This window comes from Hemiscyllium ocellatum, chromosome 46 (assembly GCF_020745735.1).
Source record: "Hemiscyllium ocellatum isolate sHemOce1 chromosome 46, sHemOce1.pat.X.cur, whole genome shotgun sequence".
NCBI classification, from domain to species: Eukaryota; Metazoa; Chordata; class Chondrichthyes; order Orectolobiformes; family Hemiscylliidae; genus Hemiscyllium; species Hemiscyllium ocellatum.
This window is the reverse complement of record NC_083446.1, coordinates 10,899,564-10,965,050: the sequence shown is the minus strand read 5'-3', so window position 1 is coordinate 10,965,050 and position 65,487 is coordinate 10,899,564. Positions and strand designations below refer to the sequence as shown.

The window sequence follows — 65,487 nt, the reverse complement described above, 5'->3', positions numbered from 1 at the left end:
CCCCCCCACACGCGCTCGCCCCCCCACACGCGCACGCCTCCCCCACAAGCTCGCCCCCACCCCACGCGCACACCCCCACGCGCACGCCCCCACCCCCCACACGCACACCCCCACCCCCTCACACACAAGCGCACCCCCCACACACGCGCACCCCCCACACACGCGCACCCCCCACACACGCGCACCCCCCACGCGCACTCCACTCACTCGCACCCCACACACACGCACACACCACACACACACCCCCCACCCCCCTCACATACACATCCCGCACACACACCCCCACCCCCCCCACACACACATCCCACACACGCACACCCCACCCCCACACACCCCACCCACACGCGCACACCCACACGCACACCCACATGCACACCCACACGCACCCCACCCACACACGCACCCCCCACCCACACGCGCACAACCCCACACACACGCGCACAACCCCACACACACGCACACACACCCACCCCACACCCTCTGTCACTCAGCGCGTTCCCGGTCCCCGCTCCTTGCTGTGGGGAAGTTGTTCTTTCTGTTTCCCTTGCTGCTTTAACCAGCAAATCTGTGCCATTTCGTTCTCAATCCTCACTGCCCAAACGTGTAGTGGTTTGAACACCTCGGTCACATCTCCTCGTGATCTTCTCTCCTTGCTTACTGAATAGCTTATTGATCACGCTGTCAGTCTGTTCCAGCTCCTTTATTGCCCTCAGTACATCAGGCCCCAGGTCTCGCTCCTCGAAATCTCTCTGAAGAATCTTGACTTTTTCTGGACGATGTCTCTGTATCTCCTTCCTAATGCAATTAATCATTAGACCACATTGGTCTGACAATCCTTCCAACACTTGGCAATGTGTTAATCCTTGCACAAAATCCATTGGGAGTGAGTGTTCCACCTGGGAATTGCATTTCACAAACTCATGGCTCCAGAAGCTGCTGTCTGTACAGCAGGATGGTGTGAGGACAGAGATACACGGTCACAGGAAAAGGCAGGGGTAGCATTCTGGGATCTAATGGGCCCAAGGGCCTGATGGATTGGTATGTGTCTTGTTGTTGGTAGGTGACCTGAACACTGAACGGCGCGACGCGGTGAAGAAGAAGACGGCCGAGTATTTGAAACACGCGGAAGCCATTTTCAGTGAGCACCTGATGGACGGTGTGTCAGAGCATGTTGCTACAAACTCAGTAAGCATCACTCGGAGAGAGACAGTCAGGGTCTGGAGAGTGCTGTCCCTGTCCTGGGCAGTGTTTGATGGGGGACAGTGTAGAGGGAGCTTTACTCTGTATCTAACCCCGTGCTGTCCCTGTCCTGGGGAGTGTTTGATGGGGGACAGTGTAGAGGGAGCTTTACTCTGTATCTAACCCCGTGCTGTCCCTGTCCTGGGGAGTGTTTGATGGGGGACAGTGTAGAGGGAGCTTTACTCTGTATCTAACCCCGTGCTGTCCCTGTCCTGGGGAGCGTTTGATGGGGGACAGTGTAGAGGGAGCTTTACTCTGTATCTAACCCTGTGCTGTCCCTGTCCTGGGGAGTGTTTGATGGGGGACAGTGTAGAGGGAGCTTTACTCTGTATCTAACCCTGTGCTGTCCCTGTCCTGGGGAGTGTTTGATGGGGGACAGTGTAGAGGGAGTTTTACTCTGTATCTAACCCCATGTTCTCCCTGTCCTGGGGAGTGTTTGATGGGGGACAGTGTAGAGGGAGCTTTACTCTGTATCTAACCCTGTGCTGTCCCTTTCCGGGGAGTGTTTGATGGGGGGACAGTGTAGAGGGAGCTTTACTCTGTATCTAACCCCATGCTATCCCTGTCCTGGGGAGTGTTTGATGGGGGACAGTGTAGAGGGAGCTTTACTCTGTATCTAACCCTGTGCTGTCCCTGTCCTGGGGAGTGTTTGATGGGGGACAGTGTAGAGGGAGCTTTACTCTGTATCTAACCCCGTGCTGTCCCTGTCCTGGGGAGTGTTTGATGTGAGGAGAGGGTAGTTTCCGGCAGTCTGTTTGATTCCTTGCCAATCCACTGTCTGTCTTTCAGTGACTTGGAAGGATTGGAGAGAGCAGCATCACAGTGACGATCACACACCTGAGGGATGGATGAAGAGACATCTATCCAGTGGTTTCCAGTTGTGCCTGAAAAGGTCGATGAACAGCGTTTTTAACCAATTCCCTGCTTAGAGACACCAGCTTAGCGAAGAAACTGGGGACACAGCTCCCCCGATGCTGAGAATGGGGTTCTCCCCACATTCTCCCCACCCCCGCATTCTCACCCTAATGTTGAGATGTGTCAGTCCGAGGAGGGCTGGCTCCAATGAGCTGCCCTTGCTGTTGTGAATGACTCTTGGGGAAGTGCGGTTTGTATTGTGAGACACCGGGCTGTCTGTCCCTGAGGTGAAATTGGACAGTCCTCACTGCCAAAGCTAACAAAACATCGCCTTTATGTCCCTGAATTTCTCCAGCTGGTACACTGACAAATTACCTTCAACGGCAGTGACTGCTGTTGAGAAGTGAACATGCCTTCGCAATGCTTCCCACAGCCAGACCCCACTTTGAGACAGTTCATCAGCTGGTCGAGGTCTTGACAAAGCAACAAATGTTTTCCCCTGGACACTGCTGCACCCCACCTAACCCCAAGCCAATGGGCTGCATTTTTTATATCCACTGACAGGGAAGTTTGCAGCATCTCGCCTAGAAGTTGGCACTTCCAACAGTGCGGCACTCCCTCAGTCCTGACCCTCTGACAGTGTGGCACTCCCTCAGTATTGACCCTCTGACAGTGCAGCACTCCCTCAGTACTGACCCTCTGACAATATGCCCCTCCCTCAGCACTGACTCTCCGACAGTGCGGCACTCCCTCAGTCCTGACCCTCTGACAGTGCAGCACTCCCTCAGTCCTGACCCTCCGACAGTGCGGCACTCCCTCAGTCCTGACCCTCCGACAGTGCAGCACTCTGTCCATAAACTATCTCTGGGTGCCAGTTCTTTGCTCTATTTTTGTCAGTCCCTGTGCATACCACGGTTCTTCTCTGTGTTTCAGTCCTAACCCCACTGCGCCCCCTTGTCAGTTTCCTTCCCTCTCTCTGGGGTTCTGCCTTTCTCATTCTCCCTTTTTCTGTCTGTCTCTCTGTCTCATTCTCCATCTCTGTCTGTGTCAGTGATCATTGCAAGTTGATGTTACGGACAGAATGTGTTTGGAGACCCCACGACCATGATGTATTTGTCACTGAGAATCGTTTATATTTCCAACTGAGCTGTTTCCTAAACCAGTCTGCCTGCCTTCATTCCAGCTTGCTGTGAATGGTGAGCAGTCCCTGCGCTCTGTCATCCTACATTTCTGATTTTCCCGGGAATATCTAGCATTGCCCTCTGTCATTCAATCCTCCTGATGCAGTCACCAGTCAGTCCCTTACTCACCCTCAGGGCATTGTCTGACCTTCCCCACTGCCACTTCCTTGCATTTCTGTGCCTTAAATGTTCATGTTTCCCACTCGGCTGATTGTGTACATTTTAAGCACTTGGTGCAACTCCCAAGTAAAGTTACTCTGAAGGCTCTGGCTTGTTGTTTCTATTCTGTTTAACATTTTACTCTTTTGCGTCACTTTTAATCCCACTCCAAATGGTAAGGATCGGACTGGACTTTGCTGCATTTATTGCCTACCTGTAATTGCCCCTTAAGTGATGAGTGCCTCCTTGAACAAACGTAGTCTATTGGCGTAGGTGTACCAACAGTGCTTTCAGGGAGGGAGACACAGGAATTTGACCCAGAGACTCTGAAGGAATATTTCCAAGTCAAGGGAATTTGTACTGAGTGGTGTTGTCGTATATCTGCTGCCCCTGTCCATCTTGGAGGTAGAGGTTGTAGGTTTGGAACCCATGAGTGAGTTTAAAAGTGGCGAGGGTGACACAGAGACTCTGCAGAGGGATAGATACGGGTTAAATGATTGGGCAAAAACTCGGCGAGTGGAATATAATGTGGCGAAATGTGGCAGGAATGTGGCACTTTAGCAAGAGTGGGTGAATATTACTTAAACGGAGAAAGACTGCAGAATGCAACGGGACAGAGGGATTGCGATCCATGAATCACACCAGGGTTGCACCCAAATTCTGTGGGTAATAGCAGAGACAAACTAAAGGTTGGCCTTTATTTCAAAGGGAAAGGATAATGGAACTTAGAGCGGTTTGTTCAAACTATATCAGGTACTAGTCAGAATACTTTGCCCCCCTGTATCTGATACCAAATACTGGGGGGACTGCATTATGAGGAGAGGTTGAGCAGATGGACTGTGTACTTATTGGGACAGAGAGGAATGAGATCCAATCTGACTGAAACAATCAAGGTCCTTAGGGGATTGACAGTAGAAGCAGAAACGTTTCTGCTTGCGGGAGAATCTCTGACCAGAATAAGGGTTTGCCCATTTTAAACAGAGGTGAAGAGGAAGTTCCTCAGTCAGAGGGTAAATCTGTGGAATTCTTTCCCACAGTGGGCTGTCGAGGCTGGGTTGTTCAATATATTCAAGGCTGAGATGGACAGATTATTAATCAGGAAGGGAATCGAGGGTCATGAGAAGTAGGCAGGAAAGTGAAGTTGAGAGGATTATCTGATCAGCCATGATCTCTCTGAGTGGCAGAGTCCCCAGGTCCTATGGTCTTACAGGTCCAGTCCAGTTTATTTTCTGGTCAATAGTATATAGAGCATAGTGTGACCATCAGCAAACATGCCCACTCCTGACCTCATGATGGACGGAAGGTCATTGATGAAGCAGCTGAAGATGGTTGGACCTAGGACACCACCTTGAGGAACTCCTGAAGAGACTCTAGCTTTGCTGGGGCTCTGTGATGCCACACTCAGTTGAATGTAGCCCTGATGCCAAGGGCTGTCATTTCACCTCATCTCTGGAATTCAGCTCTTTTCTCCATGTTTGAACCAAGGCTGTAATGAGGTCAAACTGTGCGTCGCTGAGCAGATGCTGCTTGATACCACTGTTGATGACACCTTCCATCACTTCACTGACTATTGAGAGGAAACACATGGGTCACTAAGTGGTCAGGTTGAATTTGTCCTGCATTTTTCCAAATTACTGAGTAGATGCCAGTATTGTAACTGTACTGGAAGAACTTGGTTAAGGAAATGGCAAGTTCTAGAGTACAAGTCTTCAGTACTATTGCCAGAATGTTGTCAGGGCCCATAGCCTTTGCAGCATGCAGTGCCTTCAATAATTACATAAAATGCAATTACTTCATATGGTTGAGATGGATCATCTAATTGACATTTCTGGCTGAAGGTGAACATTTTGTCTTGTGCACTGTGCTGAGACTCCCCCCACCCCCCATCATTGAAGATGGGATTATTTATGAAGCAAGTTGTTTAATAGTCCACCACCATTTTTGAGAGTATCTGGGAAGACCACAGAGCTTAGATTTGACCTGGTGCTTGTGGAATCACTTAGCTGTTGTGTGCTGGTCCAATGTTTGGCATGCATGTTGTCCTGTGCTGTTTATAGTACTCCAGGTGTCACTAATGCTCTGTATAACTGTAGCATTATATCCTTCCTGTTGTCTTCAAGACTATTTGTTATAAATGAGAACATATCTTCAGTTCCTTCATCAAAGTTATTCATGTGATTGTAATTACAGCCAAGTACCAATCGCTGAGGCATGTTTGTTAATTCTTGTCAATAAGAAAATGACCCTTTTATGCCCACTTCCTATCAGCCAGCTAATCTTCTATCTGGGTAAACATAATACCCATGAACTTATATTTTCTTCACTTTGTTTTCATAGGGAAATGGTAACTTAATTGAAACATATAACAGCCCGAGGGGTCTTGACTGGGTGGACGTGGAGAGGATGTTTCCCCTTATGGGAGAATCTACAATGAGAGGGTCCTGTATAAATTATTTTAATGGCAGCGTTGAGATGTGGTGAGAGGTATTTTGGAGATAGGCTGGAATGTGTAGTAATGAGATCAGCCACGATCTTATTGAATGATAGAGTAGGCACAATAGGGCTGAGTGGCCTCCTCATAATTCATTTATTTGTCTGCGATGACGTTTGATTTCTAGAAGGTATTTAATAAGACGCAACATCATTGTACGTTTACCTGTTCCTACTTATCCAAACAATGTCACTCCTTCAAAAAACTCCAATAAACCTGTTCAATGTGATTTCTCTCTCAAAACCATGTTGACTCAGCCAAATTACCTTGAACTTTTCCAAATGCCTTGCTGTCGTCTCTATCAGAATAACTTCCCAGGCATCCACCATGACAGATGATATGCTAACTGCCATGAGTTTGCTGCTTTCCGTCTCCCTCGCTTGTTGAGTAAAGGAGTTACTTCCATTGCTTTCCAATCCAAACGAACCTTCCCCGAATCTGGGGAACCTTTGGAAAATGAAAACCATTGTGTCAGCTTATCTCACTGGCCTTTTCCTTTTAAGACTTTAGACTGGCATCCATCAGGACCTGGCTCTTGTTAGCTCACAGCTCCAACCATTTACTCTGTACCGCGTTCCTCCTTCCTCCCTTCCATATCCTGATTCCCACCTATTTCTGGGATGTTCCTTGTATTCTCTACAGGGAAGACTGATGCAAATATCTGCTCCAATCAACTTCCTTATTTTCCCTTTATTGGTTCCTCAGACTCCTATCCAATATGACCACTTAGTTCAATCTTTTCTTTGGTCAGTACTCTTACTGTCTGCACATAACATTTCTAGCTAGCTTTCTCTCATACTCAGTTTCCCTTCTTATGAATATTTCAATTATTCTTTGCATTTTTAAAAAATATTCCATTTAACACTGTGGCCTGCTGCCCATCTTTGTGTTATTATATGCTTTTTCTTTAAGTTTGATCCTAGTTCTAATTAATAACTGAATTTCAGTTGTGCCTGATACTGTTTCTGGCATGTCCTCCTGTAACCTTCACTGAACCCACTGTACCAGGTCAGTTCTCCAATGGTGAGCAAGTCACTCGGTTGTAAATGCGACAGAAAAGTCAAATGAAAAGCAACTAGACAAACCATCCTAGGTTGTGGTGGGGTCAATGCAGGGTCGAAGGTCAGCACAGAGGGGTCATAAGGTAGTGGTCAATGCAGGGCAGGAGGTCAGTGCGAAGTGAGGTCAGCACTGAAGGGTCATCCCAGAGTGATAGGTCAGCACAGTGCACCACATTCTTGAGGGTGAGAGGATGTGTTAAGATGGAACAGCAGGAAACCCGAAAACACGTCATTTTTTTATTGTGGTTACTTGGTTTCAATGAAAGGTTGCCTGGAGATGCCTGCTAGACCACAGCCTCCAGGGTCGAGGCTGCGCTCTCCAGCGTGTAAGTAACTATCGTGAGGTGTTTCCGAACATCATCCCAGGCATTTCCATCAGCCAGGGCACGCTGGTAAGCATCGGCTAGTCCGGGAAATGTTTCCACATCTGAATTCTTTGACGCATAGATGACGTGTCTGCAGAAGGAATAAATGAAACTCACTGTTGAAGGAAAGGGCAGAATGATCACTGGACAGAGCGCAACGCGGTGTGGGGAGGGACCATTTGGACAAGAATGAAGGAAGATTGGGCGGAGCAAGACTGGGGAGCAGTGATGGAAAAACAGAGACAGGGAAAGAAAGTGGGAGGCAGATTCAGTTTGATATTGAGAAAGATGGATTGGAACCTATTGTGCTAGACATTTTAAACGGGGTAATTTCAAAGATATGAGGACAGAGGTAGCTGGAGAGGATTGGGAAAGAAGTTTAGCAGAAAACAAACTTGATTTGATTTATTATTGTCATGGACCTAGATTTAGATTACTTACAGTGTGGAAACAGGCCGCTCGGCCCAACAAGTTCACACTGACCCTCCGAAGAGTAACCCTCCCAGACCCATTCCCCTACACCTAACACTACAGGCAATTTAGCATGGCCAAGTCACCTAACCTGCACATCTTTGGACTGTGGGAGGAAACCCACGCAGACACAGGGAGAATGTGCAAATTCCACACAGACAGTAGCCTGAGGTGGGAATTGAACCAGGGTCTCTAGTACTGTGAGGCAGCAGTGCCACCCCATTGTACCTAGCTACAGTGAAAGGTTTTGTGTTGTGTGCAGTAAAGTCAAATCATAGCACACAAAGCTCACGGTGCTAGAACAGAGTGAGGAATACAAAGTTACAGAACTGAGGTTTAAAAGTGCAGAATGATCGTAAGAAATGTGAGATTAGATCTGCTGTAGAGAGCTCGAAAAGAGACATTTAATTAATTAGTTCATGGCTCATAAGAATATTATAACCTAGTGAGGGAAAAAGGATTCTAGGAAGGGGATAATTGACGATGGTTAATCAAAGAGTTAAGGATAATACCAAATGGAAAGATTTCTAAAAAATACACTGTGGTGAAGATTAGTGGGTTGGGAAAGTTTTAAAAACCAATAAAAGATGTCCCAAACAATAATTAAAAAGAATAAAATAAGTTTGACAGTAAACTAACAAGAAGATCAAAACAGACAGTCAGAGCTTCTGTAAATATATAAAGAGGGAACGAGAAGCCAGAGGGAATGAGGCTAGGGAAATAACAGGAAACCAGGAAATGGCAGAGGAGATGAATAAACACTTTGCATCAGTCTTCATTGTAGAAGGGAATATTAACATTGTAAAATTATTACATATTCAAAGGGCAAAAGACATACAGGAACTAAAAACAGTAATTATCACTAAAGGAAAAGTACTAGGGAAATTAATAGGGCTGAAGACCGATAGGTCCCCTGGAACTGTTGAGGGGGCCTCCTATGATTTTAAAGCAAATAGCTGCAGAGATAGTGATTGCGGTGGCAGTTATCTTCCAGGAATGCTTAAATTCTGGAGAAGTCCCAGAGGATCGGAAAAAGTGGCAATGTCGCACCTTTATTTAAAAATGAGGCCAGCTGGCTTAACATTTGTAATAGCGGAGCATTTAGAAATGCATATGATCAGGCAGCTTCATGAGGAAATGTCATGCCTGAGAAACTTATCTGAAATATTTGAGAAGGTAGCAAGCAGGACAGGAGAGAGGAAGCAGTGGATGCAGTCATAGTGCTGGGGAAGTAGTGGACACTACTAACTCATGGTATTGGTGCCTGGGGCTAGGACAGATATAGTTATTTCAGTATTTCCTGTTGCTGCCCACTCTTTCTCATATGGTGGCAGTGGTGTCCAGCCCCAGAGAACCAGAGATGGACTCAACTGAAGCTGGCAATAGTAAACCCCAAAGGGGATCCCAGGGGACCTGAAACCAGGGGTCTGGGGGGAAATGCCAAAGGATAGTTCAGACAGTAGATTTCTTAAATGGATTCATCTGTGGGGTGTGGGCATCACTGGCCGGCGTTAATTGCCTGTCCCTAGTTGTCCTTGACAAGGTGGTGGTGAGCTGCCTTCCTGAACCACTGTAGTTCTGGTGCTGTGGGTTGACCCACAATGCCCCCTGGAATTCCAGGACTGTGACCCAGTGACACTGAAGGAACGGTGACGTATTTCCAAATCAGGATAGTGAGTGCCTTAGAGGAGAACTTGCAAAGGGGTGGGGTTCCCAAGTATCTGCTGCCCTTCTAGATGCAAGTGGTCGTGGATTTGGAAGGTCTGAGGGTCCTTAGTGAATTTCTGCAGTGCATCTTGGAGATGGTAAATACTGCTGTTGCTCTTAAAGGTTAGGGAGATGGAAACTAGCAAGCAGGTCATTAATTTACTTGAATCTAGAAATTCTGGTAGAAGAGCACAGAGAAAGACGAGAGACAGATTTGACAGAGAGAGAGAGAATTCAAGGGAGTTACAGGCAGAGAGAGAGAGGGATAAGCAGTATCACAGAGGGAGACAGAATCACAGGCAGCAACACAGAGAGACACACACAGACAGAGCAAATGAGACATGGTCATACAGAGAGAGAATGAGAAAGAGAGACAGCACATCACATGCACATAGAAAAGGTCCCAGACAAAGTGAATCACATCGGGGAGTCGTGGTGACAGAGAGAGGAAGAAAGAGCCATAGAAAAAAAGACATCCAGAAAAAGTGTGTCACACAAAGGGAGCAGGAGACAGACTTATTGATAGTACAGGGGGCAGACTTGGCAATACTACAGGAGGTGACCAGCAGGGGGCAGACTTACCGATAGTACAGAGGGTGACCAGCAGGGGGCAGACAGACTTACCGCCAGTACAGGGGGTGACCAGGAGGGGGCAGACTTACCGATAGTACAGGGGGTGACCAGGAGGGGGCAGAGTTAGCGATAGTACAGGGGGTGACCAGCAGGGGGCAGAGTTACCGATAGTACAGGGGGTGACCAGGAGGGGGCAGAGTTACCGATAGTACAGGGGGTGACCAGGAGGGGGCAGAGTTACCGATAGTACAGGGGGTGACCAGGAGGGGGCAGAGTTACCGATAGTACAGGGGGTGACCAGCAGGGGGCAGACTTACCGATAGTACAGGGGGGTGACCAGGAGGGAGCAGACTTACCGATAGTACAGGGGGTGACCAGGAGGGGGCAGACTTACCGATAGTACAGGGGGTGACCAGGAGGGGGCAGACTTACCGATAGTAGAGCTTGTCAGGAAAGGCGAGTGGATTGAGGAATGATCGTTCGAGCAGCATCAGCTGATCATTGACCATGCGTAGCGTCAGAGGGCTGGACCAGAGGGAGACAAGGTACCATTACTGAAGTGGAATAGCAACTCAAACTGCATTTGTCTAGTGCCTTTCAGATGTCCCATTCTGATTTACAGTCAATTAAGAGCCTTTTGTTGTACAATTCTTATTGCTCTACTGCACTGGTACTATTGTGATGGAGGCAATAATTTTCACACAGCAATGTCTCACAAAGAAAAAGAAGGAAGCATATGTCAGGTATAGACAGGATAGATCGAGTGAATCCTTAGAAGAGTATAAAAGCAGTAGGAGTATACTGAAGAGGGAAATCAGGAGGGCAAAACGGGGACATGGCAAATAGAATTCAGGAGAATCCAAAGGGTTTTTACAAAATATTAAGGGTAGAAGGGTAACTAGGGAGAGAATAGGGCCCCTCAAAGATCAGCAAGGCGGCCTTTGTGTGAAGCCACAGAAAATGGGGGAGATACTAAATGTATATTTTGCATCAGTATTTACTGTGGAAAAGGATATGGAAGATATAGACTGTAGGGAAATAGATGGTGACATCTTGCAAAATGTCCAGATGACAGAGGAGGAAGTTCTGGATGTCTTGAAACAGTTAAAGGTGGATAAATCCCCTGGACCTGATCAGGTGTACCCAAGAACGCTGTGGGAAGTTAGAGAAGTGATTGCTGGGCCTCTTGCTGAGATATTTGTATCATCGATAGTCACAGGTGAGGTGCTGGAAGACTGGAGGTTGGCAAAAGTGCCACTGTTTAAGAAGGGCGGTAAAGACAAGCCAGGGAACTATAGACCAGTGAGCCTGACCTCGGTGGTGGGTAAGTTGTTGGAGGGAATCCTGAGGGACAGGATGTACATGTATTTGGAAAGGCAAGGACTTATTCGGGATAATCAACATGGCTTTGTGCGTGGGAAATCATGTCTCACAAACTTGATTGAGTTTTTTGAAGATGTAACAAAGAAGATTGATGAGGGCAGAGCAGTAGATGTGATCTATATGGACTTCAGGAAGGCGTTTGACAAGGTTCTCCATGGAATACAGGGAGAACTAGCCATTTGGATACAGAACTGGCTCAAAGGTAGAAGACAGAGGGTGGTGAAGGGTTGTTTTTCAGACTGGAGGCCTGTGACCAGTGGAGTGCCACAAGGATCGGTGCTGGGTCCTCTACTTTTTGTCATTTACATAAATGATTTGGATGTGAGCATAAGAGGTACAGTTAGTAAGTTTGCAGATGACACCAAAATTGGAGGTGTAGTGGGCAGCGAAGAGGGTTACCTCAGATTACAACAGGATCTTGATCAGATGGGCCAATGGGCTGAGAAGTGACAGATGGAGTTTAATTCAGATAAATGTGAGGTGCTGCATTTTAGGAAAGCAAATCTTAGCAGGACTTATACACTTAATGGTAAGGTCCTAGGGAGTGTTGTTGAACAAAGAGATCTTGGAGTGCAGGTTCATAACTCCTTGAACGTGGAGTCGCAGGTAGGTAGGATAGTGAAGAAGGCGTTTGGTATGCTTTCCTTAATTGGTGAGAGTATTGAGTACAGGAGTTGGGAGGTTATGTCGCGGCTGTATAGGACATTGGTTCGGCCACTGTTGGAATATTGTGTGCAATTCTGGTCTCCTTCCTATCGGAAAGATGTTGTGAAACTTGAAAGGGTTTAGAAAAGATTTACAAGGATGTTGCCAGGGTTGGAGGATCTGAGATACAGGGAGAGGCTGAACAGGTTGGGGCTGTTTTCCTTGGAACGTCGGAGGCTGAGGGGTGACCTTATAGAGGTTTACAAAATTATGAAGGGCATGGATAGGATAAATAGACAAAGTCTTTTCCCTGGGGTTGGGGAGTCCAGAATTAGAGGGCGTAGGTTTGGGGTGAGAGGAGAAAGATATAAAAGAGACCTAAGGGGCAATTATTTCATGCAGAGGGTGGTACGTGTATGGAATGAGCTGCCAGAGGATGTGGCGGAGGCTGGTACAATTGCAACATTTAAGAGGCATTTGGATGGGTATATGAATAGGAAGGGTTTGGAGGGACATGGTCAGGGTGCTGGCAGGTGGGACTAGATTGGGTTGGGATATCTGGTCGGCATGGACGGGCTGGACCAAAGGGTCTGTTTCTGTGCTGCACATCTCTATGACTCTATGATATTGAGCCAGATCATTGTTTTAAGTCTCTTGATCGAGGGGCAATCTTCCTTTGCCTTGTCCGATGACATTCCCCCTAACAGACACCTCTATTTATCCCTCCCATTTACCTCTCCACCCCGGAGGCTCCCTGCCTCATTCCTGATGAAGGGCTTTTGGCCGAAATGTTGGTTTTCCTGCTCCTCGGATGCTGCCTGAACTGCTGTGCTTTTCCAGCACCACTCTAATCTTGACTCTGATTTCCAGCATCTGTGATTCTCACTCTCACCTCTATTTATTGTCACTTCATGAAAATTTCACCTCTTCACAGCCTGAAGTTGTGCGTTCAAGCCTCCAGTCTGCAACTTCAACCCATGATCTTCAGACTGGAGAGCTGAGAGTGACCCACGTTTTCTCTTACTGAGGTACCAGGTACAGCTGTGTGTGTGTGTGTGTGTGTGTGTGTGTGTGTGTGTGTGTGTGTCAGCATCAGCTCTGTACATTTTCAAGGAAAGAGTTAGATATAGTTCTTGGGGCTAAAGCCATCAAAGTGTATGGGGCAGAGAGTGAGAACCTAGTTGGATGATCCTACTGAGTGGTAGAACAAGCTTGAAAGGCTGAATGGCCTTGTCTTGCTCCTACTTTCTGAACATCATCACTGCCTGCTCTCTACCTCCCCCCACCCAGTTTGACACCAGCTGCTGGATGTGGATCCTGCCTAGTTGGGTTCAGAGGTCAGGTATAAATAAAGAACTGAAGGTCAAAGGGCGGAGGGCACCCACCTTACTTGCTGATCCCTCAGCTCAGATATTCGAGTGTGAAGACCCTCAGCAGCTTCCTTTAGCTTCTTTACGGCAGAACGTAGAGGATCTAGAAAACAGAAGAAGTTGTGAAATAGGGACCTGAGATGGTGTGAGGTTAGTACATTGCCCCTTTCACAAACAGGCTGGAGGATCTTCCAACATCGACAATACGGGCGGGACTGGAAACTTCAGGGTGAATGAGCAACTGACCATGGCACTGTGGTCCAGGAAGCCAGTGAAGTCAGGGTGGGGGTTGGGGGGGAGGGGGCAGTGAATAGGAACTGTGTGTACAAAGACCACATCTTTTATCCTGGATTGCAGAGACGGTGGCACCGATGGGGTCAGAGATGTTAGGCTTCAGCTGCGGCAATGTGGTAAGGCAGAACTGGTTTTCTTGGCATGGACGGTGTTGCAGGGGGCATTGATGGGTTCAGAGCCTGTTGTGGGGGTAAATAAAAAAAGATTTTTAAAAAAACGATAAGAGTTAAAAAAATAATAAACAACCAGGTGTGTTATGGCTTCCATTCACAACAATAAAAAAAAGAGTGTCAGATATCCTGCTCACTCTGAGAGCTGGCACTGAGGGAGCTGGATCAGTGTCAAGGTCTCTCCAGGTATAAACAAAGGGTGACATGGTGACGGGATACCAGCCCGTGTGGAGTTATTTTAGTTACGGTATTATACAGGGCACTTGTGAGACTGCATCTGGAATACTGCGCACAGCCCTTCAGTTCTGAGAAAGTTTACCAGAATAATTCCTGGACTGGGTGGGTTATCTTATGACGAAAGAGTTCCTCATCCTTCCGAATGAAGGGCTCCTGCCCAAAATGTCAATTTTCCTGCTCCTCGGATGCTGCCTGAACTGCTGTGCTTTTCCAGCACCACTCTAATCTTGACCCTGATCTCCAGCATCTGCAGTCCTCATTTTCACCTACCTTATGTGGAAAGGTTGGGCTTATATCCACTGGAGTTTGGACAAGTAAGAGCTGACTTGATTGAAACATATACGATCCTGAGGGGTCGTGACCATGTGGATAGGAGAAGATACTTCCTCTTGGAGAATAATCCAGAACTCGTGGTTACTTTCAAAATAAGAGCTCACCTACTTTTCCTCAAAAGGCAGAGGGAGCAGAGCCTTTTGAGAGACACATTCAGATTTGTGATAAGGAGTGATGGGAAGGTTATTTAGAGTGAGCGGGAATGTGGAGATTAGATTAGATTACTTACAGTGTGGAAACAGGCCCTTCGGCCCAACAAGTCCACACCGACGCACAACCACCCACACATTAACCCCTTACCTAACACTACGGGCAATTTAGCACGGCCAATTCACCCTAACCTGCACATCTTTAGACTGTGGGAGGAAACTGGAGCACCCAGAGGAAACCCACGCAGACACGGGGAGAACGTGCAAACTCCACACAGTCAGTTGCCTGAGGCGGGAATTGAACCCGGGTCTCTGGCGCTGTGAGGCAGCAGTGCTAACCACTGTGCCACCATGCCGCCCACATTTTCTGATCTCATTGAATGACCGAGCCAAGTGGCCAAATTCAGCTCCTAACTGGTACATTGGTGTGCCCCAAGATCCCATGACCAGCGCAAGTGAGTGATCAACTGGGCTGTGACTTGGTGGGTACATTAGGGGACTAGCTGGAGATATGACTCTGCAGCCATTCGGTATGCGTCCCCTGGCACTAATACTAACCCAGGGAGATATTCTGCTTCAGGAGCTCTGGAGCCAAGTCCCTCTCTGCTGTATTGTAGAGCTGGTCGATGGCCTCGCTGTAGTCTCTGATATTGAGAGGGAGGATGACATTGTCAGCCAGCCGCATTAACACATTGCCTGCTGTCCTCCCGACGGTCTGGTGGCTGGTGAAACCTGAGAGGTGGAAAAGTCAGAGGATGAGCCTGGGCGGTGAGGAGGCCGTGGACAGGTAAATAAAAAGGAGGACACCAATGCCTGGGAGCAGAACATGCTGCTAGCTGACTGAAGTGCCCAGGAAGCAGGGCTGAGAGATCGGAGACGATGTCTTAGCTTGCTGGCCTCACTGGAATGGCCAACTCTGTATGTGATTGTGTTACCACACTGGCATCAATTACCCCTCAGGGGAAGACATAGACAGTCCACCACAGCTTCCAAGTCACAGACACCATTCAAGGGCAACGCTGATTGAAAGAAAAAGTCTCCATTCGGCACTTAGATCATAGAGCAATACAGCACAGAAACTGGCCCTTCAGCCCACCATGTTGTGCTGAACATGACGCCAAATTCAACTAATCCTTTCCGCCCTCCCTTGGTCCTTGCATATTTATGTGTTTATCTGAAAGTCTCTTAAACACTCCTATCGTATCTACCTCCACCCCCACCTCCCCCCCCCCCCGGCAGACTCCTACCACTCTCTATATAAACACCTTGTCCCTCGCATCCCCTTTGAACTTTCCCCTCTTACCTTAAATACATGCCCCCTAATATTAGACATTTCAACTCTGGGAAAAGACCATCAACCCTACCTATGCATCTCATAATTTTAGAGATTTCTATCAAGTCTCCTCTCAGCCTCCGCTGCTCCAGAGAAAACCCCCTGAGTTTTTCCAGCCTCTCCTTATAGCTCATACCCTCCAATCCTGGCAGCATCCCGGTAAACCTCTTCTGCACCTTCTCCAAAGCCTCCACATCCTTCCTGTGATGTGGTGACCAGAATTGAATGCAATACTGTTAAGTGTGGCCTAACCAAAGTCTTATACAACTGCAACATGACATCCTGACTCTTGGACTCAATTCCCCGACCAATAAAGGCAAGCATGCCACACGCCTTCTTTCCCACCCTATCTACTCACGGGGCCACTTTCAGGGAGCTATGGACTTGAACCCCAACACCCCACTGTACATCAATGCTGTTCAGGGTCCTGTCAGTAACTGTATACTTTTCCTGAACATTTGATCTCCCCAAGTGCAGCACCTCACACTTACCGGATTAAACCCCACCTGCCATTTCTCCTCCTGTGTCTGTAACTGATCCTTCAACACCATCCACAACTTGACTAATCTTAATATCGCCAGCAAACTTAGTAACCCACCCATCCACATTTTCATCCAAGTCATTTAGATATATCACTTAAATACTGACCCTCTAACATTGTGGCACTCCCTCAGCACTGACCCTTCGACAATGCGGCGCTCCCTCAGTACTAACCCTCTGGCAGTGCGGCGCTCCCTCAGTACTGACCCTTTGACAGTGCTGCGCTCCCTCAGTACTGACCCTCTGACAGTGCAGCACTCCCTCAATACCGACGCTCCAACAGTGCAGCGCTCCCTCAGTACTGACCCTCCGACAGCGCGGCACTCCCTCAGTACTGACCCTCCGACAGCGCGGCACTCCCTCAGTACTGACCCTCCACTAGTGTAGCGCTCTCTCAATACTGACCCTCTGACAGTGTGGCACTCCCTTAGTACTGACCCTCCGACAGCGCAGCGCTCCCTCAGTACTGACCCTCCACTAGTGTAGCGCTCTCTCAATACTGACCCTCTGACAGTGTGGCACTCCCTTAGTACTGACCCTCCGACAGCGCAGCGCTCCCTCAGTACTGACCCTCCACTAGTGTAGCGCTCTCTCAGTACTGAGCCTCTGACAGTGCGGCAATCCCTCAATATTGACCCTCTGACAGTGCGGCGCTCCCTCAGTACTGACCCTCTGACAGTGCAGCACTCCCTTAGTACTGACCCTCTGACAGTGTGGCACTCCCTCAGTACTGACGCTCCAACAGTGCAGCGCTCCCTCAGTACTGACCCTCTGACAGCATGGCGCTCCCTCAGTACTGACCCTCCAGTAGTGTAGCGCTCTCTCAGTACTGACCCCCTGACAGTGCGACGCTCCCTCAGTACTGACCCTCCAGCAGTGCGGCACTCCCTCAGCACTGACCCTCCGGCAGTGTGGCACTCCCTCAGTATTGACCCTCCAATAGTGCAGCGCTCCCTCAGTACTGACCCTCCGACAGTGTGGCACTCCCTCAGTACTGATCTTTTGACAGTGTGGTACTCCCTCAGTACTGACCCTCCGACAGTGCGGCACTCCCTCAGTACTGATCCTTTGACAGTGTGGTACTCCCTCAGTACTGACCCTCCAGCGTGCGGCACTCCCTCAGCACTGACCCTCCAGTAGTGTAGCGCTCTCTCAGTACTGACCCCCTGACAGTGCGATGCTCCCTCAGTACTGACCCTCCAGCAGTGCGGCACTCCCTCAGCAATGACCCTCCAGCAGTGCGGCACTCCCTCAGTACTGACCTTCTGACAGTGCGGCACTCCCTCAGTACTGACTCTCCGACAGTATAGCATTCCTCAGCAGTATGGCACTCCCTCAATACTGACCCCATTTCTTTCCTACATTGTTTCTGTGACAATAAATGGCCTGGCTGAGATGCACCCAAAGTTGCCCCAAGTCCTGACCACCTGTTGCCTGTGCTCAGCCCCTGAATGTCGGGGTGGATTCCGCACCTGGACAGGTCACACACACCTGGGTCAATGAAACGAGAAGCATAATCGAAAGTATCGTAGGCTGTGTGGTAAGCAGGGTAGATTCGAGCTTTTGTTTTTGTCTGTTGTGGGAACAGAGACAGCAGAAGTTAGTGAAATTGATTGCAGCATATGTAGAAACAGCCACTGGACAAAAAAAACCCACAGCACACACACCAAAGCAACAACATATAGACACACTTACACCAAAACACTCCCACATTGACAATACAGAGATACTTCCTGAAACAAAATGGAGATACACCTACAATAACACACATCCACAATGACACACACATAAACGCACCCTGGCACTTGGAACATAAACACACACTTGGATAGTCCCAATGAATATAAGTACCAAAGCATGTACACAGAAATACAGCCCACACTTGCCTGTGCCTGTTAACAATATTGTACAACGTGACTTTGGCTGCACCATCCACAGCTTCAGAGCCCCTCAGAGTTATGTCCAGGTATCAAGCTGGGCCTCAGTCACACACCCAGCTCCTAGCCCTCAGGTGAGAATCTCTGCTCACCTGGAAACAGAAGATGCTTCTCCTACCTTGTCGTAGGTGTAAGCAATGTCCATGGAGCTGATCCCAAGATAATGGAAGAAGGGTGCGTAGTCACTTCCTGCTCCCAGACGCCCCAAGCTGTGAAGAAACAGTGAATACCTTAGAAGGACCAACCGCTGGGTTTAAAATTGCAAACCTTTCATTCCCCTTGGCTTAACAAGAATATATCCACCTCTGATTTTGAAATGTTCGAGGCTCTATTTCGACTGCCTTTTGAGGAAGAGTGTTTGAAGGACTCCCCACACAGATTATGGTTTTGCCTCTTCTCTGTTTTCAATGAGGTTTTTCAACATGTTGTCCAAGTTCTAGCAGAAGCAAAATACTGGGGCGGCTGGAAATATGAAAGGCAGAGAGAATGCTGGAGGAACTCAGCAGGTCTGGCAGCATGTGGGGAGAGAGAGAGAGATAGAGAAACAGATTTAACACTACCAGTCTGATATGATACTGGACTCAGAAAGTCTACTTGATTTCTTCCTCCATAGATGGTGCCAACCCTATTTCTAGAATCTCCTACAAGAGGAAACATCCTCTCCACACCCACCCTGTCCAAACCCCTCAGGATCTTATATGCTGAATCGAGTCACCTCTAGCTCATCTCACGGTCAGAAGATACAAGTTCAGCCTGTCCAACCACTCCTCAAAAGAAAACTCATCCGTTCCAGACATAAGGCTGGTAAACTTTCTCTGAGCTGCTTGGGACACGTTTCCATCCTTCTTTAAATGAGGAGACCACTACTCTACGCAGTTAGCCAGATATGGTTTCAGTAGTGCCTTGTAACTCTTCATAGGCTGGCATCCCATAACCTTTATTTATAAATGCATAGTCTTTGACAATAGCACTGCCTCTCACTAAGCCAGGTATTCAGGGAGGCCCAATATCTCTGATAGTCACCCTTTATATCTGTCAGCCAGGGCTCCCTGATTACACCAATCGGAGAACACTAATTCTGCGATGTCCAGCTGGCTGAGAGTAACAATCACATTCAGCTTCCCTCACTATAAGGGATAACATTCGGTTAGTTTCCCTTGTTATTTGTTGTACTTGCACGAGTACACCCAGATCTCTCTGTATCTAAGAACTTACTTACTTTGTTTTCATTCTTCCTTTCAAAAATGTACAACTTCACATATTCCCACATTATACTCCATTTGCCAGATCTTTGCCCATTCACTTAACCTCGCTTCACAACTTACTTTCTATCTTTGTGTGATCAGCAAATTTGGCAACCGTGCTTTCTGTTTCTTCATCTTGGTCATTTGTGTAAATTGTGAACAGTTGAGGCCCTAGCAGCGATCCCTGTGGCACATCACACATTACATAGAGTCATAGAGATGTACAGCATGGAAACAGATCCTTCGGTCCAACCCGTCCATGCCGACCAGATATCCCAACCCAATCCAGTCCCACCTGCCAGCACCCGGCCCATACCCCTCCAAACCCTTCCTATTCATATACCCATCCAGATGCCTCTTAAATGTTACAATTGTACCAGCCTCCATCACTTCCTCTGGCAGCTCATTCCATACACGCACCACCCTCTGCGTGAAAAAGTTGCCCCTTAGATCTCTTTTATATCTTTCCCCTCTCACCCTAAACCGATGCCCTCTAGTTCCGGACTCCCCTACCCCAGGAAAAAGACTTTGCCTATTTACCCTATCCCTGCCCATCATGATTTTACAAACCTCTATAAGGTCACCCCTCAGCCTCCGATGCTCCAGGGAAAACAGCCCCAGCCTATTCAGCCTCTCCCTAAACTCAAACTCTCCAACCCTGGCAACATCCTTATAAATCTTTTCTGAACCCTTTCAAGTTTCACAACATCTTTCCGATAGGAAGGAGACCAGAATTGCACGCAATATTCCAACAGTGGCCTAACCAATGTCCTGTACAGCCGCAACATGACCTCCCAACTCCTGTACTCAATACTCTGACCAATAAAGGAAAGCATACCAAACGCCTTCTTCACTATCCTACCTACCTGCGACTCCACTTTCAAGGAGCTATGAACCTGCACTCCAAGGTCTCTTTGTTCAGCAACACTCCCTAGGACCTTACCATTAAGTGCATAAGTCCTGCTAAGATTTGCTTTCTCAAAATGCAGCACCTCACATTTATCTGAATTAAACTCCATCTGCCACTTCTCAGCCCATTGGCCCATCTGATCAAGATCCCGTTGTAGTCTGAGATAACCTTCTTCACTGTCCACGACACCTCCAACTTTGGTGTCATCTGCAAACTTACTAACTATACCTGTTATGCTCACATCCAAATCATTTATGTAAATGACAAAAAGTAGTGGACCCAGCACCGACCCTTGTGGCACTCCACTGGTCACAGGCCTCCAGTCTGAAAAACAACCCTCCACCACCCTCTCTGTCTTCTACCTTCAAGCCAGTTCTGTATCCAAATGGCTAGTTCTCCCTGTATTCCATGAGATCTAACCTTGCTAATCAGTGTTCCATGGGGAACCTTGTCGAACACTTTACTGAAGTCCATATAGATCACATCTACTGCTCTGCTCTCATCAATCCTCTTGTTACTTCTTAAATCTTAACCAAGTTTGTGAGACATACTTCCCACGCACAAAGCCATGTTGACTATCCCTAATCAGTCCTTGCCTTTCCAAATACACATACATCCTGTCCCTCAGGATTCCCTCCAATAACTTGCCCACCACCGAGGTCAGGCTCAGTGGTCTCTAGTTCCCTGGTTTGTCCTTACCAGCCTTCTTAACCAGTGGCACCACATTAACCAACCTCCAGTCTTCCGGCACCACATCTGTGACTATCGATGTTACAAATATCTCAGTAACAGGCCCAGCAATCACTTCTCTAGCTTCCCGCAGAGCTCTACGGTATACCTGATCTGGTCCAGAGGATTTATCCACTTTTAGCATTTCAATAGATCCAACATTTCCTCCTCTGTAATATGGATATTTTGCAATCTTGCCAATCTGCTTTCTGTCAGCCAGCCAATCTTCTATCGATGCCAATATATTACCATGAACTCTCACTTTCTTCATCATCGTTGATGTCTCAGATTTCCTTTTGGAAATCTCCAAGTGCAGTACATCCACAGCACATGTTACCCCCTCAAAGAACTGCAATACCTTGGGCAATATGATTTTCTATTCACAAAACTGGGTTGACTCTGCCTGATCACCTTGAACTTATCCATTTGCCAGACAGAGCTTCTTTAATAATAGTTTGTAACATCTGCCATAAGAAAAATGTGAGGCTAAAAGGACTGTAGATTCCAATTTTGGTCATTCTTGCTTTTTCGCTAATATTTTCTACAAGTCTTCTAACCTTCCACATATCTTTGCACAATTACACACTTTTTTTGAAACATTTGATACCATCTTTAATATTTCTAGGTAATGATTATACCATGGATGCCAAGTCCATTGCTCATAAATGTTCTAACTCATTGGAATCAATCTATTCTGAAATATCCCCTAAAATCTCCACTGGCCCATCCTTTAACCTAATTTGACAACTCACTTCCGACGGTTTCCATGTCCTCAGAATTCTGCTTATTTGAATTATTTAATGTGGGTCGTGGGCCCACTCTTTTATAAGAACATAAGAGGAAAGAATAGAGGGGATGTCAGAGGCTGGTTCTTTACGCAGAGTTGTGAGAGCAGCAGCAGTTGTGGAGACAGGGTCATTGGGGATATTTAAGAGACTACTGTACATGCATATGGTCACAGAAATTTGAGGGTGCACACATGATGATCAATGGTCGGCACAACATTGTGGGCTGAAGGGCCTGTTCTGTGCTGTACTGTTCTATGTTCTATGTAAGAAACGGGAGCAGGAGTAGGCCATCTGGCCTGTCGGGCCTGCTGTGCCATAGAATCCCTACAGTGTGAAAATAGACCATTCAGCCCAACGGGTCCATACAGAACCCTCCAAAGAGCATCCCATCCAGACTTGTCCCCCTTCGCTATCCCTGTAACCCTGTAATTTCCCATGGCTAACACACCTCACCTACACTATGGGACAATTTAGCACGGCCAATCCACCCTAACCTGCACATCCCTGGGCACTATGGGACAATTTAGCACGGCCAATCCACCCTAACCTGCACATCCCTGGGCACTATGGGACAATTTAGCACGGCCAATCCACCCTAACCTGCACATCCCTGGGCACTATGGGACAATTTAGCACGGCCAATCCACCCTAACCTGCACATCCCTGGGCACTATGGGACAATTTAGCACGGCCAATCCACCTTAACCTGCACATCCCTGGGCACTATGGGACAATTTAGCTCGGCCAATCCACCCTAACCTGCACATCCCTGGGCACTATGGGACAATTTAGCACGGCCAATCCACCTTAACCTGCACATCCCTGGGCACTATGGGACAATTTAGCACGGCCAATCCACCCTAACCTGCACATCCCTGGGCACTATGGGACAATTTAGCACGGCCAATCCACCCTAACCTGCACATCCCTGGGCACTATGGGACAATTTAGCACGGCCAATCCACCCTGACCTGCACATCCCTGGGCACTATGGGGCAATTTAGCACGGCCAATCCACCCTGACCTGCACATCCCTCGGCACTATGGGATAATTTAGCATGGTCAATCCACCCTAATCTGCACATCTTTGGATTGTGTGAGGAATACCTGAGCACCCAGAGGAAACCCACACAGACATGGGGAGAATGTGCAAACTCCACACAGACGGTTGCCTGGAGCTGTGAGGCAGTAGTGCTAACCACTGAGCCATTGTGCTGCCCTTCAATAAGAAGCATGGCTGATCTTTTCATGAACTCAGCTCCACTTACCTGCCTGCTCTCCATAACCCTGAATTCCTTTACTATTCAAAAATCCATCTACCTTTGCCTTAAAAACATTCAATGAGGCAGCCTCAACAGCTTCAGCGGGCAGAGAATTCCACAGATTCACAACCCTTTGGGTGAAGTTCCTCCTCAACTCAGTCCTAAATCTGCTCCCCCTCATTTTGAGTCTTTGCCCCTCGTTCTGGTTTCACCCATCAGTGGTAACAACCTCCCTGCTTCTGTATTATCGATTCCCTTCATCATTTTATATGTTTCTATGAGATCCCCCTCATTCGTTTAAATCCCAATGAGTATAGTCCCAGTCTACTCAGTCTCTCCTCATAAGCCAACCCCCTCAACTCTAGAATCACCCAGCACTCCCTCCAGTGTCAGTACATTCTTTCTCAAGTAAGGAGACCAAAATTGTACACAATCCTCCAGGTGTGGCCTCACTAGCACCCTACCCAGCTTTAGTATAAGCTCTCCACTTTTCCTCCAACTGAATATAAAATTCAACAACACTATGTCATTGCGACCTTCAATGTGAGATCATTAATTCATTGCACAATATCAGTCAAACTGTTGGCTCCAGAATGTGCTGTTCTCAGAAGCTATCCTGAAAACATTCTATGAGCTCCTCATCTTGGCTATCTCTACCTTGCCCTCCCTTTTCCAGTCAACACTGTAGGTTAAGATTAGATTAGATTAGATTTTACAGTGTGGAAACAGGCCCTTCGGCCCAACAAGTCCACACCGACCCGCCGAAGCGAAACCCACCCATACCCCTACATTTACCCCTTACCTAACACTATGGGCAATTTAGCATGGCCAATTCACCTAACCCGCACATCTTTGGACTGTGGGAGGAAACCGGAGCACCCGGAGGAAACCCACGCAGACACGGGGAGAATGTGCAAACTCCACACAGTCAGTCGCCTGAGTTGGGAACTGAACCCGGGTCTCTGGCGCTGTGAGGCAGCAGTGCTAACCACTGTGCCACCGTGCCGCCCACGGTCTTCCATGATTATCTTCCATGATTATCACTGTGCCTTTCTGACATGCTTTCATCATTGCTTCCTTTATACCCCACCTTACTGTGTCATTACTGGGGGTGGGAAGGTATTGAACCACTTCCACAGGTGACTTCTTGTCTTTATCATTTCTATCTACTGTTAACACAAACTGATGGCCTGAACCTAGGGCACACTGCTTTGTTATGCTTGTGCCATCGTTAGTGAACAGAGCCACCTCTTCACCTTTTCCTACTTGCCTTCCATTCCTAAAATGCCCTTCAAGATTCAGGACCCAAACCATGTTATCCTGCAGCCATTTGTCTGTAACTGCGACTGGATCATACTTCTTCATTTCTATTTCCACCTCTGTTTATCTGTTGTTTCAAAAGCAATCTGCATTCAGATTTAGATCCTTTAATTTATCCTTTCATTCTGTTTATAAATTCTAACCTCATCTGCTGATGTATCTCTCTATCCTTCCCTGCCACAATCTGTTTGTCATTTCCTGTTTTAATTCCTTTCTCTTTGGCCTGGATTCCACTTTTTGATTTACCACACTTTCCCAAATTTGGTTCCTTGTTCCCCTATTTCGTTTAAAATCCTCTCCACTTCCTGAGTTATGTGGTAACTGTTGTGGCCCCCTGGTTCACCAGTTCAATGACTTTACCTCAATGCTAACACCTTTCTCTGTTAATAAGGGAATAATGACCCTGAACTCAGAATGCTGGAGAATCTCAGCAGGTCTGACAGCATCTGTGGAGCAAGTAACAGTTAGATTAGATTAGATTCCCTACAGTGTGGAAACAGGCCCTTCAGCCCAACAAGTCCACATGACCTCCGGAGAGTAACCCACCCAATCTGACTAATGCACCTAACACCACGGGCAATTTAGCATGGTCAATTCACCTAACCTGTACATCTTTGGACTGTGGGAGGAAGCTGGAGCACCCGGAGGAAACCCACGCGGACATGGGGAGAATGTGCAAACTCCACACAGACAGTCGCCCGAGGGCAGAATCAAACCTGAGACCCTGGTGCTGTGAGGCAGCAGTGCTAACCACTGAGCCACTGTGCCACCCTTAGCTATTTCAGATTCAGTATGATTTCTTCAGAACTGAAAAGGTATAAATAATCCCCTTGTCTTTTGAGGCAGCTTTTCTTCTGCTACCACCAGACTTTGTCTGCTCTGTTGCATATTTGAGTCTCCTATCATTTATTCAGTCTTTCTTTAGCTTGTAAGGTCTGTACTGTTACACTACCCTGGACCTCTGCCACATGGATATTCCCCTTCCTGTTCCTATCAATTAATTATACCTGTACTGTCAGACGTCGTGTTAGACCTCGGTGTCTCTTGCACCTCACCAACGCAATGGCAGATGAGAAGTTTTATTACCATAACAAGGTTTTGTGTCAAATTCCTTAAGATCAGGGGGGTTCTGGTTAGATATCCAGGAGCGAACTTACTTTGGAATGAGGCCATGGAGAGCACTTGTTCGGTTCGAATGCTTCACCCAGTTTTCATAGACAGACAGGTCACTGTGTCCAGGAGCTGAGACCTAGAAACCCAGAATGATAAGCAGTAAAAGCCCAGTCACAGAACTAGAGCGAGAGATCGCATCAGGAACGCAGCAACACTCATCAGTTGCAGGATCTTAAACCTCACAATAAAGGTCGTGGATGGTTCGGTCTTCCTGTCTCCCAACTTGTTGTTGGACAATAATAGTATTCTTTTTGTCCTCCACCCTTGTTTCTAGTGCACTGACCTATTCACTTCAGGTTTTAAAGATCACATTTAGATGTATGTAATCAAACCTTCGGACAATCCAGTACCCCTCTCTCAGCTCAAAAGTAAAACACATCTATGTCCTTTATTTCTTAACACCATAGTTTGGAAATACAATCTGAACTGGAAGCTCTATGAGGTTTAGGCCACTTTAGAATTGTTACGGACTTTACCAAACCCCTTCAATATATATTAAGGAGATAACCTGGACCATAATTTTTTCGCCAGGCATTGCGCTTCAGATGCAATTCAATTGGTTAAACTACCAGTCATGAAGTAAACCGCACTTTATTCATACACTGTAGTTAAAATACAACAAAAGAGAAAAGAAATTGGAATGATTTAATTCTACTGGAAAACTTAACAGAATAATAGATCATTTAACCACTAAACAGTAACTGTTCCAATACAATAACATCCCATAAACACACCTTGGCAAAAGGAAATTAATTAAAATAGATCATCTCACAGGCATTCTCCAGTCCAGGGGGAAAAACATCAAGAGAAAACTCTGACAGAGAGTAGCAGGAACAGATGTACTGTAGATTCCAAACCCAGCTTCATGACCCCAGCAGCTGCTACTCCTAAAATAAAACCAAATATCCTGGCTTGGGGGAGCTTGACCACACCCATTCAGGCTGCTTCTATTGTTCCAACTCTAATAAAAAGTCACAATGCCTCACAAGCTCTTTAGCTTGGCGCCTCTGTCTTAACATGTCTCTTAAAAAAAACCCACCAAATCAAAATACACCATTTAAAGCCATAGTATGGCCACAAAAACAAAACCTAACATTCCAAATAATGTGCCTTCATCACAGCATGGTGAGAATTTGGAACTCATTACGACATCGGCGATAAAATCTACAGAACACAGGGAGACCATTTGGCCCATTGTGCTGTGCTAGATCTTTGAAAGAACTTTCCAATTCTTCTCAAACTGTGGCCACTGTGGTATCCTTCTGATCACTGACCTTCCTGCCATTGGAGAAGGTTCCTTCTTGTTTACTCAATTGTACTGATGTGTTCAAGGGGAGGCTGGGTAAACACGAGGGAAAAAGGAATGGAAGGATAGGGTGATGTGGTAAGAGAGGACAGGAGGTGTGGAGAAGAAACTCTAGCACAGGGCAGACGGGCTGAATGGCTCATTTTGAAGCTGCCGATTCTGTGTAATTCCATCACATGGAAGGTGGGAAGGGTCTTTACTCTGGACAGGGGCTGCTGTAGCTGACCCAAGGCAGGTTTCTCGGGTGAGAATTGGACAGTGCCTACCTGCTTAGCTGCGTCAAACACCACACTCTGCACCGCTGGGGATCCACTGGCTCTCAAGGTGGCATTGGCTGGAACCGTTGCAGAGAAAAAGAATGATCAATATAAACACCTCATCATTAAAAGAGAGCTTCAGACCATCGCCAGGTGGGTCTTCCTGGTGCTCTCAAAATTCCTGATTCCAGCTGGTATCCAGAGGGAAACCTGGCTTTACAGACCACACGGTTTGTTTCTGCAATTTGTTTACCCTTGAGATCAGTCACTCAACATATTCACAAGAGGCTGCCAATGTACTTTGAACAGAAGAAAATCACGTTTGTTACACACAAAGGCCAAACAAGAACCCTTTTCCACCATTTGAAATGATCCTATCATTTCAGAATCTCAGAGATAAATCTCAACCCTTTCACCTTCCACAACAACCATACAGATCCTCAAGCCCCCACAGAAGGAGCTGTTTCTGCGTTTCCTTGCTCAGTGGATACAGCTTAATTTTAGTTTCATTTCAGCAAACGTTTGCATGCACTCTATGCTATTTCTTCACTTCATGAGACCCAGAAGCAAATTGTTAACAAAGCTCACTTACTCCTTAACATGCGTTCTTAAACCCATATATTTAACAGCCCGGTAGGATGTTCTCCTCTCTGACACCTTTGAGCCGTCTATTTCTGGAGATTTTCTGTCTGCAGCTTCCATGGCGTTGGGCACTTATTTTCTTTTGCCCTCACTGTTTTGGAGATTGCTGCTGATACAGGTTCCTCTCTCGGAATGATCTCATTTTCTCTGTCTGAAACCTGCACATTGCCTGACATCTGGAATCATTCTGTCTATCATTGTAAAAGGAAACTTCTTTTTGACCCTGTCTTCCTGTGCCACAAGATACCTTGGGCGAGACCTGTTTGATTTCCTCATCGACCCGGTTTTCCAATGCACTGAACTATTCACCTCAAAAGTATTTTTAAAAGCATTATTTAAATGCAAGTAAATAGATTTCCAGACGACCTGACATAAGAATCCAAGAACAAGGAGCAGGAGTAGGTAATTTGAGCCTGTTCCATCATTTATACCATCATGGCTGACTTTACCTTGGCCTCAATTCCACTTTCCTGCCCACTCTCCATAACATCTCAATCCATTACTAATTTAAAAATGTCTATCATTTGGTTAAATTTATTCAATATCCCAGCATCCACTACACTCTAGGGTACTTAATCCACAGATTCATGACCCTTTGAGAGAGGTAATTCCTCCTCATTTCTGTTTTAAAGCTGCTACCCCTGATCACAAATCTATGACCTCTCATTCTGGATACTGTTTGTGGAACTTAAAGCAGATATAGGGAACAAGACAGGACCTGTGAAAATGTGTGTGAGAACTAGGGAAGACAAATGGGAAACAGGAAGCAAAATCAAGAGAGACAGAGGAAGATTAGAGAAAGAGTGAAAACTAGAGAGAGAGACAGAGGCAGTCAGACACAGACATGATCAGAGAGAGAGAAAGACAGTGAGTCAGAGACTGAGAAACAGAAAGACATACACACACACAAATAATGAGGGAGAGATAGAGGAGTATAACATGTGACAAACACTCAAGGTTTCTTACCAAACACTGCAATGTCCACGTTGATGTATCCCACAGTCCTCTCAATCAGTTTCTTATAGTATTCCTAATCAGGGAGAGAACACAATGGGAAATATGGCCAACAGGCTCCCTCCCACCCTCCCGTGTCCACCACTAGGCAGTGTTGGCTGTGGCTAATTGAGTAGCTATAGGTGATGGATTCAAACCCCAGGCCAGAGACTCCAACATAAACATCTGGGCCAATACTCCAGGACAGTAATCCTGACCAACCTGACTAAAGACTAAATGATCCTGACAATTTCCTGACAATTTTGTGCACAGGTTGGTTGCCAAATTACGAGAGCACTGTGTGGTATGTGAAGCGCCGTGGGAGCTCCTGAGGTGGCGAAAGCCAGCCAGGTAAATGCTCTCAGGTTTGCTCTCAGCATGATGGAATAACTGTGCTCAAAGAATGTGCGATGGGAGTTTCTTGTTCACCCTCACCTCTCGGGGTTTACCCATTTATTTCAATGCACTGTGAGCACCCGGGGAGCTGAAACAACACGGGGAGCCCCCTGACTGCGGATTGTGTCCATCTTACCTCGGTCCATTCTGTGGAGCCGATTAAACCAAACTCCTCCGCGCCCCAGCTGCCGAAAATGATTGAACGGCGTGGCCGCCATTTGCCTACAACAACAACAACGGTGAGTAACCATAATGTCCCAGTCAAGGAACAATTAACAAACAAGGGCTGACACTGAGTCATTCAAAGAGCTCTGAGACACGGGTGACCAAAACCTTAGTGAAAGAGAACAGTTTAAAGACTGCCTGAAAGGAGGAGAGAGATGGAGAGGTTTAGGGACTGGAACTGATTCCCACACTCTGCTTCCCACCTCCCCTTCAGCTGGTGAATCATTACTATCCCATGTTGACTAACACTTGGAAGAACCACAGAGGATAGCAAGGGTGCAGATTGGACTCTGGATGGGGGACTTAATGTCTGTCACCAAGTATACCTCAGTAGCAGCACAAGTGACTGAGCTGATTGAGTCCTAAAGGACACTGGTGCCAGGTTGGGTCTGTGACAGGTGATGAGGGAGCCAACAGGAGAGAAATATCCACTTGAACCTTGTTCTCATCAATTTGCCTGGCACAGATGCATCCATCCATGGCAGTATTAGTAAGAATGACCACTGCACAGTCCTTGTGGAGATGAAGCTAGCCTTCGCATTTAGAATTCCCTCTATTGTATTGTGGTGGGGTATCAAGGCATCAGTATGTGAAGGCTGGACCACTGTTGGCATGTAGTGGGACACCCTCATCCAATGGGCGCGGATGGTAGGCATAAAAAAATGAGGGAATTGAGGGGGGAGCAGAGTGAGCTCCCAGTGCCTAGTACAGAGGTGGTCCTTCGAGAGAGGACCTGAGCAGGATCTAGTAGCCTCCACGTTAACCAGTCTATGAAGGCTTATGCGAAATCAGGGAGTGAAAGGCAGCTGTGAGAAACAGCAAGCATGTTGGAACATATAAACAAGGAATGAGTGGAGGCCATTCAGCCCGTACAGCTTGCTCTGCCATTTTATAAGATCATGGCCAATCAGATTGTGGCTTCAACTTTTCTATTATCCCTCCATAACCTGCAGCTACTTTGTCAAGCCAAGAAACTTGTGTCCAGATGCGGCAGAACTCAAAATGCCGGGTTCACCAGATTGTACATGTCATGTCAGCTTTGGTGTGACAGACATCTTTCCTCAAATGCTAGTACTGATGAATATACTGTTGTCATCTTGGTGCTATCTGTAACTCCAACTGTCCGAGGCTGTGGTCATACTGCTAGGCAGGGCTAGGCCTGAAGCAGACCTCCCCAGAGGTAAAAGGTCAGTGTACAATGTGGCAGGGGAAGATCCCATTCTGCTGGTTACTCACCTTCCTTCACCATCTTGCCCATGACTCTGGAGATTTCCAACATGACTGCAGTGCCACTACTGGGGTCGATAGCACCATGGACCCAACTGTCACGATGATTGCCATAGATTACATAGCGATCTGAAACAGGAGGAAAGTTGAGAAGCAAGGCCACAGAAGACTTAATACTCAATAAGGACACTCACACGGTGCAGAGACAGACGGGTCACAGGAGTGCTGCACTGTAGAAATTTAGTGCTGAGGGAGTGCCGCACTGTCGGAGGGCCAGTACTGAGGGAGTGCCACACTGTCGGAGGGCCAGTACTGAGGGAGTGCAACATTGTTGGAGGGTCAGTACTGAGGGAGTGCCGCACTGTTGGAGGGTCAGTACTGAGGGAGTGCTGCACTGTCGGAGGGCCAGTACTAAGGGAGTATCGTACTGTCGGGGGGTCAGTACTGAGGGAGTGCTGCACTGTTGGAGGGCCAGTACTGAGGGAGTGCCACACTGTCGGAGGGTCAGTACTGAGGGAGTGCTGCACTGTTGGAGGGTCAGTACTGAGGGAGTGCTGCACTGTCGGAGGGCCAGTACTAAGGGAGTACCGCACTGTTGGGGGGTCAGTACTGAGGGAGTGCTGCACTGTTGGAGGGTCAGTACTGTGGGTGTGCTGCATTGTCAGAGGGTCAGTATTGAGGGAACGCTGCACTGTTGGACGGTCAGTGCTGAGGGACTGTTGCACTGTCAGAGGGCCAGTACTCAGGGAGTGCAGCACTGTTGGAGAGTCAGTACTGAGGAAGTGCTGCACTGTCGGAGGGTCAGTACTGAGGGAGTGCCGCACTGTCAGAGGATCAGTGCTGAGGGAGTGCCACAATGTCAGAGGGTCAGTGCTGAGGGAGTTCTGCACTGTCGGAGGGTCTGCACTATTGAAGGATAACTACTGAGGGAGTGCTCACTGTTGGATGGTCAGTACTGAGGGAGTGCCGCACTCTCGGAGGGTCAGTACTGTGACAAGGGATGTAAAGGGGTATTTCTCCTCCTGTCCTGGGACTCAAATTTATCATACCCATCAAAAGTTCCAATAAACAGATTGTCTTGCCAGTATCACATTGTTGTTCGTGACAGCTTGCTGTGCAGAAACTGGTGTCCTATTTCTTAGTTTGCAATAGTGACATGGGCTGAGGAGGTGTGGTGGAGGGAAGGACAGAGTTGACCAGTCTCCTTCTGTCGGCTAAACTTCAGAGCAGTAGCCAATTTGCCATGAGGGGTGTTGTGGCTGTGGAAGGAGATATATAAATACAGGATGTTCTTAGCTCCTCGGCCTGTCTGACTGATCCATGGCCAGTGCCCTGACTCGAGGAGATCTTTTTAATGTCGTCTGCTCCCAGATACCTGATGAAGATTTTTCGACGATAGGTTTGATGCTTCAAAACCGGTAGCGAGAGGGTGGGTGGCAGGTGGCGGCTGAGGGGGATATCTGTCCCTTCACTGGACCTTAACCATGTGTGGCACACTGTGTGGCATTTAAAGGCATCTCAATGCCCTGACATTGGGAGGTGGGCGCCCCCTGAAGGCCTAAGCCAACCCGCACCTCCATCTTTCACAGTGACGCGGTCACTTCCCCCACCTATTCACCTGGCATCAGTCCCCTGTGGCCTTGGTCCCTTGGCGATTGGTGAATCCTCTACACCTCACTCCCTCAGCTTGTGGTCCTAAATCCTGGGACAAGATCAGAACGGTGCTAGAAAAGCACAGCAGGTCAGGCAGCATCCAAGAAGTAGGAAAATCGATGTTTCGGGCAAAAGCCCTTCATCGGGGATGAGGCAGGGAGCCTCCGGGGTGGAGAGGTAATTGGGAGGGGTGTGGGGATGGGGAGAAGGTAGCTAAGAGTACAATAGGTGGATGGATGTGGGGATGAAGGTGATAGGTTGGAGAGGAGGGTGGAGCGGATAGGTGGGAAGGAAAATGGACAGATAGGACAGGCCATGAGGATGGTGCTGAGTTGGAACTGGGGTAAGGTGGGGGAAAGGGAAATGAGGAAAGTGGTGAAATCCTGTGCAAGTTGGCCTGGTAAGAGCCAGGAGTGTGTTTTATTTTATCAGAATTCCCCAAAGAAGGATATGCAGGACTCCACAGTCTGCAGACAGGACTCCTGTCATCACTTTGCCCTTTACACCTCCCACTGTTCTCATTGGCAGTGCCCTTCCATGCTAGAAGCAGCCCAGCTGCCCACAGATGCACACTTACCTGGTTCTACACTCCCACGGATAACTCCGATCACATTGTCTGATGGTTTTACCTCCCGCTTGTTGAACACGTTGACTTGTACCTCGCTGCAGTCAAAGCAACATGCGGTTAATTTCTGAGAATCTCAAGGTGATGACAGCACAGGAAGAGGCCATTAGCACCTGGGTCTCATTGCAGCTCTCTACTGGAGTAACTCTTAACATCCCACCCCGCTGCTGATAATAATAACCGATTCCCCATTTGCAAAGCTTTGAGTGAACCTGCCTTGCCCACAGTCCTAGGCAGCGCATTCCTGAACCCAACCACTCGTTTCATGAAACTGTTGTCAGTCACCCACAATCTGTACCCTCTTCTTTATCCTTCCTCCAGTAGGAACAGTATCTCCTGCTCTCCTCTGTCCCAGAGCCCTTATGGTTTTGAACACCTTGATCAAGTCTCCATGCTCCTCTTGAAGGAGAATGCTCCCAACTTCTCCAATCTGTCCATGTCAATGAAAACCCTTGACCCTGGGATCATTCTCCTGGGTTTGCTCGACACCCTCTCTGGAACCTTCACATCTTTCTTGAAGTATGATGTACAGAACTGGACGCAGTACCCCAGTTGTGTCTGAACCACTGTTTTATTCAAGTTTAATATAACCATCTTGCTCTTGTGTTCTGGGCAATCAGATTTGATCGCTTGACACTATTGTGATGGGAGTACGGTCAAGCAATGTGCAGAGGGCAGGACAGCTCTGTCCTGCTTGGGGATCACTGAAGTTCCTTATTCCTGGGACCATTCTTGTGAATTCTTTAGAAACTCTCCCTCACACCTTTCCTGCAGTTTGGTGTCCAGATACTTTATTCCAGCTGAGGCTGATCCAGTGTTTCAGACAAGTTTAACATAACCTTCTTGCCTCTATTCGTAAAGCTCAGAGCTGAGTTAGCTACATTTGCAAACTGCCTTGCCACCTTTAGTGATGTGTGCAAGTACATCCTCCCCTGCCACACCCCACCCACCCCTGAAAGGGTCTGTCAGCTCTTACAAGTTCTTTCAGAATTGTACCCTTCCTCACAGTTCTGAATACTCCTACACTGTGTGACATCTGCACAGCATTTAACACAAGAGTTCTTCAATCATCAGCTCTGTATTAGGCCAGAGTGTGCTCCCCTCTTCCTGAAAGGGAGGGATGGTGCAAGTCAATGACGCCTTAAGCATTAAGATGTCCTGATCAGTTTTTCCCCTCCTCTCCCTCTCCCTATCTCTCTCTCTGTCTGCGTTGGAACTAGTTAGGGATGCAACAATGCAGGCTGGTGCTGAGGGAATGCTGCATTGTCAGGGATGTTGCCTTTCAGTTGGGATGTAATACTGAGACCATACTCGGGAAGATGTAAAAGGTCTCACGGCCACTCAGGAGTGCAGTGTCCTGAGGCCAATATCGCATCTGTTGGAGGATTGAAATTTACGGCCGCCATCTGATAGCTCAGGGCCAACCTCAGGCAAGGGAGGACAACAGGAAAAGTAGGATGGCGGTATAGGGGTATTGTCACTAGCCTAGTAAACCAAGGGACATGGGTTCAAACCCCCAAACAACAGCTGTAGAATTTAAATTCAACAAATGAAATTGAAAGATGATAGCTCCTTGAAAGTGGAGTGAGCAGGTAGGTAGGATAGTGAAGGCAGCGTTTGGTATGCTTTCTTTTATTGGTCAGAGTATTGAGTACAGGAGTTGGGAGGTCATGTTGCGGTTGTAAGGACATTGGTTAGGCCATTGTTGGAATATTGCAAGCAATTCTGGTCTCCCTCCTATTAGAAAGATGTTGTGAAACTTGAAAGGGTTCAGAAAAGATTTACAAGGATGTTGCCAGGGTTGGAGGATCTGAGCTAAAGGGAGAGGCTGAACAGGCTGGGGCTGTTTTCCCTGGAGCGTCGGAGGCTGAGGGGTGACCCTATAGAGGTTTACAAAATCATGAGGGGCATGGATAGGGTAAATAGACAAAGTCTTTTCCCTGGGGTGGGGGAGTCCAGAACTAGAGGGGCATAGGTTTAAGGTGAAAGGGGAAAGAAATAAAAGAGACCTGAGGGGCAACTTTTTCACACAAAGGGTGGAATGAGCTGCCAGAGGAAGTGGTGGAGGCTGGTACAATTGCAACACTTACGAGGCATCTGGATGGGAATATGAATAGGAAGGGTTTGGAGGGATATGGGCCGGGTGCTGGCAGGTGGGACTAGATTGGGTTGGGATATCTGGTCGGCGTGGACAGGTTGGACCGAAGGGTCTGTTTCTGTGCTGTACATCTCTATGACTCTATCAACGATTCTATGTTTCTCAGTGATATGGAGCTTGGAAACTTTCATCAATTGTTGTAAAAACCTACCTGGTTCACTAATGCTCTTTCATGAATGAAATCTGCTGCTTGTACCTGGCCTGGGGCGATGCAGGAATCCAGACCCACAGCAAAGTGGTTGACTCCTAACTGCCATCTGAATTAGCTGAACAAATCATTCAGTTCAAGGGGCAATTAGGGATGGGCAATAAATGCTGGGCCTAACCATTGACGCCCACATCCAGTGAAACAATGAGAGAAAACAGGACTATATCCAGTCATGGTGCTTGTGGAGAAACAGATACTGGTTCAAACCAACCTTGCCCAGTTAAATCTCCAATGGCAGCATTCAGCCAAGCATTAACAAACTCATCGATCTCTGCATCAAAGCAGGCTAACCTGTTTGCAAAGGAGCTCTTGTTGTGGAAGCCAGGACCCAGGTGGTATCTGCAGCCAAGGGCTCCTTGCCAGCTTTCAGGAGCTTCATCCCCAGCCAATCCGCTGAAAGAAATGAAGGAGCATTCAACATCAGATTGGCCAACAGGGTGAATGATGTCAGCTGGAGCACACCAATCATAGAAGCCCACAGTCAAGACTCTCTGTGGGATACCTCTGTGACGTGAGAATATCGCCCCATAATTTTGCTGAATCCACCTTATTCCCCTTGATCCCACCTCCTTCCCTGCCTTCCCATTTGATACCCTCCCACTTTCCTCGTGATCCCTGTCACCTTCCCCAGTTGATCCCCCATCATGTTCCCCATTTGCTCACTGGTCACCTTCCCCATGTGTTCCCCCATCACCTTCCCCACTTGTTCCCCCATCACCTTCCCCATGTGTTCCCCATCACCTTCCCCACTTGTTCCCCCATCACCTTCCCCATGTGTTCCCCATCACCTTCCCCATGTGTTCCCCCATCACCTTCCCCATGTGTTCCCCATCACCTTCCCCATGTGTTCCCCATCACCTTCCCCATGTGTTCCCCCATCACCTTCCCCATGTGTTCCCCATCACCTTCCCCACTTGTTTCCCATCACCTTCCCCATGTGTTCCCCCATCACCTTCCCCACTTGTTTCCCCATCACCTTCCCCATGTGTTTCCCCATCACCTTCCCCATGTGGGCGGCACGGTGGCACAGTGGTTAGCACTGCTGCCTCACAGCGCCTGTAGACCCGGGTTCAATTCCCGACTCAGGCGACTGACTGTGTGGAGTTTGCACGTTCTCCCCGTGTCTGCGTGGGTTTCCTCCGGGTGCTCCGGTTTCCTCCCACAGTCCAAAGATGTGCGGGTCAGGTGAATTGGCCAAGCTAAATTGCCCGTAGTGTTAGGTAAGGGGTAAATGTCGGGGTATGGGTGGGTTGCGCTTCGGCGGGTCGGTGTGGACTTGTTGGGCCGAAGGGCCTGTTTCCACACTGTAAGTCTAATCTAATGTGTTCCCCCATCACCTTCCCCATGTGTTCCCCATCACCTTCCCCATGTGTTCCCCCATCACCTTCCCCATGTGTTCCCCCATCACCTTCCCCACTTGTGCCATCCATGTAATGTGTCTCTTCTGGCCATTACGTCCGATTAACCTCATCTCTCCTCCTCAGCTTTGTCCACTTGTCCTGCACTCTCTCTCTAACTCTTTTCCTTTCTCCAACCTCTTTCTAACGTTCCAATTCCAACCTTGTCTGTTGCCCCAGTGACAGAGCCTTGAGTTACAGCGTTCAGCATGGTTGCCACCAAGTTTCCTTGATATATCTCTTCCAAATTCCAGATCATTCTGTAGATTCATCCCATCCTGGTCACCCACCTCCCTTAGCTGTGCCTCTCTCTTGTTCAGGTATCTCAAAACCAGTTGGTTTAATATCAGCCATGGGGACATTTGGCTGTGCAATTGACCATATTGAATGGTTGAGCAGGCTCAAAGGGCTGAATGGCCTACTCCTTCTCATATGTTTCTAATGGAAATATTTTAAATGATCAGCTGATAAAGGTTATCATCAATGGAGATGTCACTAAGCACACAGCGTAGCTAGTTGCCAGCTCTCTGTCCACAGGTACATCAGTGCTTTTCAACCGTGTGCAGCACTCAGTTCAGGCTAACAAATCCAAATTCTTGGAGCAAGAACTCACCAGATGAGTTGACGGGCATCTTCAAACCCAATGGGCTGTGCAGGGATGGGTGATAAACCTTTGACATCAGATTCAGCCTCTCTGAAGGTATAATCTGTAAACAGGTAACACATGAGACTTGTTTACGGCTGACCTCCTGAGTTTCACTGGGCCATCAAGGGTTCTATCAAACAGACCCGTGACCAACTGTCACATATATGCACTGAAATAAATCCACAGGGTAAGCACTGAACATTGGGAGCCACCCCCCATTACCCCGACCAGATACCAAGGGACAAGACCATAGGCAGAGACCTGTGCCCAGGTCCCAAACAGAGATCTGGGACCAGACCCCAGGCAGAGACCCGAGGATAATGCCCTCTGTAGAGACTCTGCGATAATGCCCCAAGCAGAGACCATGGGATAAGGCCCTGGGCAGAGACCCTGGGATAATGACCTGAGCGCAGATCCCAGAATAAGGCCCAAGCAGAAAGCCTGGGATAAGCCACAGAGACTCTGGGATAATGCCCTGAGTAACGACTCTGGGACAAGGATCCGAGCAGGTACCTCAGGATAAGGGTGGCACGGTGGCACAGTGGTTAGCACTGCTGCCTTACAGCGCCAGGGACGTCGTTTTGATTCCACCGTCGGGTGACTGCCTGTGTGGGATTTGCACATTCTCCCCATGTCTGTGTGGGCTTCCTCCAGGTGCTCTGGTTTCCAATGAAGTGCAGGCTAGGTGGATTAGCAATGGGAAATGCAGGGTTACAGGGATAGGGTAGAGGGATGGCTCTGGTTGGGATGCTCTCCACAGGGTCGGTGTGGACTCAGTGGGACAAATGGCCTGCTTCCATGCCATAGGGATTCTCTGATTCGATGTATACTCTAATCAGGGACCTTGGGACAAGGACTAGGTCTGAGAGCCCATGCTGGGTATTGAACAGAAGTGCTGGTACTCGATAAGGCTGATGCCTTTCTGGATCTAGGCTGGCAGTTAGACTCCTAACACAAGGCCCTAGGGGAAATAGTGGTGACCATACCTTTGGCAGGGTAATAAGGTGTCAGCTGGTCACCAAAATTGAGCTTGTAGGAGCCACGCTCAACGCCAGAGGGGGGCAGGTACCAGGAGTGAGGGTAGGTCTCAGTTTTGTCGTTGGTCTTTCCGTCGTTGATATCAGCAGGATCGGTGTAAACGATGACTCCAGTCACCCCAAACTTTGCACCATTTATACCCTGCCGAACAGAACAAAGACACCCTTCCAAAACACACTCCATTAAAACCTTTACAATGACAAAATCCTTGGGCGGGTTGGGGGAGGTAAGGTGGGGTGTATGGATGGTGGTTTTGTGTCACAATCGCAAGCTTCCAACTTCTCATCCTGCTTTGCTTTCTGCACGTAACGGAGCTGAAGAGAATGTCTCAGAACCTGGGGCAGTGAGAAGGAATGGTGGCTGATTCTGGGGCAGGAAAGGATGTTTGATTATGGGAAATGGCTGGGTTGGCAGTCAGAGTGTAGCATTCCTGTGCTTACAGGTTCCCCCTGCAAGCTGTGCTGGAAAGGTACAAACAGAATTGCCACCTCCATTCAACTCCCTTCCATGGCCTGGGAAAATAGACCGTCCAGGGATCAAATGGGAAGGCAGATTAAACCTGTCATCTTGAAATTAACCCACCTCCTGGGAGCTGACTGGTTGCTGGCTCCCCACTATCCTTCCTTCATTTCAGTGGGGATTTTCACACCCAACCTCATCCCAACCTTCTGGGGGTTAACCCTGCACTCGCATATCCTTCAAGCCCCCTCTGCTCTCCACTCAGCCCCTCTCCTTCGGGTAAGGGATCGACCTGGTTCCAGGCATGTAGCCACTGACGTACCCAGCGACGGGCTGGTAAAGGGATGATCCTGCACCCTGCCTGGAGGACGGAGTGCTAGCATCCCAAGCTGGGAACGGACTTCAACAGCATCAATCACTGAGAGGACAGGAGTCAGGTCCGTTCAGAGATCTGAGTGAACCCGGGTTGGTGGGGGGAACTGACTTGTGGTCATGTATGTTCTAATGTGCCATTTTAAAAATGCAAATTACAGCACAGCTCTGTTGGGAGCTACTGATGTAGGCCACATCCAAAGCAAACCATGGAGAAATGATCATTTAATCTATTGATGCATTAAAAATCTAGTTACCCAACTCTTCAAGTGGAGACTAACTTTTCAATTCCCTAATCCCCACTGAAGACATTCCCTCTCATTGTCCATTGAAGATCACCTTTCTAATCCCCAAACTTTCCCATTACCCAATTGGCCTGCATCCTGACTTAGCACACGCTCAGCTCACTGAATATTCCAGTTATTTACTTCTACGTGTAGGAGGTCCATCCTTTGTTCCACATGAATTTAACATTTCACTATTTAAAGGAGATGTTTTGTTCGTACCTAAACTTTGATTTTTTCCCTTTCACCATCCATTGCAGTGGTGCATCTCCTGAGCCTGGGATAGGTGCTGCCTGACCTGTTGGCCTTGGCTCAGTGGGCAGCTCCCTCTCACCCTTGGGTTGGAGGGTTGAAGGTTTGAGCCCCATTCCTGAGTGAGCCAATCGTGTGTGTGTCTATGTGTGTGTGTGTCTGTGTGTGTGTCTGTGTGTGTGTGTGTGTGTGTGTGAGCGAGAGAGAGAGAGAGTGAGAGAGTCTGTGTGTGAATGAGAGAGACAGAGTGTGTGTGTGAGTGAGAGGTTAGAAAGATTAAGTGTGTGTGTGTGTGAGTGTGTGAAGAGAGTGTGTGAGTCAGAGAGAGTGTATGAGTGAGAGAGAAAGACTGAGTGTGTGTGTGATAGAGGAAGTGTGTGTGATAGAGGGAGTGTGTGTGAGTGAGAGAGACAGAGCCAATTGTGTGTGTGTGCGTGTGTGTGTGAGAGAGAGAGAGAGAGAGAGAGAGAGAAAGTGAGAGAGTCTGTGTGTGAATGAGAGAGACAGAGTGTGTGTGTGAGTGAGAGGTTAGAGAGATTAAGTGTGTGTGTGTGTGAGTGTGTGAAAGAGAGTCTGTGTGAGTCAGAGAGAGTGTGTGTGTGTGGGAGAGAGAGTGTATGAGTGAGAGAAAGACTGAGTGTGTGTGATAGAGGGAGTGTGTGTGAGTGAGAAAGTGTGTGAGTGAGAGAGAGAGAGACAGAGCCAATTGTGTGTGTCTGTGTGTGTGTGTGTGTGTGTGTGTGTGTGTGTGAGAGAGAGAGAGAGAGAGAGAGTGAGAGAGTCTGTGTGTGAATGAGAGAGACAGAGTGTGTGTGTGAGTGAGAGGTTAGAGAGATTAAATGTGTGTGTGTGAGTGTGTGAGTCAGAGAGAGTGTGTGTGGGACAGAGAGTGTATGAGTGAGAGAGAAAGACTGAGTGTGTGTGTGATAGATGAAGTGTGTGTGTGTAATAGAGGGAGTGAGTGTGAGTGAGAGAGTGTGTGTGAGTGAGAGAGAGACAGAGCCAATTGTGTGTGTGTGAGAGAGAGAGAGTGAGAGAGTCTGTGTGTGAGTGAGAGAGACAGTGTGAGAGAATGTGTGTGTGTGTGAGAGGTTAGAGAGATTGAGAGTGTGTGTGTGTGTGTGTGTGTGTGTGTGTGTGTTTCCCACGATGGACACAATTCAGAAGTATTCCACTGGCTGTCCAGTACCTTCTGGCCATGAAAGGCACTACACGATTTCTGGCTAGTTCTGGGGTGAGGCCAACATTTGCCAGGACTGGGAACCAGGCACACTGTCCCACTGCTGTCACTGGGCTCTGCCAAAGCCCATCAGAAAATGGCCAAGCATGGAGGATCTGCGGCCTGTAGCCACAGAGGCTCATTCCCTGCCTCGGAGGCCCAACCTTCCCACTCCCACCGCGTCCAAAAACCCCTGTTAATTAAGTCTAAGGGTCACACAATAACCCCACCTTACCTTGTTGCCCCGGCCAGTTCCACCGTATTTAACAATAGCGATTGTGTTCTTCAGGTCAATGGTTTGGTTCAAATGCTGGTAGTCATCCATTGTCCCATAGTTAGCATAGACGAGCCTGCCCTGTGTTGGAAGGTGAGAGAGTCTGTTACCACATTATGGCATTGCAATAACCTGTAATAACTACCCCTTTCTCCACTGAAAGCTGCAAAGGAACAGGACCTTCATCTGGTTCACTAATGCATTATGGAACTGTCTGACCTACATGTCACTCCCAGACCTGCAGCAATGTGGTTGACTCATAACCAGCCAGCGACACTAACATTCCATCGATGAATTTGCAAAAAAAACAGGGAAGGCTGAGAAGCAGTGCAACATGTAGTCCCTGGAGAGTCAGCTGCTCCAGGCATCCGGGGATATCGTCAGCACCACTAGATTACATGAGTATTCCACTGTCACAGGATCAGTACTGAGGGAGTGCCGCACTGTCAGAGGGTCAGTACTGAGGGAGTGCCACACTGTCAGAGGGTCAATACTGAGGGAGTGCCGTACTGTCAGAGGGTCAGTACTGAGGGAGTGCCGTACTGTCAGAGGGTCAGTTCTGAGGGAATGCCGCACTGTCAGAGGGTCAGTACTGAGGGAGTGCTGCACTGTCAGAGGGTCAATACTGAGGGAGTGCTGTACTGTCAGCGGGTCAGTACTGAGGGAGTGCCGCACTGTCAGAGGGTCAGTACTGAGGGATTGCCGCATTGTCAGAGGGTCAGAACTGAGGGAGTGCCACACTGTCAGAGGGTCAGTGCTGAGGGAGTGCCACACTGTCAGAGGGTCAGTACAGAGGGAGTGCCGCATTGTCGGAGGATCAGTACTGAGGGAGTGCCACACTGTCAGAAGGTCAGTACTGAGGGAGTGCCACACTGTTGGAGGGTCAGTACTGAGGGAGTCCCGCACTGTTGGAGGGTCAGTACTGAGGGAGTGCTGCACTGTTTGAAGGTCAGTACTGAGGGAGCGCTGCGCTGTCAGAGGGTCAGTGCTGAGGGATTACCGCACTGTTGGAGGGTCAGTACTGAGGGAGTGCTGCACTCTTTGAGAGTCAGTATTGAGGGAGCACTGCCCTGTCAGAGGGCCAGTGCTAACGGAGTGTTGCTCCACTGAAGGGTTATTACCGAGGAAGCACTGCAATGTCAGAGGATTAGTCCTGAGGGGCTGTTGCACTGTCTGAGGGTCAGTGCTAAAGGGAAGTTATGAAAAGCTCTCTTTAGCCTCTCTAATGGATTTAAGGGATCCCATGGATGAAAAACATTGGGGAGAGTGATGGGAATTCTCCTCAGGGTCCTGAGACCAATTGTTGTTAATAAACCACTATGGCAAAGACAGATTATCAGGATAATGTCGCTCTTTGTAGGACCTTACTATGGGCAGATTGCCTTCATTGATTGATAAATGTTACTCAGTGTCTACAGTTCAACATGCACTTCATTGGAATGGGACGTCCTGAAGTCATGAGTATGGAAATGCATGTCTTTCTTCATTCCCCAGGTGGTCTGTGGTGAGGCTTGAGATTGATTTTAGCCTTGCTGACAGGAAAGATCCCACTCCTGAAAAGAGGGAACATGTTGCCAAAGCTTTTCACCTTGCCCTCACGCAGAAAAATGCAAGGATCCCGAATTGTTTGATCTTGGAGATCTTCATTCTGCCCTGCCAAGTGCGGGATGAGAAACGTCTGCAGCAACATGTTTCTCTGTCCCACAGTGTTCTACCCATTTCCCACCGACAAACCTTGGGAGTTCCTGCTGGTGCGTAAGCTGCGAATGGCTGCACCACATCTGGGTCCAGCTGGTCCTTGGTGTAATTCAACTCCTTCATCCGCGACTTGAAGAGTTCTGTCCCATTTGGCAAAACTGGAGGACCAGAAAGACTGGTGTGAACCCAGGGCTTTCTCTACAGCATGTCACAATCAGCCAAATATTTTCCAAAGAGTAGTTACTGGTTTAAAAAAAAATAGCCAATGGGCAACCAAATACTGGCAAAGATATAGAGGACGAGAGTGTGGTGCTGGAAAAGCACAGCAGGTCAGGCAGCATCCGAGGAGCAGGAGAATCGACGTTTCGGACATAAGCCCTTCATCAGGAATGAGGCTTGTGGGTTGGGGCTAAGAGGTAAATGGGAGAGGGGAGTGGGGTTGGGGGCACGTAGCTGGGAAAGCGATAGGTGGATGAAGGTGAGGGCGGTGCTGAGTTGGAGGTTTGGGACTGGGATAATGTTGGGGGGGTGAAGGGAAATGAAGAAGCTGTTGAAATCCACATTGATCCCGTTTGGTTGCAGGGTCCCAAGGCGGAATATGAGGCGTTCTTCCTCCAGGTGTCAGGTGGTAAGGGTTTGGCGGTGGAGGAGGCCCAGGACCTGCATGTCCTTGGTGGAGTGGGAGGGGGGAGTTGAAGTGTTCAGCCACGGGGCAGTGGGGTTGGTGGGTGCGGGTGTCCCACAGATGTTCTCTGAAACGATCCGCAAAAAGGCGTCCTGTCTCCATGATGTAGAGGAGACAACACTGGGTGCAACAGATACAGTAGGTGACATTGGGAGAGGTACAGGTAAATTTCTGATGGATGTGGAAGTTACCTTTAGGGCCTTGGACGGGGGTGAGGGGAGTGGTGTGGACACAGGTTTTGCACTTCCTGCTGTGGCAGGGGAAGGTGCCAGGAGTGGGGTGTGGGCCGGTGGGGGATGTGGACCTGACGAGGGAGTCTTTTCGGAACGCTGATAGGGGTAGGGAGGGAAATATTTCTTTGGTGGTGGGGTCCATTTGGAGGTGGCGGAAGTGGCGGAGGAAGATACAGAGGACCAAATTTATGGGGAAGTTATAGAGAATTGCAAAAGTGTGTAATTACAATAAGGTACTCTAATTGTCCTCGTACAGACCAGGATATTAAGAACACAAAGGGCAGAGGGGGAGTGAGTTTCTGAAGCATGCTCAGGAGAATTTTCTAGACCAGTATGTCAGTCTAAGGAGGAATTGCTGAATCTAGATCAGGTAATCATCACTACCCAAACTCAATCACAGCAACAAGTGCCATCCACACTGCAACAACTCAGTAAAGTTCCTCCAACAGCTCTTTCCAAACCCACAGCCACTACCAAAGTTCTGTCCAAACTGCACAAACAATGGAGTTTTTGTAAGAAGGTTTTGAAGCTGAAGAACTGCTGATGGGAATCAAGAAGCAAAGTAGTCCTGAACTTAGTGTTTCTACAAAAGCTTATGGATGGGCTTTTAGCCTATGGTTTAAACAAAGATTCAACATTTTACAGGGCACTTTATACCCAAAGATTCAACATTTATTAGACAATAAGGCCCTGGCAAGAGGATGATCTAGGCTAATCTTGGAATTGGATATAAAAGACCGTTAACTTGCATTGGAGTGAGAATAGAATTTGGCAAAATCACTGAGAATTTAATGTCAACTACCAAGTTGTTTGAGTTTGGATTGTGTTCACGAGGCAGTGCAACCTCTGCCTTGGAAACTTGCTTTTGCAAACTTACCACCAAAGTCGAGCTCATGTCTATGTGACTGTCTGATCATGTTCAGGTCCGAGTTTAAGGAATGAGATCTCAGGAGTAAGGGAATGGATCTGCCCTGGGTAAACTGAACTCAAAGATCTGTAACGCAACGGGGCTGCCTTTAAAGAGGAGATGGCTCAGGGACAGTTCCATGACAGAGAAAGCTGGGTCACACAAAAACAGAACTCATTCGGTGACAAAAGAGATGGAGAGCGAGATGAAGCAAAGGCCTACATGATGTGACACACATCAAGTTGATAATATCAATATAAACACGCTGAATGTAGGGAGAGTGGGGGAAAGGACAAAGGGAATCCAGGAGACAGAGACAGTACAAGTAAAAACTGGCAACCGATAAAGAAGGAAATTCACAAATCTTCAACCTCTTTATAAAGGCAGAAAAGTGCTGATTGGGGTCAAAAGGGGATCTACACGTGGAGGCAGAGGGTTTGGCTGAGACATAAAATCTCAGCTGCATCTGACTTTGATAAAGAAGAAGACATTGCCCAAGTCTTAGTAAGAGAGAAAGTGGTTGAGACAATAAGTAGGTTAATACAGATAGAGAAGGAATGAGAGAGATCCATTAATTATATCACTGGAACCAGACAAATTGTCTCTGAGAATGCTGAAGCACTGACTACAACTATCTAATCCTCCTCAGAGGTGGGGCCCACAGCCAGAGGAGTGGAACATCCTGTTCAAAGAAAGTTGTAAGAATAATCCCCTGAATCTACAGACCAGTCAGTTTAGTTTCAGTCGTGGAAAAGCTTTGAGTTGACAGAAATAATTCTCACTTGGATTGGTGCAAATCAATAAGGGAACGTTAGTGCAGATTTGTTAAAGGAAAGTCATCTTTCATCAATTGTGTGTTTTGTGAGGTAACAGCAATGGCTTTGGGCCTATTGTGGCATTGTCCCTGTCCCTAGGCCAGAAAATCTGGGGTCAGGGTTCCACCTGCCTCACACATGTGTCATTAAACGTCTGAAAAGACTGATTAAGAATACCAACAGCAAAGATTAATGTAATGTGGATGACAGGGTGCATATGGACTTTAGAAAGGCTGTAGAGAAAAAGCAGTGGATTGCAACTAACAAAGTTGTTCCTGCATTGAAAAAGCATAGGTACAATGGGCTAAAAATAATTGCCCATTCCATGATTTTTACAAAAATATCCTCAAACTCCCTCCCTAAGGGCACTGTGGTTCTACCTATACCACATGAACTGCAGAGATTCAAGAAGGCAGCTCATCACCACCATCTCATGGAGTAACTAGGGACAGACAATAAGTGTTGGCCGGCCAGCGATGCCCATGTCCCATGAGTGAACCAAAACAAAGTGATACTTTCCTGGTAATGTGATAAAGAAGCCAATTGTACAGAATTTACATTGAGGGCTAAATGCTGAACAGGATAAAGGGCACAATGCCCTAATTTCTCTTCTCATTGAATACTCCAATGCCAGCTTCTCGCCCCATCCTGTAATGACCATCACTCCACCTTTGGTGGCTGTGCCTCCAGCTGCACAGGGTGCTCATCTCTGGGATTCTCTCCCAAAACCTCTTTGCCTCTCTGCCTCACTCTACTCTTTTAAGTAACTCTTTAGCCAGGCTTTTTTGGTCATTTGTCCAAATACCTCCTTCTGTGGCTTACAGTGGTATAAGGGTAATGTCTGTGAACCAATAATCACGGGGCCCAGGCAAATGCTTGTCAAAACCTGTCACAGCAACTATCAACTTCTAATTTGATTAGTAAATCTGGAAATATAAAATTATGGCCATGAAGCTAACCCATGCTGTCCCTGTTCTGGGAGTGTTTGAGGGGACAGTGTACAGAGAGCTTTACGCTGTATATAAGTCCGTGCTGTCCCTCCCCTGCGGAGTGTTTGAGGGGGACAGTGTAAAGAGAGCTTTACTCTGTATCTAACCCCATGCTGTCCCTGTCCTGGGAATGTTTGATAGGGGACAGTGTAGAGGGAGCTTTACTCTGTATCTAACCCCGTGCTGTCCCTGTCCTGGGAGTGTTTGATGGGGGACAGTGTAGAGGGAGCTTTACTTTGTATATAACCTAGTGCTGTCCCTGTCCCTGTGAGTGTTCGATGGGGGACAGTATAGAGGGAGCTTTACTCTGTATCTAACCCCGTGCTGTCCCTGTCCTGGGAGTGTTTGATGGGGGACAGTGTAGAGAGAGCTTTACTCTCTATATAACCCCATACTGTCCCTGTATTGGGAGTGTAGAGAGAGCTTTTGAGTGTTTGACAGTGTAGAGAGAGCTTTACACTGAATCCAACTCGTGCAGAATTGCATGACTAGACAGTGCAGGGAAACCTTTACTCTGCTGTCCCGGTCCTGGGAGTGTTTGATGGGGGACAGTGTAGAGGGAGCTTTTCTCTGTATCTAACCCCGTGCTGTCCCTGTCCTGGGAGTGTTTGATGGGGGACAGTGTAGAGAGAGCTTTACTCTGTATCTAACCCTGTACTGTCCCTGTACTGGGGAGTGTTTAATGAGGCTCAGTGTAGAGAGAGTTTTACTGTGCATCTAACTCTGTGCTGTCCCTGTCCTGGGGCGTGTTTGATGGGGGACAGTGTAGAGGTAGCTTTACTCTGTATCTAACCCCGTGCTGTCCCTGTCCTGGGGAGTGTTTGATGGGGTAAAAAATGAGGTCTGCAGATGCTGGAGATCACAGCTGAAAATGTGTTGCTGGTCAAAGCACAGCAGGCCAGGCAGCATCTCAGGAATAGAGAATTCGACGTTTCGAGCATAAGCCCTTCATCAGGAATGAGAGAGAGTAGCCAAGCAGGCTAAGATAAAAGGTAGGGAGGAGGGACTTGGGGGAAGGGCGATGGAGGTGGGATAGGTGGAAGGAGGTCAAGGTGAGGGTGATAGGCCGGAGTGGGGTGGGGGCGGAGAGGTCAGGAAGAAGATTGCAGGTTAGGAGGGCAAACTTGCGCCCACACCTCCACACTCACTTCCCTCCAAGGCCCCAAGGGATCCTTCCATATCCGCCACAAGTTCACCTGTACCTCCACACACATCATCTATTGCATCCGCTGCACCCGATGTGGCCTCCTCTATATTGGTGAGACAGGCCGCTTACTTGCGGAACGCTTCAGAGAACACCTCAGGGACGCCCGGACCAACCAACCCAACCACCCTGTGGCTCAACACTTTAACTCTCCCTCCCACTCCACCGAGGACATGCAGGTCCTTGGACTCCTCCACCGGCAGAACATAACAACACGACGGCTGGAGGAGGAGCGCCTCATCTTCCGCCTGGGAACCCTCCAACCACAAGGAATGAACTCAGATTTCTCCAGTTTCCTCATTTCCCCTCCCCCCACCTTGTCTCAGTCGGTTCCCTCAACTCAGCACCGCCCTCCTAACCTGCAATCTTCTTCCTGACCTCTCCGCCCCCACCCCACTCGGCCTATCACCCTCACCGTGACCTCCTTCCACCTATCCCACCTCCATCGCCCCTCCCCAAAGTCCCTCCTCCCTACCTTTTATCTTAGCCTGCTTGGCTACTCTCTCTCATTCCTGATGAAGGGCTTATGCTCGAAACGTCGAATTCTCTATTCCTGAGATGCTGCCTGGCCTGCTGTGCTTTGACCAGCAACACATTTTCAGCAGTGTTTGATGGGGGACAGTATAGAGGGAGCTTTACTCTGTATCTAACCCCATGCTGTCCCTGACCTGGGGAGTGTTTGACGGGGCCAGTGTACAGAGAGCATTACACTGAATCCAATTCCTGTGGAATTGCATGACTAGACAGTGCAGAGAAACCTTTACCGAGTCCGATCTGTGCTGGGATATTTGATGTGATTGCTGAAGTGGGTGTTCTTACCTACAGTAACACTGTTGGGCTTGTCCTTCTGTGGAAAGGACAACCACACATTGTACGTCACCTTCTTTGCTTCATCCAAACCTGTCTCTTTGTTCTGCCATCTGTCTAACATCAACTTGACCAGATCAATATCCCCTTTGGTTGTGGCCATATGTGGCTTTTTAGACAGTTCCCTATGACAGGAAAATTCAATACAGTATATGAGTGCCCGGAACATCAAATCAAATACATACATGCAATGACTGAGCAGATATCTTGTCAGGTTATAGTCCATCCTGGTGTCATGTGATTTTTGACCTTGTCCAACCCAGTCCAACATCAGCACCTCTACATCACAGATACCTTGTGGCATTGTGAGTCAGTGTATTTGCTGCTGTTTTCAGATCGCCAAATGATTCCCCAAGGAAGACAAGCAGGAGGCTGGAAGAACACAGCAGGCCAGACAGCATCAGGAGGTCAACGTTTTCGGTGTAACCCTTTTTCAGGACTGAAACCTTTCTTCAGGTTACACCCGAAATGTTGGCCTCTCCTCCTCCTGATGCTGTCTGGCCTGCTGTGCTCTTCCAGCATCCTGTTTGTCTTCCTTGGATTCCAACATCTGCAGTTTATTTTGTCTCGAAGTGATTTCCCCATATCACATAATGTAATTCCTTTCTCAGTAAGGGTCTGTATGTAACATGATCTGTCCTAAAGTGACAAAATCTAAATCACATAAATACACCCATTACATGGGCAACTACAGGCTGATCACTTTAAACAGAGCATAGAACAGTACCACAAAGACCACTCCCTTCGTGACTCCCTCGTCAGGTCCACACCCCCCACCAACCCAACCTCCACTCCCGGCACCTTCCCCTGCAACCGCAGGAAATGTAAAACTTGCGCCCACACCTCCTCCCTCACATCCCTCCAAGGCCCCAAGGGATCCTTCCATATCCGCCATAAGTTCACCTGTACCTCCACACACATCATCTATTGCATCCGCTGCACCCGATGTGGCCTCCTCTACATTGGGGAGACGGGCCGCTTTCTTGCGGAACGCTTCAGAGAACACCTCAGGGACACCCGGACCAACCAACCCAACCACCCCGTGGCTCAACACTTTAACTCTCCCTCCCACTCCACCGAGGACATGCAGGTCCTTGGACTCCTCCACCGGCAAAACATAACAACACGACGGTTGGAGGAAGAATGCCTCATCTTCCGCCTGGGAACCCTCCAACCACAAGGAATGAACTCAGATTTCTCCAGTTTCCTCATTTCCCCTCCCCCCACCTTGTCTCAGTCAGTTCCCTCAACTCAGCTTCGCCCTCCTAACCTGCAATCTTCTTCCTGACCTCTCCGCCCCCACCCCACTCCGGCCTATCACCCTCACCTTGACCTCCTTCCACCTATCACATCTCCATCGCCCCTCCCCCAAGTCCCTCCTCCCTACCTTTTATCTTAACCTGCCTGCCACCCTCTCCTCATTCCTGATGAAGGGCTTATGCCCGAAACGTCGAATTTCCTATTCCTTGGATGCTGCCTGACCTGCTGTGCTTTAACCAGCAACGCATTTTCAACATAGAACAGTACAGCACAGAAACAGGCCCTTTGACCCACCACGTCTGTGCTGACCATGATGCTACTCTCTATTAATCTCATCCACTTGCACATGATCCTGCTAGTCTCTGCCTATTCACGTGTCTGTAAAATGCCTCTTTAACTTTGCTGTTGGATTTGCTTCTGCCATCTCCCCTGGCAGTGCATTCCAGACACCAACTACCCTGTAAAATACTTTCCTTGCACACTTCCTTTGAACTTGCCTCCTCTCACCCTAAACCTATGACCCCTGGTATTTGATATTTCCATCCTGGGGGAAACATGCCAACTGTCCACCCTATCCATGCCTCTCATTATTTTATAAATTACGATCAGGTTGCTCACTCAGCCTCCAACAACCCAAGTTTGTCAAACCTCTCTCCTTATAGCAAATACTCTTCAATCTAGGTAACATCCTGGTAAACCTCTTCTGCACCCTCTCCAAAGCCTCCACATTTTCTTATGATGCGGCAGTATCCAAATGTGGCCTGACCAAAGTCTTATGTAGTTGCATCATGACTCGCCAACTTTTAAACTCAATGCCCAAACCGATAAAGGCAAGCATGCTGTACAATATTTTTCCCATCTTATCCACTCGTGTTGCCACTTTCAGGGAGCTACAGCCTTACACCCCAAAATCCCTCTGTATATCAATGGTCCTCAGGGCCCAGCCATTTACAATATACTTTCCTCTTGTATTTGACCTCCCAAAATGCATCACCACACACTTGTCCAGATTAAACTCCATTTGCCTTTTCTCATCCAACTTTCCAGCTGATCTATCTCCTGCCACATCCATTGACATCCTTCCTCAATATCCATTGAGCCATCAATTATCATGTCATCTGCAAATTCGCTAATCAGACCATCAATATTTTCATCCAAATCATTTATACATATATATTACAAACAACAGAGGTCCCAGCACTGATCCTTCCGGAATATCAGTGGTCACAGACCTCATGTCAGGAAACAACTATCCTCTGCCTTCTATGGCCACACCAATTTTGTATCCACTTGCCAACTCAGCACTGATTCCATGCAATTTGATTTCCTGGACCAGCCACCATGTCAAATTCTTCATCCACTGCCTTACCCTAAACAATCATCTTTGTCAGTTCCTCAAAAACCTCAACTGGATGTTTGAGACAAGACCTTCCCTGCATTAAGGCAAAAACAATGACTGCAGATGCTGGAAACCAGAGTCTAGATTAGAGTGGTGCTGGAAAAGCACAGCAGTTCAGGCAGCATCCGAGGAGCAGTAAACCTCCCCCCTCTACCCCCCACTCCCCTGCATTAAGCTGACTATCCCGAAAAGTGCCTATAATTTCCTGGATTATCCTTGCTGCCATTCTTGAACAAAGGAGCAACCCTGGCTATTCTCCAGTCTTCTGTGATGCTACCTGTGGCTAAAGAGGATAAAAGATTTCTGTCAAGGCCCCTTGCCTCCTTCAGTAACCTGGCATAGATCCCTTCAGCCGCTGGGGACTTACCTACGCTAATCTTTTTCAAGATACCCAACACCTCCTTCTTCTTAATACTGATACACCTTAGAGAATAAACATATCCCTCTCTAAACTTGACATCCAGGTCTTTCTCCTTAGTGAATAGCGTTGTGAAGTACTCATTAAGGGCTTCATCCATTCCTCTGGCTCCACACATAAATTCCATAAAATGTCTTGGGATTATCCTTAATCCTTATTTCCAAGGTCATTCCCTTGTCCTTTCTGGCCCTGCTAATTTCATTCTTAAGTTCTTTTCTGTTTTCTTCACACTCCTCAAGAGCCTTGTTTAATCTATGTTTCCTAAACCTTACATTACCTCACAGGAACATACTGGTCCTAAACTCTGGTCAACCGGCTTTTAAATGACTCCCACATATCAAATGTGGATTTACCTTCAAACTACTGGCCCAATCCAATTTTTCCTAATACCGTTGTAAGAGGCCTTCCCTCAATTTAGTACTTTCATCTGAGGACCAGACTTATCCTCTTACGTAACTATGTTAGAACTTTAAAACTTGCAGAATTATGATCACTATTCCCAAAATTCTCTGCCCAAATATATGATTCAATACGTCTGCTTCCCTAGCTGGACTACCTATACATAGAATTCCTACGATGTGGAAGCAGCCCACCAGGTCCACACTGACCTGAACAGCATTCAATCCAGACCCACCCATTACCTTATCTATATAACCCTGCATTCCCATTGGCTAAGCTATCGAACTTACACATCCGAGGACACTATGAACAATTTAGCATGGTCAATCCATCTTAACAGTTTTCCCTCCATCCACAACACCAATTCTTTTTTTTAAAAATTCTCTTATCCGTGTGAGTGTAAAAGGGAGTTTATATGCAGTTTTAATTGGTAGAGTTACATGCTGAAGGTTTCTAACTGTTCACCCTTAACTAGGCCTTATTTATATGGAATAAATAGTCGTTCTTGTTAAGTACAGACACCTGGTCCTTCCTTTACATCAACTTGGGTCTAAAATCAGGTAAATTGGCGTAAATTTACTCACATTTTAGAATGTTTAACTTTTGTGGTGACTCCAGGATTCCCAAGTGAGCTGACACTTTGCTGACTACTCACTCGATATGTCACCTATGCACCCCCCCCCCCACTAGGTTTCCGTGTTCTTGAACACCCTAGAACTATGCCATTGAGTTGATGCTGCCTCTTCACAATCCTTTCCGTCAAACTGTCTCACTTCACACTTCTTATAAAAGAGTGGAGCATTATGGTAATGACATTGGGTTAGTTATCCTGCACAAGGTGATACCACTGATGAAAAAACGGATAAAAGCAAATTACTGCTGGAATCTGAAACCAAAAGAGAAAATGCTGGAAAATCTCAGCAGGTCTGGCAGCATCTGTAGGGAGAGAAAAGAGCTGACGTTTCGAGTCTAACTGACCCTTTGTCAAAGCTCCACTTATGAAAAGACTGTCTTACAGAGGAGATGTTGAGCAGATTGGGCCTATGCTTATTGGAATGTAGAATAATGAGCGGCAACTTATTGAAACATAAAAGAGTTTACAGGGCTTGACAGGGTAGATGTAGAAAGGTCACTTCCCCTGTGGGAGAGTCTAGCACCAGAGGGGATAATCGCAGAATAATGCGCCACCCATTTAGGACAGAGGTAAAGAGGAATTTCTTTCAGATCAGAGGGAATTTTGCCGCAAGAACTTTTGAGGCTAGGTTGATAGGTATGTTCAAGGTTGAGAGACAAAGTTTTAGTCAGTAAGGGAATCAAGGGTTATGGGAAAAGGCAGGAAAGTTGAGGATTGTCAGACCAGCCATGATGGCATTGAATGACAGAGTAAACCCAATGGACTTACGGATAATCTTCTGCTCCCACATCTTACTTGTATGATTTCCATTGGAAAGTTGCAATTGAATCTGCTTCAGCAGTGCTTCAGACAGTGTTCTACATCACACTCACTGTCTGCGCTAACAACGGCACAGTGGCCCAGTGGTTAGCACTGCTGCCTCACAGCACCAGGGACCCAGGTTCGATTCCAGACTGTCTGTGTGGAGTTTGTACGTTCTCCCCATGTCTGCATGGGTTTCCTCCAGATGCTCCGGTTTCCTCCCACAGATGTGCAGGTCAGGTGAATCGACCATGCTAAATTGACAATAATGTTAGGTGCATTGATCAGAGGGAAATGGGTCTGGGTGGGTCACTCTTCGGAGGTTCGGTGGGGACTAACTGGGCCAAAGGGCCTGTTTCCACACTGCAGGGAATTGAACCTAATCTAAACAACCAACTGTAAATCAAAACAGCCCTGAAGTGTGGTAGAGAAGGCTCAATGGAGGGATTCAAGAAGGCTTTGGATGACTACTTGGATAAAAATAAGACACAAGGGTGTTGGAGAGAGCAGGAGACTGGCGCTAGGTAATGGTTTCACTTAATGAGCTTGTGCAGACACGATGGGTCAAATGGGCTCCTTGCGCACTGTAATAATTCTGTGAGTAGCCAAACCATATTGGCTTTTTTTTTGCCGATTATCTCAAATCTGTGTCCCTCTGGTTATCCACTCCCCTTGGTCCCTGGCAATGATTTCTCCTCATTTACACTAGGAAGTTCTTCATAATTTCAAACACTGCTGTTAAATCCTCCCCTTAACCTCCTCTGTTCTAAAGAAAACAGTACCAGCTTTTTCAGTCTCTCCACATCCCCTGAAAGCCGTCATCCCAGGTGAATATCTACGGCACCCTCGCCATGACCTTGATGTCTTCCCTAAGCTCTGGTGGCCAGAATTGAACACATCTCTAGTTTCAGCCACACCCTCCTCCATACCCATACCTCAAGTTGTCCTCGATCCGCTTGTTGTCAATCTCGCTCATGAAGTGCTGGATGAGGGACTCGTCAATGTCCCCAGTGGAGCCATGCCCCTGTTCTGCGTGGCCAGGCTTCAGGATGGCATAGTGGCCGATCAGGAGTCCGACGACAAGGGCAACGGCTCCGGTGATTCCGGTGATCAAAGCGATGTGCCAGTTCTTCATCCTCAGCCTTGGCTCGCAGCAAAACAATAACCAGCTCAAATCCCCGAAGTAGCCTGCCCTCTGCTCGTATGCAGATCTGGCAGTCTTGTACCAATAGAAGGCTTCAATCTGATTAGCAATATCAGGCTAATATGTAACCTGCAGTTATCGATTAGCAACCACCTGAGATTTATATACAGATAAAGTTCAAGCAACACAATCATGAAACTCCGATGCTCAGCAACCTGCATAAGACTTTGAACACCTTGACCCCAGTGTAGGGTAACATGTTATCGCCTCATGATAAAGAGCTCCCAAGCCAGATGGTGAAACATGAAATTAGATACACATCCTCTTTCTTGAGTGTGAATTTCTTTATTTACAAAATGTACCATTACAATATGCCAACCTCCTAACTACTAACCCAGTGGTCTCTATTTATATATCGAAAGCACTCAATCAATCAATCAGCACTCTCTATATCTCATATAGGAACACAGAAACGTAAGAATAGGAGTCTGTTCTGCCATTCAATGAGAGTATGGCTGATCCGTGGTCTAACTCCACGTACTTGCCTTTGACCCATATTCTTTAATTCCATTGGTTAACAAAAAGATACCCATCTCAGATTTAAAACTAACAACTGATTGAGCACCAACTAGCTATAATATTTAAAAGATATTTGTTTCAGTACATAAATAAGAAACATTTGGAGGGATATGGGCCAAGCGCAGGCAGGTGTGACTATTTAAGTTTGGAATTATGGCCGGTGTGGACTGGTTGAGCTGAAGGGTCTGTTTCTATGCTGTACGACTCTATACCACTTGTGGAAAAGAGTTCCAAACATATAACACCTCCCCGTGTCTGCGTGGGTTTCCTCTGGGTGCTCCGGTTTCCTCCCACAGTCCAAAGATGTGCGGGTGAGGTGAATTAGCCGTGCTAAATTGCCCGTAGTGTTAGGTAAGGGGTAAATGTAGGGGTATGGGTGGGTTGTGCTTCGGCGGGTCGGTGTGGACTTGTTGGGCTGAAGGGCCTGTTTCCACACTGTAAGTAATCTAAAAAAAAAAATCCCTTATGTTTACTAGTGTTTCCTAACATCTCTCCTGAACAGTGTGGTCCTAATTTCTAGAAGCACCAACCAGTGGGCATAGTTTATCTTTATTAACCCTGCCTTTTCCTGTTAGTATCTTGAAGACTTCAATGGGACTTACAAGCCCTGTGAATAGCCAATGCTATTTCACTGAGAGAATGAGCTCACTGTCTGCCAGCTTGGAAAGTTATGGAGGGTATCAGATTGCTCTTGTCCAACATGGATACATAGTGGGCAGTGTCACTAAATAATGATGGATATGGAATCTTCCCCAGCTCCCATGATAGGAGGAAAATAAAAGTTTAAATAATCTTCAGCAGGATTTGGAGCAAGAACACCACTATCGAAAAGTTGTTGAATTAATCCATCTAGAGGTCAGACATATTGAGAGAACAAAGGAGAAAAGGGTTAAAACAAATGGTGATGCCCCAGAGTTAGAATTAGACAGGACAGGGAAATGATACCACTGCCATGTACTCTTTTCCCAAGAAGAGACTGGATGTGTCATCCTGAAACATTAAGCCATTGTACTGGGGCAATAAGCAGATAAGATTTACCTGTCAGTAAGCACTACATGTCCCTTCAAAACAAGACTAAAGACATTGTAGTTGGTTATCTGTTTAGCTCCCTCCCTTCCTGTGTATATGTCCTGGTGTTAATTTATTATTATTATCATAGCTGGAATTTGACCATGAACAGATAAATGGAATCATATGTATCATTTAAATGATGTAGTACGTATGCAAAATATTTAGTGACAGTTTGAGCAGATCCATTTTTCCCGTGGGGAGAGGGTATCTCCCGTCAAATGCATGAACATCGCTGAAGCTTTCAAATGTCTCCATCTGGTTTTTGTGGCAAACAAAATACACCACCCCTTCCACCACCCTCGAAAGTCAACTCAGGCCCCACAAGTCCTAGGTCAAGGTCTGATGGAATAGTCATCACTCACCTTGCTGGGGGGAGACTTGGAGAAACTCAACCCTGTCTGAGGCAGCGCAGTTGCCATGATCAGTGCCACTGCTTTTGGATTCCATATCCAGCGCTGAAAATGTGTTGCTGGAAAAGCACAGCAGGTCAGGCAGCATCCAAGGAACAGGAAATTCGACGTTTCGGGCATAAGCCCTTCATCAGGAATGAGGAAAGTGTGTTCAGCAGGCTAAGATAAAAGGTAGGGAGGAGGGACTTGGGGGGGGCGGGCGGACGATGGAGATGTGATAGGTGGAAGGAGGTCAAGGTGAGGGTGATAGGCCGGAGTGGGGTGGGGGCGGAGAGGTCAGGAAGAAGATTGCAGGTTAGGAGGGCGATGCTGAGTTCGAGGGAATCGACTGAGACAAGGTGGGGGGAGGGGAAATGAGGAAACTGGAGAAATCTGAGTTCATCCTTTGTGGTTGGAGGGTTCCCTTGTGGTTGGATGTTCATCGCCAGAACATAACAACACGACGGTTGGAGGAAGAGCGCCTCATCTTCCGCCTGGGAACCCTCCAACCACAAAGGATGAACTCAGATTTCTCCAGTTTCCTCATTTCCCCTCCCCCCACCTTGTCTCAGTCGATTCCCTCAAACTCAGCACCGCCCTCCTAACCTGCAATCTTCTTCCTGACCTCTCCGCCCCCACCCCACTCCGGCCTATCACCCTCACCTTGACCTCCTTCCACCTATCACATCTCCATCGCCCCTCCCCCAAGTCCCTCCTCCCTATCTTTTATCTTAGCCTGCAGGACACTTTCCTCATTCCTGATGAAGGGCTTATGCCCGAAACGTCGAATTTCCTGTTCCTTGGATGCTGCCTGACCTGCTGCGCTTTTCCAGCAACACATTTTCAGCTCTGATCTCCAGCATCTGCAGACCTCACATACTCCTTCCATATCCAATGCACCAGTTCCAACCCCATCATTGATGCTGCATGGCTACAGTGAGTAGCATCTACATGGTGCCCCAGAATAATCAACTGAGGCTTCCTGTAGCTTCTGTTGCAGAGGACAAGAGCAACAACAGCATAGGGACACCATCACATCTCACTTTGTTCCCCGAGACATGTACCATCCTAATTTGGACAAATATCAACCGTTACTCCAACATTGCTGGGTCACAATCCTGGAACTCCAGCTCTCTGGGAACATCTTCACGACATGGAGCACAGCAGTTCGGCGGAAGACTCACCACTCCTCACCTTCTCAAGGGTAACTAGGGATGAGCAATGACTGTGGCCGGAAGACAGTTTAAAGTGAACTTGTGGAGGCTGCCCTGGACATCTGTGACAATACACAAGTTTGGCTTCTGTACTGTTTTGGACGATGGGCAGTGCCTGGGTGAACTGAATATCATAGATTTGGAGGAGCCGGTGTTGGACTGAGGTGGCCAAAGTTAAAAATCACACAACACCAGGTTATGGACCAACAGGTGTATTTGGAAGCATGAGTTTTTGACGTGATGAGAGCAAGCCTTTTGGCCCCTCAAGCCTTCTCTGCCACTCTATATGATCATGGCTGATCATCCAACTCAGTAGCCCATTCCCACTCTGCCTTCATATACTTTCATTCACTTAAGCCCTCACAACACCGTTTTTATACATCTATTTCAGCAGAAGGTCTAATCATTATACATTTGCTGAACAATCTGACTGGACTTAACACAATATTTAATGGGGTGGGGGTACACCGTAGGCAGTGAGAGACGTGGGGGAGGACAAATGGATTGGAGTGGATGGAGGAATGGAAAGAGGGTGGTGGAAGAAGGCATGGGGTTAAGAAGAGGAGAAGAAATGAAAGGGATATGGCATGAGAGGCATGGAATGGGAAATTAATAAATACCTTGGCAGTAAGTATTACAACTGCACTGTCAGTCAAAATCATGAGGGATCACGACAGAGTGGATTAGGCAAAACTGCGCCTACTCATGAACAGATCAAGAATGAGAGGGCACATATTTAAGGTAATTTGCCTGTTACACACCATTGGATTGATGCACTGAAAATCAAGCCCCACTATTTCAGAGTCATCACAAAAATTAAAGATTTTTAAACATGTGCAAAATTTCTCAATTTACCAGTCTTTTAGATCCAGGCTGAAGGAAATCACAGACCAGGTTTCCGTACTTAATAAGAATTCCTTTATATTACAAATAAATAGACTCTCACTACAGGTAAACAATTATGAAACTGTCAGCATAGTTAAAACTACTAGATAGATACTAATTCAATACTAGTTAAAACTCTCCCCCTTACAAATAGACACACACACAGCCAGAAACAGTTAGAAAACACAACATGGGTGTTATGGGAGGAGGGAAAGAGTGAGACACCAGTTCAGTGGTTTCTGTCCACAAATCTACTGAGATGGTTCTTGTGCTGATCAGAACACTGCTTCTTGATCTTCTTTCTGTTGATGCTTTTCACTTGTTTAAGGTCACACTTATAAAAGTCTGTGACTTAATAAGATGTCACGGCTTATAGCAATTGCCGAAGGAAAAATAAAACTGGTTTTGTTTTGGTTTAAATTGCTTTATTTTCTTATAGAACGGAAAATAGCTCTTAAGTCTGTGGAGGACCGATAGCTTCTCCCTGTCTTGTTCACAATGTCAAGCTGTTTAGCTATCTGGAAGCCAAGTACAGAGATGTCTTGCATTTCCACACAGTGTGTTTAACTTCTTAGTTCAAGCAAAAGAACTGCGAGTTGATCTTATAAACAATAATATTCGTTTAATGAACACAATTAATATTAGAACAATAAAGTATACTATAAACTCACGATAAACCCTACAAACGATCTTATACTTTACCTAACCTTGTATGAGGAGAAAGTGAGGACTGCAGATGTTGGAGATCAGAGCTGAAAATGTGTTGCTGGAAAAGCACAGCAGGTCAGGCAGCATCCAAGAAGCAGGAGAGTCGACGTTTCGGGCATGAGCCCTTCTTCAGGAAGGGCTTCTTCATGGGCTCATTCCTGAAATGGGGCTCATACCCGAAACGTCGACTCTCCTGCTCCTTGGATGCTGCCTAACCTTGTATGATCATATACCACCACACTAGAACTTGGCCAGGCTCTATGTGATGGTGTCGTCTTCTTCCTCCGATGGTCTTGGAGGTGTCTTCTCTTTCAGTGGTTATTCTTGAGTTCCTGCACTGAACGGGGCTTTGCCGCGATCCTTCCAAGTCTTTGCATCCATTTGGGGGGGATCTGTCAATGGATTGATTAGGTTCGATTATCCTGATCAAACAGACCTAACCAGGTGTTGGCATATTGATGGCAGGGTGGCCCTTAGGTGTCCATTATTGTAGGTGCTGGGTGCACATACCCTCCAACAAGCACCAAGTCTGGAGAGGAATGCAGTGGTGTTTGTCGAGGTTCATCCTGAGCAGCACCGTGATGCGGGACTCCGTGCTCTACGGTCTGTTCCCCAGGACACACACCGAGGTGAACATCAAAAGTGTCTGGAGGATCATCAACTCGGTGAAGGACGCTCTCTGGGCAGTCCGAAACCTGTTGACCTTCCAGCTGAAGGAGTTGACCCTGACTGAGTGTTGCAGACTGACACATTCCAAGGTCCAGGACAATGGGTTGAGGAACGCGCTGAAGCTTGGGGCAGCTGCCGCCAAGGCGCGGTGGGGAAAGACCACCGTGCAACATCTGCCTGCCTAAGAAGAACAGGGGGCCCACGCAGTCTTTTGGGCTCTGCTGACGCATCAGCTAAATATATGGACATATGATTGATAAACGTACAGACCTGTATGTACAAATGATAAATTCTGATCTCTGTATGCAAATGTTTACATATGTATGGCATGACCAACTGTATAGACCATCAAATTATTTTATGAATAAAGTATATTTTTGAAATAAAAGAAAAGGTGCTAGGGACCTCGGTGTCTACAGAATGACTTGCTGCTCCCAAAGGCGACATTTCACTGTCTCATTCAAGCCCAATGTCAGGTGTGTATTGCAGGGTCTGCAGCTGTCAGGTTAGCCTGTCTGGATTCTGCAGCATGTGAATTAGCACAGACACTTTGGTCAAGGCTGGCTTCTATTTCCCAGCATGCTTTAATCATTGTCCATCTTTTGTAACTCCATGGTAAGTTTATTATCGTCCACCATTAGTTCCCTATTTCGGTTGGCCCATCTGGAATGCCAGAATGCCTTTGTCACCAATGACTGGTCACTCGTCTAAAATCCAATCAGCTACCAGTTTCTTGCCCCTTCTTTATGTGTATATACCCATTAGCTCTGCCTCTGCAGGCTTCACTTTAAACACTACTCAAAGCCAGCATCAGTTTAAAAAACACTTACAACACTGTGTCAGGTTACACGCTCTTCAAAAGCTGCAGCAATCACTCAACAATCCTTGTTTCATTTCTAAAACTTATTTTTGTATTTTGGTCCACAATCAAAAAACAAGTCAAAATAAAACGACCATGGTCTTGGCAGGTAAAAGAAGCAAAATTGAACAGTGAGTGTGTAGGATCTGGAATGCACTGCCTTAGAGCATGTTGGAGGCAACTTTGATTGAGGTAACCAGAAGGGAATCTGACTGTTAATGAAAAAGGGAAAACACACAGGGTTGTGGAGAGAATGACACTGAGTAAATTGCTCCTTCGTGCAGACATCCTGATGTGAATGGCCTTCTCCTGTGCTGTCACTGTCAATGATACTTCAAAAGGCTTTTGTGTGGCAATAATTAGCTGCAGTGGGCTCTGCAGGAGGGGATCCCACACAGGCATGCTAACAGAGCACTTGGTAAACAAACAGAAATAACTGCTCACTTTTTACTGACTTGGATGAAGATGGCACCTGTGTAACATGGTTAAAGAGTTTTGCCCTGCCTCAGGTGTCTAAACCTTTCCATTGTAATCAAGATGAATACATCTTTCAGATTGCAGGTTGCATCGGATGATGGCTCAGTATTTTAGGAATGTAATTCCACTATCATCTCCTCGTAAACTGATATTTTCTGTATTCCACCTTCAGTCCTTGGTCAATTTTACTGTCTTTTCAAATTGCAGCTTCTGAGAGCCAATTGTGATCTGATCTCCAAACTAACAAATTTATCTTTTAGCCCTATTATAACCTCTGGTAATACAAGCATTTCCTGGGACTAAAATGGTTGGTAGAAAACCCAATTAAGCCCTTTTCAAAATAATCCACAGTTTCACTTTGGAATTAAAGGCACAAAGAAAATATAGGCTTTTCCCCTCAGCGTAAGAGTCAGCCACAACAAAATTTTAAATTATTTATATTTTTCATCACTTTTGCAAGTTGCTTAGTCTTCATGCTGTACAGCTTTATTTGCTCTCTGCCCATTTAGATTAGATTCCCTACGGTATGGAAACAGCCTTCAGCCCAACATGTCCACACCGTAACTCCAAACAGTAACTCATCCAGACCCGTTCACTACCCTATATTTACTCCTGACTAATACACCTAACACTACAGGCAATTTAGCATGGTCAATTCACCTAACCTGCACATCTTTGGACTGTGGGAGGAAACCGGAGCACCCAGAGGAAACCCATGCAGGCACAGGGAGAATGTGCAAACTCCACACAGTCAAACCCGTGTCCCTGGTGCTGTGAGGCAGCAGTGCTAACCACTGAGCCACTGTGCCACTCTATAACTTTGTACTATTATTATTTAGGAGAAAGTGAGGACTGCAGATGCTGGAGATAAGAGCTGAAAATGTGTTGCTTGAAAAGCGCTTTTGACTCTCATTTCCTTATTCTTTTAATGTGATTTCTATGATATCCCTCCCACCCTGTTACTATTTTAATGTTGGACGTGCAATCCTAATTACCCATTCCACGAGGACCCTTGGTCCCAGCCTGACCTGTTGTCATAGCTGAATCCTTAGGATAATACTGCCATGTGTCCCATGAAACTGGAATTTCTCCATCCCACATCTTTTGACCTTTATAACTTGTATCAATTAGAAAAATGATTAGAATCCCTACCGTGTGGAAACAGACCCTTTGGCCCAACAAGTAGACTAACCCATCCAGACCCATTCCTTGGTATGTCTTGAGTACTAATCTCAAGACTGGCACCTGCTCTTCAAAGTAGCTTTCCTTCCTGGTGCTCTGCATGTGCTCCTTTCCCTAATGTTTCCTGTGTTGTTGGCTCTAACATGGAGCAGAGGTTGGGCATCCCCCCCAGATTCCTGCTCAAGAGTTACACCCTGACATTACACCCTTCGTGATTCTTGATCCAGCCTGAAGGTGTTGATTACTCACAGCAATCAGCCTCATTAGGTCCAGGCATGACAAGAGGGAACCTCCAGTGGTGAACTGCTCTGGAAACCATAGGGATTAGGAGCAGACGTAGACTATTTGAACCACCGAAGTTAAGCACCCAATGTCACATGTTCCTCCAGAGCATGTTACACTTACCACATGGCATGGTATGCCTCCAATGACTCATTTCATGTGTTCCAAAACATTGTTATGTGAAAAGGTCTACCAGTATTAAAGCTGTGCGCAAACCATCAATACTTTCCAATGGCTTCCCTAGAAGATATATTCTGTACACCAGCCAACTACCTCTTTATTCAAAGATCATTTCTGCACATTATCTTTGACTTCATTCATTGGATCATACAGCTCGGAAGCAAACCCTTCAATCCAACCTGTCCATGCTGACCAGATTTCTCAAACTAAACTGTGCTTGGCCCATATCCCTCTAAATATTTTGTATCCATATACCTGTCCAAATGTCTTTTAGATGTTGCGATCATATTAGGGTGGCACAGTGGCTCAGTGGTTAGCATTACTGCCTCACAGTGCCAGAGACCTGGGTTTGATCACAGCCTTTGGCAACTGTGTGAAGTTTGCATGCTCTCCCCTGTATCTGCATGGGTTTCTCTGGGTGCTCCAGTTTCCCACAATCCAAAGATGTGAGGGTGAATTGGCCATGCTAAATTGCCCCACAGCGTTCAAGGATGTGTAGGTTAGGTGCATTAGTCAGGGGTAAAAAGAGGTTGGGAAATGGGTCTGGATGGGTTACTCTACATTTTGAACTGAAGGGCCTGTTTCCACAGTGTAGGGATTCTAATTCTATCTGCCTCCACTACTTCCATATATGCACCACCCTCTCTGTGAAAACGTTGCCTTTCATGTACCTTTTAAAATCATTCCCTTCTTACCTTAAAACCTTTACTGTGCAGGACTTGTCCTCTGGTCAGACGGTGTGAAATAGCTCCTTAGAGTCGTTATTGTCTGCTCATTTAAGAATCCTGAAATGTATAAATGAACAACCTCTCAACCTTTTCATTCCTAGTGAGAATATGCTTAAGTCTACATCTTTGCCCTTCGAAACTGAGTCCCTTCATCACCATAATCATTTCTACTCTAGGATGTGGTGGCGCACTGGTAAGGTTATTGACCTTGTTATGCAGAGGCTCAGGTTGATGCTGACTGGTTATTGCCTCAAATCCCACTATGGTGAATTTGATTTCAATAAAATTAGGGGCAGCACACTGGCTCAGCAGTTAGCACTGCTGCCTCACAGCACCACGGACCTGGGTTCAATTCTGCATTGGGTGACTGCCTGTGTGGAGTTTGCATGTTCTCCCCGTGTTTGCACAGGTTTCCCCTGGGTGGTCGGGTTTCCTCCCACAGTCCAAAGATGTGAATTGGCCATGCTAAATTGCCCATAGTGTTAGTCAGGGGTAAATATAGGGTAGGGGAATGGGGCTGGGTGGGTTACTCTTCGGAGGGTCAGTGTGAATTTGTTGGGCTGAAGGGCCTGTTTCCATACTGTAGGTAATATAATCTAATTCTTGCCCTCTGCTCTATCTCTTTCTATTGCCGCAATGTCATTACTTTACACACTGTTCTGATGGCCACGGCACAATGTTCTATGAGTCATGATTCACAGAGAGGCACAATTTCAGCTCAACCTCGATCCTTCAATGTAATTTCACATCACTGTCACTGAGCATTATGGCAACAAGCTTAAATATATTGTTAACATCTCTCATTTCTCAACAATGTTATTTTCTTTACTCTTATGTAATACAGCCTATGGATTTTTTTTTGTCGATGCAGAATTCCTTCGTTTCTCTAAGATCAGATCATCCATGGTCTTAGTGAATGGCAGAGTGGACTTGAGGACCTACTATAACTCCAATTCGAACATAATTTCCAAGTATCTTCAAATCTCTCTCCACCACACCACTCCCTTCCGCGTTCTATCAATCAAGCAATTATAGATCTGTTAGCAGGTATTTCAAATCATCCCAGCCACTTACCACATCTCTCCCAAGGATGGTGCAATAGTGATGCCCCTACATCTAGGCTAGAGAGCCTGTGTTTAAGTTTCATTTATTCCAGAGGTGTGTCACAAGTTGACTAAAAATACCTACCAGGTCTGTGAGGCATACTTTCACACCTCTTCTTCTACATGAAGTTAGCCCCTTACCATTTCACTTTGATGTG

General features: G+C 47.2%; 1 protein-coding gene across 1 annotated transcript; it reads right to left on the bottom strand.

The window, feature by feature from the left end:
* Positions 1 to 7,270: 7,270 nt before the first annotated feature.
* On the bottom strand, positions 7,271 to 54,994 carry naaladl1 (N-acetylated alpha-linked acidic dipeptidase like 1). The gene is made up of 19 exons (XM_060855523.1): positions 54,795 to 54,994; positions 48,901 to 49,073; positions 43,285 to 43,406; positions 41,512 to 41,631; positions 38,639 to 38,831; positions 37,620 to 37,713; positions 35,901 to 36,002; positions 33,196 to 33,281; positions 30,975 to 31,094; positions 29,650 to 29,735; positions 29,091 to 29,154; positions 27,492 to 27,559; positions 25,904 to 25,995; positions 18,612 to 18,702; positions 18,048 to 18,129; positions 15,242 to 15,415; positions 13,516 to 13,603; positions 10,535 to 10,627; positions 7,271 to 7,442 (listed from the first exon to the last, which is right to left on the bottom strand). Exons 1-19 carry the CDS (start codon positions 54,992 to 54,994, stop codon positions 7,271 to 7,273), a joined length of 2,220 nt encoding a protein of 739 aa, XP_060711506.1.
* Positions 54,995 to 65,487: the final 10,493 nt, after the last annotated feature.

Coding starts and splice junctions, on each gene's coding strand:
- naaladl1 (XM_060855523.1), bottom strand. CDS start 54,994: ATGAAGAACTGGCACATCGCTTTGATCACCGGAATCACCGGAGCCGTT. Junction 27,560..29,090: donor CGTGGACATTGCAGTGTTTG/GTAAGAAACCTT, acceptor CAACGGTTCCAG/CCAATGCCACCTTGAGAGCC. Junction 25,996..27,491: donor TGTTTGACGCAGCTAAGCAG/GTAGGCACTGTC, acceptor CTGGGTTTCTAG/GTCTCAGCTCCTGGACACAG.